Source organism: Arachis hypogaea, chromosome 12, assembly GCF_003086295.3.
Source record: "Arachis hypogaea cultivar Tifrunner chromosome 12, arahy.Tifrunner.gnm2.J5K5, whole genome shotgun sequence".
Classification (NCBI taxonomy): Eukaryota; Viridiplantae; Streptophyta; class Magnoliopsida; order Fabales; family Fabaceae; genus Arachis; species Arachis hypogaea.
In genome coordinates this window covers 42,172,857-42,244,945 of record NC_092047.1, presented here as the reverse complement: position 1 = coordinate 42,244,945, position 72,089 = coordinate 42,172,857, and the positions used below count along the sequence as shown (strand labels likewise).

At 37.9% G+C, this 72,089-nt stretch overlaps 2 non-coding genes across 2 annotated transcripts; both read left to right on the top strand.

Annotated features, from left to right (window-relative positions):
* The first annotated feature begins 30,410 nt into the window (after positions 1-30,410).
* On the top strand, positions 30,411-30,518 carry LOC112731068 (small nucleolar RNA R71). Its single transcript, XR_003166863.1, has one exon. It is a non-coding gene; the product is annotated as a small nucleolar RNA R71 (small nucleolar RNA).
* A 21,855-nt stretch (positions 30,519-52,373) lies between these two features.
* Positions 52,374-52,482, top strand: LOC112731238 (small nucleolar RNA R71). Its single transcript, XR_003167026.1, has one exon. It is a non-coding gene; the product is annotated as a small nucleolar RNA R71 (small nucleolar RNA).
* The last annotated feature ends 19,607 nt before the right edge of the window (positions 52,483-72,089 follow it).

The window sequence follows — 72,089 nt, the reverse complement described above, 5'->3', positions numbered from 1 at the left end:
TACATATATACATACAGGCCAGATACAATGCTTTAAAATTACAAGGCGATAAGGTTCATTCCCAAAGAATACAATAGACAACAAGCTCGAAAACTCATCCACGATGCTAAGTACTACTTGTGGGACGAACCATATCTTTTCAAAAGGTGCTCGAACGGTATAATCTGCCGTTGTGTATCTGAGGAAGAAACGCAGCAAATCCTATGGCATTGCCATGGCTCAGATTATGGAGGTCATTTTGAAGGTGAGCGAGCAGCCACCAAAGTCCTTCAAAGCGGCTTCTACTGGCCAACGCTTTTCAAGGACTCCCGGGAGTTTGTCCGCAACGGTGACAGTTGTCAACGGGCTGGAAATTTCCCTCACAATCACGAGATGCCTCAACAGGGGGATCTTGAAAATTGAGGTGTTTGATGTATGGGGCATAGACTTTATGGGCCCGTTTCCACCCTCATTCTCAAACACATACATCCTGATGGCAGTAAACTATGTGTCTAAATGGGTTGAAGCAATCACATCACCGACTAATAACACTCGAGTGGTGATGAAATTCCTCCAGAAATATATTTTCAGTAGATTTGGCGTCCCAAGGACACTGATTAGTGATGGAGGTAGTCATTTCTGTAATAAACAACTCGACTCCATCCTACACCATTATGGAGTTCGCCACCGAATGGCAACTCCCTACCTTCCACAGACAAACGGGCAGGCCAAAATCTCCACTAGGGAGCTCAAAAGAATTCTGGAGAGGACAGTGGGCGCCTCCAGGAAGGACTGGGCAAGAAAGCTTGACGATGCCCTTTGGGCATATAGAACAGCTTTCAAGACCCCTATTGAGATGTCGCCCTACCAGCTGGTCTATGGCAAAGCATGTCATTTACCAGTGGAATTGGAACATAGGGCCTATTGGGCAACCAGATTCCTGAACTTCGATGCCAAGGCTGCAGGAGAAAAAAGACTACTCTAGCTAAATGAGTTGGATGAATTCCAACAAGCTACATTTAACAATGCTAAAACTTACAAGGAAAGGGCCAAGAAATGGCACGATAAAAAGATCTCTTCTAGAGTTTTCGAGCCTGGCCAGAAGGCTTTACTCTTTAATTCCAAACACAAGCTCTTCCTTGGGTAGCTAAAGTCACGATAGACGGGACCTTTTGTGGTCACTAATGTATCACCTTATGGTCATATAGAGCTCCAAGATAGACACTCTGATAAAAGATTTACAATGAATGGACAGAGAGTCAAGCATTACGTAAGGGATAATCTTGAGCAAGAAAGCTCTATACTGCTGTTAGCATGACTGCAGTCAGGTCAAGCTATTGACGGTAAAGAAGCGCTTGTTGGGAGAAAACCCAACCATAAGTAGAGTATTATTGTTTTCATTCTTTTGTTTATTCTCATTTAAACTCATTCTCAGTTCATTTCCTATTAATTTTCATAGTTTTCCTTTGCTTTTTAACGTTTCTGATCATGCGCGGCACTTAGAATAGTGACAAAGATATTTAGAATTGAAAATAGAACACCCTAGGGAAAGCCCCTTGCTGGCGTTGAACGCCAGACAAGGAGGAAGTGGGGCGTTCAACGCCTAATCAAGAGAGCAATACTGGCGTTGAACGCCAGAGAAGGAGTAATATGGGCATCCAACGCCCATTGAGGGGCAATTGCTGGCATTGAATGCTAGACCTAGAGCAAGGCTGGGCGTTCAACGCCACCTAGGGAGCTGAGGAGGACCATTTTCTGATCCCCAATGGGCGTTCAACGCCCATTCCTGGCATTGAATGCCTAATTTTAATAAGAGCCCATGAATTTTATGCAAATCTATGGATGACAGATAAACAAAAGAAAGAAGGACAGGGATTCCATACATAGCACACCATGGTCCGAGGAAGGACTCTGCATTTCAATCTGGATAAGGTAAGGGAGATTTTCAAATTGCCCCCACAAAAGGATGACCCTAACTCTTTTAATAGGAGTGTACAAGCTAATCCTAGGCTAGATCAAGTCCTTAAGGACATATGTTTGCCTGGAACTCAGTGGATCAATGACAAGAAAGGTAAACTAAACCAACAGAGGAGAATAGATTTCAAGCTAGTTGCTAGAGGATGGCTAGACTTCATTGGGCGTTTCATACATCCCGCTAGCAACCATTCTAAAGTTACTGTAAGGCGAGCTATGATGATCCATTGCATCATGATGGAAAATGAGGTGGAAGTTCACCAACTAATTCCCTATGAGTTGTATAAATTCACAAACAAGACCTTAACTCAAGCCAAGCTGGCTTTCCCATACCTCATCTCTCGCTTGTGTGGTGAGGCAGGAGTCTTGATTGACAGAGACACATGCATCCCAGTAGACAACTGATAAACCCATATTTTATGATATATATTGTGCTCAATTTAAGTGATTTATTCAACCCTTCACCCACTTATTCATGTAAATTGCATGGTTTTACTTTCCCTTCCTTATTATGTGATATATGTGAAAAACATGTTTCCTATGTTTTAAAAATAATTATTTTAATTACCCTTTATTACCATTCGATGCCGTGATTTGTGTGTTGAGTAGTTTTAGATCTTCTAAGGCAGGAATGACTTAAAGGATGGAAAGAAAACATACAAAAATGGAAGGAAAGCACAAAATGGAGTTTTTGAAGAAACTGGCAGCGACGCGAACGCGCGCCATAAGCAGAACACAGATGACGCATACGCGTGACTGAATCGAACGCGTGATAAGGAAAACTCTAGATGACGCGGTCCCACGCGGACGCGTGACAGACACCACGCACCAGAAATTACAGAAAACGCTCCCAGCGATTTCTGAAACGCTTTTTGGCCCAGATCCAAGTCCAGAAGGCACAGATTAGAGGTTATAAAGTGGGGGAATGTATCCATTCAAGGGGATGTCTTCAATTATTCACTTTTCATGATTTAGATGTAGTTTTTAGAGAGAGGTTCTCTCCTCTCTCTCTTAGGACTAGAAGTTAGGATTTTTCTCGCCTTCATGATTGTCTCTTTTTATCAGGTTCAATGTTCTTTTTTAATTATTTTCTCAATTTAATTTATGAACTCTTCCATGTTACGTATGATTCTCTTAATTAATGTTATTTGAGGTATTTCAGTTTATGATTGCTTTCTTTTATTTATATTACTGTTGCTTCCAATCTGAAGACATTTTTATTCGAGTAAGTTTACTTTTCCCCTTTTGGCCGTGGTTAAGTAATTGGTAACTTATGAGTTATCAAACTCAACGTGATTGATAATTGTTGTCTTTGCTAATTGAATTGAACTTCAATAACTCCAGTCCTTTCTTAGGAATTGACTAGGACCTGAGGATCAAACTAATTGGTCCATGACCTTCCTTTGCTTTAGTAAAGGCTAACTAAGTGGGATTAAAACTCAATTCTTATCACCATTGATAAGGATAACTAGGATAGAACTTCCAAATTCTCATACCTTGCCAAGAGTTTATTTTATAGTTATTTATTTATTTTATTTGTCATTTAAACTACTTGTTCCTTACTTTCAAAACCCCCATTTTACAAAACTCATAACCAATAATAAGAATACCTCCCTGCAGTTCCTTGAGAAGACGACCCGAGGTTTAAATACTTCGGTTATCAATTTTAAAAAGGGGTTTGTTATTTGTGACAACCAAAACATTTGTACGAAAGGATTTTCTGTTGGTTTAGAAGCTATACTTACAACGCGAATACATATTTTTACATTTCTTTACCGATAGAAAAATCTGATCGTCAAAATGGCGCCGTTGCCGGGGAACTGCAAACGTGTGCCTTATTATTGGTTATTGTAAATATTTTTCTTTTACTTGTTTAATTGTTTTTGTTTTTCCCTTTTTATTTTTATTAGCTACTATGAATTCTCACCCTTCTCGCTTTGAGTTTGGTTCTAATATTGCTGAAGGGAATGAAAGTTATAGCAGGAACATGCATCAAGGTCAGAACAATCAAAGATGGATGGAGCCAAGAGGATCTGATAAACCCTTTAGGCAACAACACCCTCCAAGATATCATGGACAAGGACCACTCTACAATGCATACCAAGCTGATAGATATGGTGGACCCCCTTGTAATCACCAACAAGCCCCACCATGTGCCTATAGACCACCCTCTCAAAATAGCTTTGAACCACCACACTCACAAGTTCCTTTCACCACTCACCACCGTATGATCCTTCTTTACCCCAATTCCAATCCAATTACTCCCTAACACCACCATTTCCCTATGTACCATGTCCATATCCATCACCTCAAGAATCACAGGCTCGCCTCAAGGAAACAGTAGATCAACTTCATACAACCCTTCATCAGCTGGAGCAAGTAATACATCAATTATCTTCCAGACGTTTAGACACTCAAGGAACTCTAATAGCTTTATATGGAGAATCTAAGGACAAACGTAGCATGAAGGAGACACTAGAAACCCTAGTAGGCATTAATGAGCATAACGTTATTTTGGAACAATTGGAGGAAGCTCAATTTATCCAAGAAAAAGAAGTACTGATTGAAGATTTAGGAGATGCTGAACCTCATGGGAATCCAGAGTTGCGAAAAATTCCATCAAGGACGTTACAATTGATGCTAAGGAGGATAGTACACAACCCCCAAAGCAGGTATTTCATGAAGAACTAGACGGAATAACCCAAGATGCAAGTTTCCTTAATGATGATAGTCTCAAGTCAAGTCCTCCTAGTAATGAACTCGCATTTGCACGTGAATTCTCTGAGATTGAAGAACCGTATCCAAGTGAACACGAAGATGATGTCGAGGTAGATTTTTCTCAACCTCCAACTTATGACTTGAGTGATGTGGAAGATATCGAAGACTTTGATCAAGACGTGGTTGCATTTGAAGAAGTTTGCAAAGAAGTGGAGGAATTCGCAAAAGATTACAAGGGAGTAGAACTTACAGAACCACTGGAAACACCTATCCCAAGGCCATTACCACCTAATACAAGCTTTAAGTGGGTACAATCCTTAACCTTTATCTTTACTTTTCTACTTGAATATGGTTTGCTTGAAACAGATGGCTAGCTTAGAGATCTCTGCGGCTTTAAGAGTAAGAGGGAAATGGCTCGCACTCAGAGCTGGTGTACAAGATTCAATAAGGTTCCACACTTCAATTTGAAGTGCAAGGATTGGTATCAAGTTCAATTGAATGGGTCACGGAAGACATTTGGTCATCTTGGTGAGAATACAATTTCTAAACCGCCTAGATGGAAGCATATAGATCAAGACAAAGGCGGATTTAAAAGCAAAGTTTGAGATCCTGGAATCTATTCTGACATTCGTCACCCCGGGAATCTGAGAACCTGTCTGAAGCTGCTCAAAGGCTTCACATGCCTAGTTTGGGACCCCAGAGGCTGTTGGCATTCCAAACATTGGTGGAGATTTCTGGATGAATTTAAGCATAAGCCACCATAACAGGAAGCTCATCCAATGTCCAACTTAAGGACTTTAACGAAAAGTGCTAGGTGGGAGACAACCCACCATGGTATGGTCGTTTCTTTTTCAATTTTTATTTCGTACTGTTTGATTTTATGTTATGTTATTTTTATTGAACCTGGATGTTATTCACAGCATTTGCATTAGCATTGCATACTGCATAATTACATACCTGCATATATAAACCAAAAAAAAGGAAGGCGTGCGACGCGACCGCATTGCTAATGCGTTCGTGTTAGTTACGAAAAATATCTCCCACGCGTCCGCGTCGCTCACGCGAATGCGTGATCTGGAAATCGGCGTAAAAATCTAACGCCCAGAAATCTGGGCTGGAATCGCACGGCTGTTGTGCGTTTAGCACAAAACGGCTCACGCGTTCGCGTCCATCACGCGAACGCGTCACTTGCACAAAAACTCATCCCACGCAAAAGCGTGAGCGACGCGTTTGCGTCGCGTGGATATTATGGCACCCCAATGGAGACAGAGAGTTGCGCTGAAACGACGCTGGAATTGTGTGTTTAGCATAATTTCCAGCGACGCGGTCGCATGCCTCACGCGACCGCGTCATTCATCCTTTCACCCATTCCGTGCGATCGCGTCACTCACGCGATCGCGTCACTCACGCGATCGCGTCAACCCCATTCCACCCTAGCCATGCGACCGCGTGCCCCACGCATTCGCGTGGATTCAAATTCACTAACCCTCGGTGACGCGAAAACCCTACCCCCATCGCGCCCCATTCTTCACCCCCAAACCCCCCCACTGCTCCCTCTCTGCTCCCCGCCACCCACAACCACCACCACCACCCCAACCACCTCCAACCGCCGCACCACCCCTACCAACCCGGACCCACCGCGCCGCCCACCCCCCTCCTTCTTCCTTCTCCCCTCCTTCTTCTTCCCCCCTTCGCTCCCCTCCACCCCCGCGGCCAGCCACCGCCACCGCGCCCTCACCGCCGCGCATCCCATCACCAACGCCCACCCCCTCCCTTCCTTCCCCCTTAACCTCCTCTCCACCATTACCCCAACCCGAAACCCCCACCGCCGCTACGCCGCCCTACGCCACCGTCGCATTGCCGTCAATACCACCCCACTCCCACCATCTCTCTTAGCTCCATACATGTGCCTCTAACCACTAGGTTTCGCCGAATGCCACTTTTCTTTCATTCGTAGTTAGTTGCATATTTTTCAGTTTATGTTTCAAATTAGGATATTTAGAGATGTATGTTTGTAGTGGATTCTAGGTGGTTAGGTAGCTAGGATGTGGTTAGTGGATTTAGGCCTAAGAATTGCGCTGTTCGTGCTTCTTGTTTTATCAATTTTGCAATTCTGATGTTGCTGTGATGTTAATACTATTCATATGCTGTTCTTTACTGTTTCATGCTGCTTTTTACACTGCTATTTCATGTTCATATTCCATAAATGTAATTGCAGCTTTATTTTAATTTATATGAACTATTCTGCTTGCTGTTTCTTACCCGGGAACATCCAATTTTAGCCGGAATGCTGCCCCATTTTCTGTAAATTGTTTTGATTTTCATTCATGTTTTGGTTTTGGCAATTTGAGTTTGGTATTCCTTAGTTTTTCCCAAACCACTTCATGAATGCACGGGCCAGCATTCTTATTCCTTTCGATTTCCTGGTTAATAAATTGCACTTTTGATGATTCGATTTTAATTTTTGCTATTTTTATATCATCATCAATAACCTGATATTTTTGAATATGAGTTGACTAGTCTTTAAATTTATGAATTTCTTGTTACTTAGGAAACAATTCTCAATGCCACTTACTTTGACTCTTTCCTCCTAACTCACTGCTTTCCTCTTTTTCACTTTTTAACCACTTTTAACTTTCTACCTTCTCCCTTTGCCTTTTTACTAACTTCTTTAACTTTTTAACTCATGGCATGATTATTGTTTTTCCTAATTAACAGGTATTCTACTTATAATATATTTTGGATTGTGATTTCTCATCTCTGCTTTTTAACTCCGAAACAATCCAAAATGCACCATTATTCAACTCATTTCATCATTCTACTACTCTTTTACCACCATATGCTTCTACTATTATTATTCTAATTGTCTACTTATTTTCCTGCTTTTAATTCTTCCATTATATTCTGGATTTCTGTTTTTCAGGATGTCTGATCCTCAAAGAAAAGGAAAAGGCAAGGCTACCACAGGTAAAAGGAAAAGAGGTGAATCCTATATGTCTATCCTGGACATTATGCATGATGACTCCTGGCAAAAAAAGCACTTTACCCCGCAGGAGAAGGCTGACCAGCTCCTCCCTGCCAATGATCCCATTAAATTTGCAAACAGATACTGTGAGCTAAAGTATCCAGTGTTTGCCACCTCCAGAAACCTGTACTTGGAGCGGACTCTGAAAATTCCAGAAGAACTACAGCAGTACACTTCCGATCAGATCAAACAAAGAGGCTGGTTCTTCTTGGAGAGAAACCTGACAGAGGTAAATGCTTCCTGGGTAAGAGAGTTTTACCGCAACTATTTCAAGACTTCCCTGGATGCAGTGCACCTCTGAGGGAAACAGATACTGGTCACTGAAGAGGCCATTGAGGATATTCTGCGCCTTCAGCCTAAGTCAGATCAGCCTGACGGTTACCAAAAGGTTGAAGAGGACATGCGCTTTATGAGATTTGACTGGGATGCTGTCAAGTAGAGGATAGCCCTTGATCCGATTGTCCCATGGGTCATGGGTAAGAACACCACAATGCCTAAAGGAATCAAGCTTATGTATCTGAATGATGAGGCTCGGCTCTGGAACCAGATCCTGAGCAAATTTGTTATGCCGAGCACTCATGAGACAGAGCTGCCTGCCACTATGATCACCCTTCTCTGGTGTGTGCTGGAGGGTAAGGACCTGTATCTGCCACGATTCATCCGGCACTATATGGCCAGGGTCCATGTCAGAGGCACCCTTCCTTTTCCTTACCTGGTCACCCAGCTAGGCCGTCGAGCTGACGTGCCTTGGGAGGATGCTGATGAGAAGCCACCTGCTGCAGACTGCAAGAAGATCATTCCTTATAGCAGGAAGTTTCAGGCCTTGGGCTACAGACCTCCATTCCTTACTGCTTCTGATGAGACAGCCACACCTTCAGCTGCCCCTTCTTCTTCCACTACTGCACCAGCCCCATCCACTGCACCCCCACCTGCTCCTGAGCCTATCTACCATTTGGTGCATCGACTCTTCACCCGCTTGGATTGTATGGAGCATCGTAACAAGCGACGCTATGAGCACGTCAAGTTGATGATCCGATCTGGCGGCGACATCCCCTCCGAGCCTAACACCCCTTCTGATACATCTGAGGTGGAGGAGGACGATCACGAGGAGGAGACACCTAACCAGGCTGCACAGGCAGGCTCAGAGTAGGCTGCGCCACAGCAGGCAGAGCCACACTAGATTTAGGCCGCAGATCCAGAGATTCCTATCCAGTCAGAGCCTCCACTACAGCAGACGGTTCCTCCTACCCTCATCCAGTCCGCAGACCCTCAGGTCACCACAGAGACTCCAGCAGCCCATCTTTCCAGTGATGACACTCCTTCACACCCAGCTTGAGTGAGCATCGAGGACGATGCTTTATTTTAAGTGTAGGGAGGTCGCCATCTGATGGTCGAACTCTTAACGGTTTAGAATTTCCTCAAATGAATGAATTCTCGTTGTAAAGTATAGTTTCCAAACCAATCAATAATCCTTTCATACAAAAATTTGAGTTGTCACAATTAACAAACCCCAAATAAGAATTAACCGGAGTATTTAGACTTCGGGTCGTCTCACAAGAAATTGCAATGAAGTGTCTAATTATTGGCTATGAAGATCAAGGGGGGGTTTTTTGGTTGATGAGAGGGCAATAAAATAAATGACAAGAAAAGTAAAGAGAGCAATTAAAGAAAGCAATTAATAAAGAGAGATATTCATGGCAAGGATTGAGATCATAGGCCTTCTATCCTAGTCATGCAATGATTAATTCATCTTATTTAGTCAACTCCAACAAATAGGGAGAAAGTCAAACAAGATTAATCAATCATATCACAATAATGAACAAGAATTTATCTTATTACGTCATCTCTAATATTGGAAGAAGGTATCATATTATCTTCCATGAGAGAAAGTCTAATAAGACTAGCTAATCTCAATCCAAAAGTCCTAATCAACTCACTAATTTAATTAGCAAAAGATTAGCGTCAATGGAAACAATATTCCAAAAGTCTTAATCAACTCACTAATTAAATTAGCAAAAGATTAGCATCAATGGAAACAATATTAGCTAACAACTCTAGATCACCAACATGAGTTGGGTTTTCATGACTCAAGATTGCCTAATTACTCTTTCCAAGCCAAGAATGCTCAAAATCTACTCTAAGATCCAACCAAGCATTTTGTCAAACACTTGGTGGGTACTAAAGGAAAGCATGGTAAATGTGCAAGAATGATAAATCTACCAACTACAAATTGCAAGGAAACGAGATCAACAACTCAAATCAACAATAAAGAAATATCAAACAATAAATTGCATTAAAAGTAAATCAAATCCAACAAGAGCATCCATGAACATAAAAGAGGGCAAAAAGAAAAATTAACATTACAAATAAAGAGAATGAAAGAGTAGAAGCAAGAATTCATAAAAGAAACAAGATGAAAACATGTAATTGAACCTAAATCTAAGAGAGATTAACCTAACCTAATTCTAGAGAGAAGAAGGAGCTTCTCTCTCTAGAAACTAACCTACATAATGCTAATGGTACAAACAATTGCTCCCCCTTGACCAAGCTTGAATTCTGCATGAAATAGCATTAGAAATGAGTTGGGTTAGGCCCAAAGTACTTCAGAAATCGTTGGAGGCGATTTCACCTTAGTGGGCCACGGCAGAATCGGTGCGCACACGTACATGGCGCGTGTGCGCCCCTGAGCGCGAAGTAACATATGGCAAATTTTATATCATTTCAAAGCCCTGGATGTTAGCTTTCCAAAGCAACTGGAACCGCCTCATTTGGACCTCTGTAGCTCAAGTTATGGTCGATTGAGTGCAAAGAGGTCGGGCTTGACAGCTTTACGGTTCCTTCATTTCTTCATGAGTTCTCCCGCTTTGCATGCTTTTCTCCTCACTTCTTCCATCCAATACTTGTCTTATGAACCTAAAATCACTCAACAAACACATCAAGGCATCGAATGGAATTCAAGTGGATTAAAATCACCAATTTTATGGCCTAAAAAGCATGTTTTCACATTTAAGCACAAATCAAGGGAGAATTGCAAAACCATGCTATTTCATTGAATAAATGTGAGAAAAGTTGATAAAATTCCCCAAATTGAGCACAAGATAAACCACAAAATTGGGGTTTATCAAATCTCCCCACACTTAAACTAAGCATGTCCTCATGATAAAATCAATAATAAGGCAAGGGGTATCGACATTTATTCAATGCAAACTAACTATATGCAATCTATCTACATGAATGCATCCACTTGGTCAAAACAAGTTAACTTCCAAGAAAACATATTTAAGTACAAGGGCTAAAGTCATAGCAATCAAATCAAACCCACAATTGAATTGAATTATTAAAAAGATTTTCCAAACTTGCAAGAAAAGATGATTATGGGTGGAAACATGTAATTGAGCAGTCGAACCCTCACCGGATGTGTATCCGCTCTAGTCACTCAAGTGTATGGGGTTGATTCACTCAATTCTCCCCTAGTCATGCTTTCCAAGATTTGTTTTTCATCTAACAATCAACAATTATTTCATGCATGCATATAAATATCATGAGGGCTTTCCCATAGGTTGTAATGGGGATAGGGTCAAGGTAGGATGCATATGGTCAAGTGAGCTTGAAATTTGAATCTTTGATTAACTCAAACTTCCCACCTAACCTATGACAACCTATAAAATTCTAAACAAACCTAACTACCCATTCTTCACTTTTTCACACACTCATGCATTCTCTTTTTTTATCACCACCTATATGCATTGACTTTTATTGAACCTTGTTTTGGGGCATTTTGTCCCCTTTTTATTGTAATTCTTTTTCTTTCTTTTCTATATATTTTCTTTTTTTTTCTTCTTATATATATATATATTTTTTTTTTCAAAATAAAATATATACAAGAGCATCAATGCATATGGTTTACACATGATTAATACATGAGTATGTACCCAATTCCTAAGATTCTCAACACAATTACAAAAACATACTTTTATCTCTACCCAATGTTCCCAACTCTTCCAAAATCAAATGATAAACACTCTCACTAGCCTAAGTTAATCAAAGATCCAAACAAGGGGCATTTATTGTTTTTCACTTAGGCTTGTAATGTGCTGTAATTAAGAACAAGTGGGTTAAGCATAGGCTCAAATTGGTTATCAATGGAAGATAAAAGGTAGGCTTATTTGGATAAGTGAGCTATTTGAACAATGGCCTCAATCATATAAATTCATGTATATACAAAATAATGGACATATAGAATTAAACAAATCAAAGATTACAATCATAGGAAGAGAATAATGCACACAAGAATGAAAATAAGTATATAATTCAAGCAAGTTCTAAAAATTTTTTTTTCAATCAATAGGGGTGCCCTATAGATAAATCCTTGGAAAATATCATGATTTTGACTAAGCTTAATATATACATATGCAAAATAAGAAAGTGCAACTAAGGATCCTAAAATGAAATGCAAAAGTGTTGGGATTAGAAATTTGTCACCTAAAGACGCCGAATGGTCGGACGACCTCCCTACACTTAAAAGTTTGCACCGTCCTCGGTGCATTAAAAATGAGTAAGGGAGTACGGCGACTTTCTAAGTTGCCACCTTCAGCTGGTAGGTCAACCGGTTGCTGCGTGTTCTTCCTTCCGCTTCCTTTTTGGCTTATGGTGCATTGATCATGAAAAATAGAATAAACACCGTAAGATGAAAATATACAAAAGCTAGGAAGCGTAAATTGTTAGAATGAGGTGGATCACTAGAATTGAGTGAGTGAATTGGTGTGACATTGATGAAAAATAGTTGTATGTGTTCTAACTTGCGTACGGGTTAGAACTCACACTCTAGTATTTAAAAATCATGTCACAATTATACAAAATAAAATATGCACTTCACTCATTCTAGTATGCTTGAGATACTTTAAAAGACTCATAGGTTAAAACAACCCAACAAGTAGTGAAGAAGCATAAAAGCATTCAAGCAAAAATCAAGCAATTGTGAAATTGGATAATGCATGGACATTGATTGATGTGTAAGTAAATTTAGTGAACAAAATGGTATATGAAACTCACACACCAAACAATGACACTTATTGAAGTTGTTGCAACACCTAAGTGACATAGAGGTGGAACACATAGATGCTATGGAACTTAGGAAAAAGGATATAGAAGTCAAAAATCAATCACATAGCAAGCATGGTCCACAAAGCTTGAAAAGCTCAAAAATACGTCACTAGGTAAGCTTCCGATCCAATTTCATAATTTCAAAAATCTCAATGCATGAAATAGGTGATGATCAATTAGAACAAGCATCCTAAAAAAATGCATTGATAATGTACAATTGCCTAACAATAGATGATGAATGCATGGTGGCCAAAATATACAATTCAAAAGAGTTAAGAAGCTTAAAGGCAATGTAACATTTACTTGGTATTAAAAAATATTAAGCATGAAAAGTTCCGAGCCAAGTAACCAGATATAACCTCAATAAAGAATCCAACAATGACAATAACAACAATGATGTTAAACTAACATCCCATTAATAAGCAGCAGCAGTAAACATTAAACAAGATTAGTAGTCCAACACTTATAATGGAAAACAAAAATTAAACAAACTAACTAACTAAAAGAAATGGTGTTATATGATGTTTGGTGGTGTTGGATGATGTTTTAAGAGTGGAAAAGAAAAGAGAAGAAGGAAAGAAATGGAAAGAGGAGAAGAAAAGAAGGTGAGTGAAACAGGACAATCCACGCGTGCGCGTCATGTGCGCGTAAGCGTGGATTGATGAAAATGGAAGCGACGCGTACGCGTACAACGCACGTACGCGTGCATGGCAAAGCAGAGAGTCGACGCGGACGCGCAAGGTACGCATGCGCGTGCCTTTGGGCACAAAGTTGGCACACTTCAGGCACAACTCTCGGGTGAATGTATGAAAGGGTGGAAAAACTCAATCTACGCGTACGCGTACATGGCGCGTCCGCATGGATGGTCGAAAATGCTTGAGGCACGCGTACGCGTGGAGTGCGCGTGTGCGTGGGTGGTGCCCTGTTTTTCAAAATTTTTCTATGTTTTTGCACCAAACCAAGCATTCCAAACCTCCAAACAACTACCAAAACATCATAAAATCTTATTTAACCTACTAGACTCCCAATTAAACTCAACTAATCAAACAAAACATGAAATTAAACTTATTTTACCAATATGTACAAAAGAGAAAGATGAAAAGATGTTACCATGGTGGGGTGTCTCCCACCTAGCACTTTTGTTTATTGTCCTTATGTTGGACTTATGGGGAGCTCTTCATCAAGGTGGCTTGTGCTTGAATCCATCCTTGAACATCCACCAATGCTTGGACTTCCATTGTGCTTCATCATTCAAAGTTAGTAACCCCAAGCTTTGATAGAGTTCTTCACAACCCACGGGCTCCCAAAGTTGATCCTCGTCTTGTGATCCGGGATCCCACACTTTATTTCCACACCCGTCCTTGAGTTGATCATGGTGATTTCCTCCGGGTGGCAAGAGAGATGAATTCTCATGGGAGCACCAATCTATTCTCCTAGACCCATCCAATTGAGCACTAGTCCAACCCTTGCTCTTTGAAGCTTCAACCATAATGAGCCTTGATTTGCAACGCCAACCACAAAACATCTTTCTTTTACACTTCATCCCACAAAGCATCCTAAGTTGACCATCCGTTTCAAGCAAGCCATATTCGAGTGGGATAATAAAGATAATAGAAATGAGTTTCATCCACTCAAATGAAGGTGTAGATGGCAACCTAGGTAAAGGTGATTCCAAGGGTCTTGACAAAACGTATTCAATTCCCATCCTCCTTTTTCTAAGGACTTCCACCTCTTCACAAGATCTCTTAATTTCAATCCTTTGTTCAACAATTTTATCTAAACTTTTTCCCTTACTCAAATCATAAATGGGAGGACGAAAGAGATTTACCTCCACATTGCTTTCAAATCCAATGGGGGAAGGTTCTTCATGTTCAAAGGATTCTTCACCACTAAGACTTGATGCTTGATCTTCATCACCAAGGAGACTCAATTCTTGCTCTATCACATCTAATTCTTCATAAGAGATATGCCTTGGAGGTTGTGCACATTCCTCCTTAGCATTAATTTCAATTATTTTGGAGTGGTTTTCTTCAATCTCAGACTCCCAAGGTGGTTTCGCATCTCCTAAGTCTTCAACCACTTCTTCCTCTTCTTTAATAATCTCTACTTCCTCCTCTTGTTGCGTTTCTTGCTTTAACTCCTCTTCTTCACCTTGGAGCTTCAAGTTCACTCCCTTACTAAGCTTCTTCGTTGCTTCTCCACATTCCACAATGGAAGTGCCTTGATCGTATAGGCTTAGGCGGGATGAGACTATGTTGCCAATGGCTTCTGCCATGATGGCCATTTTTGCTCTTAACTCCTCAAAATTCTTTTCATCCTCCTCGTGTTGCCTTAAGATATGAGATTCTAGATCCTTTAATTCTAGCATAAAGGCTTCATCGGGAGGTGATGGTGGAAGAGAGGGTTCATTGTTTGAGGGGAAGGTATTATAGTCGGAAGGTGGTTGTGGCGAAAAGTAGAATTCATCTTGTGGTTGAAAATTTGCATGCGTTGGAGGTGGTTCTACTTGGTAATAATATGGAGGGGGTGGTTCTTGAAAATGTTGATGTTGGAGTAGTGGTGGCTCTATGTGTGGTTCATATGGCTCATATGATTGTTGGTAGGATGGATATGGATTAGGGTCATATGAAAATGGTTGGTAAGAAGGGGCTTGTGAGTATGGTTGAGGGTTATGTTGGGGATATGGCTCATAGGCGTATGGTGGTGGTTCTTGAAAGTCACAAGGGGATTCACCATAGCCATTGGATTGATATGCATCATAGAATGGCTCTTCTTCATAGTGCATTGGTGGAGGTTGTTGCCATGAGGATTGATCATATGCATATGGCTCCTCCCACCTTTGATTGTCCCATCCTTGATATACATCCTCATTGAAGTTCCCATTTCCTACAACATAGTTGCAATCACACTCATAGCCAAAGTGAGAATTCATAGTGAAAAGTGAAAATAAGAAATAAAAGCTAACAAGAAATAATGAAACAAAGTCCTAAAACTAGCAAAAGTTAACAAGCAATCCAAAAATCAAGCCATTCACAATATTTACATATATACAATAACCAATAACATAACACCATTGCAACTCCCCGGCAACAGCGCCATTTTGATGGTCGAACTCTTGATGGTTTAGAATTTCCTCAAATGAATGAATTCTCATTGTAAAGTATAGTTTCCAAACCAATCAATAATCCTTTCATACAAAAATTTGAGTTGTCACAATTAACAAACCCCAAATAAGAATTAACCGGAGTATTTAGACTCCGGGTCGTCTCACAAGGAATTGCAATGAAGTGTCTAATTATTGGCTATGAAGATCAAGGGGGGTTTTTTTGGTTGATGAGAGGGCAATAAAATAAATGACAAGAAAAGTAAGGAGAGCAATTAAAGAAAGCAATTAATAAAGAGAGACATGATAAACCCCGATTTTGTGGTTTATCTTGTGCTTATTTTGGGGGATTTATCCACCTTTTCCCACATTTATTCAATGAATTAGCATGTTTTTGTAATTCTCCCTTAAATTGTGCTTAAATGTAAAAACATACTTTTTAGGCCTTAAATTGGTGATTTTAATCCACCTTAATTCTATTCGATGCCTTGATGTGATTGTTAAGTAATTTCAGGTTCATTAGGCAATTATTGGATGGAAGAAATGAGGGGAAAAGCATGCAAGGAGGAGAATGCATGAAGAAACAAAGATTTGGAAGGAACCAATGGACGCGCACGCGTACAAGGTGCGCACGCGCAAAAGTGGTCTCTCACAAGGACGCGCACGCGTACATGCCGCTTCCGCGCGGTTGAGGATTTGCCAATCGACGCGCACGCGCACGTGGCGCGCACGCGCCGATATTCTTACTTGGCCCACTTAATAGCAAAACGCTGGGGGCAATTTCTGAGCTGCCCAAGCCCAAATCCAACTTGTTTCTGAGTGTATTTCATGCAGAATTGAAGTCCAAGCAAAGGGGGAGCAATTGTTTGGTAGTATAGCATCATGTAGGGTAGTTTCTAGAGAGAGAAGCTCCCTCTTCTCTCTAGAATTAGGTTAGGTTAATTTTCATCTTAGAATTAGGTTTAATTCATGCTTTGATTTACTTTTCCTTTACAATTTATTGTTCCTCTACTCTTTCTCTTTTTAATTTTGTATCTCATTCTTGCAATTGCTTACTTTGTTGTTGATGCACTTTTTGGTTCTTTTATTTTCAATTCAATGCAATTTATGATTCATGTTCCTTTATTGTTGATTTAGATTTGTTGTTGTTTAATTCCTTGCAATTGAGTAGTGTAGATTTACATTCTTTGCAAATTTACCATGCTTTCCTTTTATGCCTACCAAGTGTTTGACAAAATGCTTGGTAGGATGTTAGAGTAGATTTTGAGCATTCTTGGATTGGAAAGAGTAATTGGGCAATCTTGAGTCATGAAAACCCAACTTATGTTGGCGATCTAGAGTTGTTAGCTAGTATTGTTTCCATTGACGCTAACCTTTTGCTAATTTAATTAGTGAGTTGATTAGGACTTATGGAATATTATTTCCATTGACGCTAATCTTTTGCTAATCTAATTAGTAAGTTGGTTAGGACTTTTGGATTGAGATTAGCTAGTCTCATTAGACTTTCTCCCTATTTGTTGGAGTTGACGTAATGAGATAAATTCTTGTTTATAATTGTGACATGATTAATTAGTCTTGTTTGACATTCTCCTGGTGTGTGAGTTAACTAAATAAGGTAAATTAATCATGCATGACTAGGATAGAAAGCCTATGACCTCAATCCAATGCCATGAATGTCTCTCTTCTTTAATTGCTTTCTTTAATTAATTGCTCTCTTTACTTTTCTTGCCATTTATTTTCTTGTCCTCTTATCAACAAAACCCCTTGATCCCCGTAGCCAATAATTAAACACTTCATTGCAACTCTTTGTGAGACGATCCGGAGTCTAAATACTCCGGTTAATTCTTAATTGGGGATTGTACATGTGACAAAACCAAAATTTTTGATTGGGAGGATTGTTTGTTGGTGTAGAACTATACTTGCAACGAAGTTATTCCTTTTATAAGAAGAAATTCTAGACCATCAAGCAAAACTCTTCTATCAAAATGGCGCCGTTGCCGGGAAGTTGCAATGGTATTGTGTTATTGGTTATTGTATATATGTGAATATTGTAAATAGGTTTACCTTTGCTTCCTTGTTAGTTTTTGCTAGTTTTAGGATTTAATTTTCTTGCTTCTTATTTGATTTTGTTTTCATTTTCTTTGCTATCATGAATTCTCACTTTGGCTATAAGTTTGGTTCTAACTATGTTGTAGGAAATGAGAACCTCAATGAAGATGTGCATCAAAGATGGGACAACCAAAGGTGGGAGGAGCCATATGCATATGATCAATCCTCATGGCAACAACCTCCACCAATGCACTATGAAGAAGAGCCATTCTATGATGCATGCCAATCCAATGGCTATGGTGAATCCCCTTGTGACTTTCAAGAACCACCACCATATGCCTATGAGCCATATCCTCAACATAGCCCTCAACCATACTCACAAGCCCCTTCTTACCAACCATTTCCATATGACCCTAATCCATATCCATCCTACCAACAATCATATGAGCCATATGAACCATGCATAGAGCCACCACCATTCCAACATCAACATTTTCAAGATGAACCACCTCCAATGTATGAAAATTTCCAACCACAAGATGAATACCACTTTCCACCACAACCTCCCATGGAAGAATACTCATGTCCTTCAATCCAAGAGTCATATGATCCTACTCATGATATCCAAGAAGAACAAGAGTCAAGAGATCGTTTCAAGGAGACATTGGATCAATTTCAAGCAACCATGGAGTGTTTTGTGCAACAAATGGAAAGAATGGGAAATATTGAACCACCACAACCCTACCAAGAAGAACCACCTTCCAACTACAATACCCTTCCCTCAAACAATGAACCCTCTCTTCCACCATCACCTCCCGATGAAGCCTCTATGCTAGAATTGAGAGATCTTGAATCTCATCTCTTAAGGCGACAAGAGGAGGATGAAAAGAGATTTGAGGAGTTAAGAGCAAAAACGGCTATTATGGTAAAAGCCATTAGCAACATTGTCTCATCCCGCCTAAGCCTATGTGATCAAGGCACTTCCATTGTGGAATGTGGAGAAGCAACCAAGAAGCTTAGCGAGGGAGTGAACTTAAAGCTCCAAGGTGAAGAAGAGGAGTTAAAGCAAGAAATGCAACAAGAGGAGGAGGTAGGGATTATTGAACAAGGGGAAAAAGTGGTTGAAGACTTAGGAGATACGGAACCTCCTTGGGAACATAGAGTTGAAGAAAACCCCTCCAAGATGATTGAAATTGATGCTAGGGAGGAATGTGCACAACCTCCAAGGAATATCTCTTGTGAAGAATTGGATGGGATAGAGCAAGAGTTGAGTTCCCTTGATGATGAAGATCAAGCATCAAGTCTTAGTGGTGAAGAATCCTTTGAGCATGAAGAGCTTTCTCCCAAAGAGATGGAAAGCAATGTGGAGGTAAATCTCTCTTGTCCTCCCATTTATAATTTGAGTAAGGAAAAAGGTTTAGATAAAATTGTTGAACAAAGGATTGAAATTAAGAGATCTTGTGGAGAGGTGGAAGTCCTTAGAAAAAGGAGGATGGGAATTGAATACGCTTTGTCAAGACCCTTGGAATCACCTTTGCCTAGGTTGCCATCTACACCTTCATTTGAGTGGGTGAAACTCATTTCTATTATCTTTATTATCCCACTCGAATATGGCTTGCTTGAAACGGATGGTCAACTTAGGATGCTTTGTGGGATGAAGCGTAAAAGAAAGATGTTTCGTGGTTGGCGTTGCAAATCAAGGCTCATTATGGTTGAAGCTTCAAAGAGCAAGGGTTGGACTAGTGCTCAATTGGATGGGTCTAGGAGAATAGATTGGTGCTCCTATGAGAATTCATCTCTCTTGCCACCCGGAGAAAATCACCATGATCAACTCAAGGACGGGTGTGAAAACAAAGTGTGGGATCCCGGATCACACAAGGAAGATCAACTTTGGGAGCCTATGGTTTGTGAAGAACTCCATCAAAGCTTGGAGTTATTAACTTTGAATGATGAAGCACAATGGAAGTCCAAGCATTGGTGGATGTTCAAGGATGGATTCAAACACAAGCCACCTTGATAGAAGCTCCCCATAAGTCCAACTTAAGGACAATAAACAAAAGTGCTAGGTGGGAGACAACCCACCATGGTAACATCTTTCCCTTTTCCTCCTTGTAAATATTGGTAATTTAGATTTAATTTCATGTTTTGAATTGATTTGTTAAGTTTGTTTGGGAGTCTAGTAGGTTAAATAAGGTTTATTGATGTTTTGGTAGTCGTTTGGAGGTTTGGAATGCTTGGTTTGGTGCAAAAACATAGAAAACAATTTTTGAAAAACAGAGCACCAACCCGCGCGTGCGCGCCCCTGGCGCGTACGTGCGCCTCAAGCATTTTCGACCATCCACGCGGATGTGCCATGTACGTGTACGCGTGGATTGAGTTTTCCCACCCCTCCATACATTTTCCCGAGAGTTGTGCCTGGAGTGTGCCAACTTTGTGCCCAAAGGTACGCGCACGCGCAGCTTGCGCGGACGCGCCACTCTCGAAATAACCCACCGACGCGTAGACGTGCCGTACGCGTCCGCGTCGCTTCCATTTCATCCATCCACGCTTACGCGCACATGACGTGCACGCGTGGATTACCCTGTTTCAACCATCTTCTTTTCTTCTCCTCTTTCCATTTCTTTCCTTCTTCTCTCTTCTCCTCTTTTCTTTCCACCCTTCAAACATCATCCAACACTACCAACCATCATGTAGCACCATTTATTTTAGTTAATTAGTTAGTTTAATTTTTGTTTTCCATTATAAGTGTTGGATTACTAATCTTGTTTACTGTTTACTGCTGCTTATTACTGATAGGATGTTAGTTTAACATCATTGTTGTTATTGTCATTGTTGGATTCCTTTGTTGAGGTTGCAATTTATTACTTGGTCTTAAATTTTCATGTTTAATACTTTTGAATACCAAGTACTTGTTACATTGTCTTCATGCATCTTATCTCTTTGAATTGCATGTTTTGGCCACCATGCATTCATCATCTATTGTTAGGCAATTGCATATTATCAATGCATTTTTTTAGGATGCTTGTTCTAATTGATCATCACCTATTTCATGCATTGAGATTGTGGAATTGTGAAATTGGATCGAAAGCTTACCTAGTGACATATTTTTGAGCTTTTCAAGCTTTGTGGACCATGCTTGCTATATGATTGATTTTATTTTACTTCTACATCCTTTTCCTAAGTTCCATAGCATCCATGTGTTTCACCTCTATGTCACTTAGGTGTTGCAACAACCTTAATATGTGTCATTGATTGTTGTGTGAGTTTTATATACCATTTTGTTCACTAAATTTACTTACACATCAATCAATGTCCATGCATTATCCAATTTCACAATTACTTGATTTTTGCTTGAATGCTTTTATGCTTCTTCACTACTTGTTGGATTGTTTTAGCCTACAAGTCTTTTAAAGTATCTCAAGCACACTAGAATGAGTGAAGTGCATGTTTTCCTTTGTATAATTGTGACATGATTTTTAAATACTAGGGTGTGAGTTCCAAACCGCATGCAAGTTAGGACCCACACACTTATTTTTCATTAATGTCACACTAATTCACTCGCTCAATTCTAGTGATTCACCTCATTCCAACAATCCATGCTTCCTTGCTTGTGCATTTACTTGTCTTATTATCTCCTGTTTTCTATGTTCAGGATGAATCATCATAAGCAAAAACAGAAGCAGGAGAAGAACACGCAGCACCGGTTGACCTACCAGCTGAAGGTAGCAACTTGGAAAGTCGCCGTACCCCCTTGCTCATCTTTGAGTGCACCGAGGACGGTGCAAACTTTTAAGTGTGGGGAGGTCGTCCGACCGTTCGGCATTTTTGGGTGACAAGTTTCTAATCCCAACACTTTTGCATATGTATATATTAAGCTTAGTCAAAATCATGGTATTTTCCAAGGATTTTATCTATAGGGCACCCAATTGATTGAAAAAAATTTTTTTTAGAACTTGCTTGAATTATATACATTGTGGATCATGTTTTTGAGCTAAGAACACAAGCATGTAAGTTTTGAGCCTTAACTGTGTGGTTACATCATATAAGACCACTTATTTTCATTCTTGTGTGCATTATTCTCTTCTTATGATTGTAATCTTTGATTTGTTTAATTCTATATGTCCATTATTTTGTGTATACATGCATTTATATGATTGAGGCCATTGTTCAAATAGCTCACTTACCCAAATAAGCCTACCTTTTATCTTCCATTGATAACCAATTTGAGCCTATGCTTAACCCATTTGTTCTTAATTGTAGCATATTACAAGCCTAAGTAAAAAACAATAAATATCCCTTAATTTGGATCTTTAATTAGCTTACGCTAGTGAAAGTGTTTATCATTTGATTTTGGGAGAGTTGGGAACATTGGGTAGAGATAAAAGTGTGTTTTTATATTTGTGTTGAGAATCTTGGGAATTGGGAACATACTCATGTATTAATCATGTGTAAACCATATGCATTGATGTTCTTGTATACATTTTAGTTTGAAAAGAGAAAAAAAATAAAAAAAAACAAAAAGAAAAAAAAAAGAAATTATATAGAAAAGAAAGAAAAAAAGAATTGCAATAAAAAAAGGGGACAAAATGCCCCAAGGCAAGGTTCAATAAAAGTCAATGCATATGGGTGGTGATAAAAAAAAAAAAAAAGAGAATGCATGAGTGTGTGAAAAAGTGAAGAATGGGTAGTTAGGTTTGTTTAGAATTGTATAGGTTGTCATAGGTTAGGTGGGAAGTTTAAGTTAATCAAAGATTCAAATTTCAAGCTCACTTGACCATATGCATCCTACCTTGACCCTAGCCCCATTACAACCCGTGGGAAAGCCCTCATGATATTTGTATGCATGCATAAAGTAATTGTTGATTGTTAGATGAAAAACAAACCTTGGAAAACATGATTAGGGGAGAATTGAGTGAATCAACCCCATACACTTGAGCGATTAGAGCGGATACACATCCGGTGAGGGTTTGATCGCTCAATTACATGTTTCCACCCATGATCATCTTTTCTTGCAAGTTTGTAAAATCTTTTTTAATAATTCAATTCAATTGTGGGTTTGGTTTGATTGCTATGGTTTTAGCCCTTGTACTTAAATATGTTTTCTTGGAAATTAATTTATTTTGACTAAGTGGATGCATTCATGTAGATAGATTGCATATAGATAGGTTGCATGTAGTTAGTTTGCATTGAATAAATGTTGATGTCCCTTTGCTTCTTTCTTGATTTTAGCATGAGGACATGCTTAGCTTAAGTGTGGGGAGATTTGATAAACCCCGATTTTGTGGTTTATCTTGTGCTTATTTTGGGAGATTTATCCACCTTTTCCCACATTTATTCAATGAATTAGCATGTTTTTGTAATTCTCCCTTAAATTGTGCTTAAATGTAAAAACATGCTTTTTAGGCCTTAAATTGGTGATTTTAATCCACCTTAATTCCATTCGATGCCTTGATGTGTTTGTTAAGTAATTTCAAGTTCATTAGGCAATTATCGGATGGAAGAAATGAGGCGAAAAGCATGCAAGGAGGAGAATGCATGAAGAAACAAAGATTTGGAAGGAACCAATGGACGCGCACGCGTACAAGGTGCGCACGCGCAAAAGTGGTCTCTCACAAGGACGCGCACGCGTACATGCCGCTTCCGCGCGGTTGAGGATTTGCCAATCGACGCGCACGCGCACGTGGCGCGCACGCGCCGATATTCTTACTTGGCCCACTTAATGGCAAAACGCTGGGGGCGATTTCTGAGCTGCCCAAACCCAAATCCAACTTGTTTCTGAGTGTATTTCATGCAGAATTGAAGTCCAAGCAAAGGGGGAGCAATTGTTTGGTAGTTGGTGCACGAAATTGTGATGTCCAGGCTCAAACAATCCCTGGCAACGTGAGCAACTTGGTACGCGTAATCGTGATTACACTTTAATTATGTAAAATTCATGGCTCTTTCTTCCCCTGGCAATGGCGCCAAGAACATGGTGCCAATACCATGGTTCACAACTTCGATACAACTAACCAGCAAGTGCACTGGGTCGTCCAAGTAATACCTTACGTGAGTAAGGGTCGAATCCCACGGAGATTGTCGGTATGAAGCAAGCTATGGTCACCTTGCAAATCTCAGTTAGGCAGATATAATTTGATAATGATGTTTTCGAATAATAACTAATAGAATAGGGATAGAGGTACTTGTGTAAATCATTGGTAGGAATTTCAGATAAGTGAATGGAGATGCTTTTCATTCCTCTGAACCTCTGCTTTCCTGCTGTCTTCATCCAATCAGTCTTACTCCTTTCCATGGCTGGCTTTATGTGATACATCACCACTGTCAATGGCTACTTTCGGTCATCTCTCGGGAATATGATCCAATGCCCTGTCACGGCACGGCTAATCGTCTCGAGGCATCACCCTTGTCAATGGCTTCATCTTATCCTCTCAGTGAATAATATGCTCACGCACCCTGTCACGGCACGGCTATTCATCTGTTGGTTCTCGATCATGCTGGAATAGGATTTACTATCCTTTTGCGTCTGTCACTAACGCCCTGCAATCGCGAGTTTGGAGCTCGTCACAGTCATTCATTCATTGAATCCTACTCGGAATACCACAGACAAGGTTTAGACCTTCCGGATTCTCTTGAATGCCGCCATCATTCTAGCTTACGCCACGAAGATTCTGGTTAGGAGATCTAAGAGATATTCATTCTAGCTTATTTCATGTAGAACGGGAGTGTTTGTCAGGCACGTGTTCATAGGGGAGAATGGTGATGAGCGTCACACATAATCATCACCTTCATGTGCGAATGAATATCTTAGAAGCGAAACAAGATGAATTGAATAGAAAATAGTAGTACTTTGCATTAATCTTTGAGGAACAGCAGAGCTCCACACCTTAATCTATGGAGTGTAGAAACTCTACCGTTGAAAATACATAAGTGAAAGGTCCAGGCATGGCCGAGATGGCCAGTCCCCAAAACGTGATCACAGGATCAAAAATACAATCTGGGATCCAAAGATGATCAAAAGATGCCTAATACAATAGTAAAAGGTCCTATTTATAATAAACTAGCTACTAGGGTTCACATGAGTAAGTAATTGATGCATAAATCCACTTCCGGGGCCCACTTGGTGTGTGCTTGGGCTGGGCTTGAGTGTTGCACGTTTAGAGGCCATTTGTGGAGTTGAACGCCAGGTTTTGATCCATTTCTGGCGTTCAACTCTGGTTTTGGATCCTTTTCTTGCGCTGGACGCCAGATTTGGGTAGAAAGCTGGCGTTGAACGCCAGTTTACATCATCTATTCTTGGCCAAAGTATGGACTATTATATATTTCTGGAAAGCCCTGAATGTCTACTTTCCAACGCAATTGAAAGCGCGCCATTTCAAGTTTCGTAGCTCTAGAAAATCCATTTTGAGTGCAGGGAGGTCAGAATCCAACAGCATCAGCAGTCCTTCTTCAACCTCTGAATCTGATTTCTGCTCAAGTCCCTCAATTTCAGCCAGAAAATACCTGAAATCATAGAAAAACACACAAACTCATAGTAAAGTCCAGAAATGTGAATTTAACATAAAAAGTAATGAAAACATCCCTAAAAGTAACTAGATCCTACTAAAAACATACTAAAAATAATGTCAAAAAGTGTATAAATTATCCGCTCATCACAACGCCAAACTTAAATTGTTGCTTGTCCCCAAGCAACTGAAAATCAAATAGGATAAAAAGAAGAGAATATACTATAAATTCCAAACTATCAATGAAACAGAGCTTCAATCATATGAGCGGGACTTATAGCTTTTTGCCTCTTGAATAGTTTTGGCATCTCACTTTATCCATTGAGGTTCAGAATGATTGGCATCTATAGGAACTTCAGATTTCGAATAGTGTTATTGATTCTCCTAGTTCAGTATGATGATTCTTGAACACAGCTTCTTTATGAGTCTTGGCCGTGGCCCTAAGCACTTTGTTTTCCAGTATTACCACCGGATACATAAATGCCACAGACACATAATTGGGTGAACCTTTTCAGATTGTGACTCAGCTTTGCTAAAGTCCCCAATTAGAGGTGTCTAGGGTTCTTAAGCACACTCTTTTTTTGCTTTGGACCTTGACTTTAACCGCTCAGTCTCAAGTTTTCACTTGACACCTACACGCCACAAGCACATGGTTAGGGACAGCTTGGTTTAGCCGCTTAGACCAGGATTTTATTCCTTTAGGCCCTCCTATCCACTGATGCTCAAAGCCTTGGGATCCTTTTTATTTGCCCTTGCCTTTTGGTTTTAAGGGTTATTGGCTTTTTGCTCTTGCCTCTTGATTTTAAGAGCTTTTGGGCTTTTTCTGCTTGCTTTTCTTTCTATTATTTTTTTTCGCCTATTTTTTTTTTCTGCAAGCTTTGTTCTTTGCTGCTTTTTCTTGCTTCAAGAATCATTTTTATGATTTTTCAGATTATCAAATAACATGTCTCCTAGTTATCATTCTTTCAAGAGCCAACATATTTAACATTCTTAAACAACAACTTCAAAAGACATATGCACTGTTCAAGCATACATTCAGAAAACAAGAAGCATTGTCACCACATCAATATAATTAAACTAAGTTCAGGGATAAATTCGAAACTCATGTACTTCTTGTTCTTTTGAATTAAAACATTTTTCATTTAAGAGAGGTGATGGATTCATAGGACATTTATAACTTTAAGACATAGTTACTAACTACTAATGATCATGTAATGAAGACACAAACATAGATAGGCACATAACATAGAAAACGAAAAACAGAAGAAAGAAGAACAAGGAATGAATCCACCTTAGTGATGGTGGCGTTTCCTTCTTGAGGAACCAATGATGTCCTTGAGCTCTTCTATGTCTCTTCCTTGTCTTTGTTGCTCCTCCCTCATTGCTTTTTGATCTTCTCTTATTTCATGAAGCATGATGGAGTGCTCTTGATGTTCCACCCTTAGTTGTCCCATGTTGGAACTTAATTATTCTAGGGAGGTGTTGATGTGCTCCCAATAGTTTTGTGGAGGAAAGTGCATTTGAGGCATCTCCGGGATCTCATGGTGATGAGCTTCATACGCCTCTTGAGCTCCATGAATGGGCTCTCTTGCTTGCTCCATCTTTTTCTTAGTGATGGGCTTGTCCTCTTTAATGAGGATATCTCCCTCTATGTCAATCCCAGCTGAATTGCATAGGTGGCAAATGAGGTGAGGAAAGGCTAACCTTGCCATAGTGGAAGACTTGTCAGCCACCTTGTAGAGTTCTTGAGGTATAATCTCATGAACTTCCACCTCTTCTCCAATCATGATGCTATGGATCATGATGGCCCGGTCTATAGTAACTTCAGACCGGTTGCTAGTGGGAATGATTGAGCATTGAATGAACTCCAACCATCCTCTAGCTACAGGCTTGAGGTCCAATCTTCTTAGTTGAACCGGCTTGCCTTTGGAGTCAATCTTCCATTGAGCTCCTTCTACATATATGTCCATAAGGACTTGGTCCAACCTTTGATCAAAGTTGACTCTCCTTGTGTAGGGGCGTGCGTTCTCTTCCATGTTTGGCAAGTTTGAACGCCAGCCTCACATTTTCCGGGCTAAAATCTAAGTATTTCCCCCGAACCATTGTAACATAGTTCTTTGGATCCGGGTTCTTACTTTGATCATGGTTCTTGGTGATCCATGCATTGGCATAGAACTCTTGAACCATTAGGATGCCGACTTGTTGGATGGGATTTGTTAGAACTTCCCAACCTCTTCTTTGAATTTCATGTCGGATCTCCGGATACTCATTTCTTTTGAGTTTGAAAGGGACCTCGGGGATCACCTTCTTCTTGGCCACAACATCATAGAAGTGGTCTTGATGGGCTTTGGAGATGAACCTTTCCATCTCCCATGACTCGGAGGTAGAAGCTTTTATTTTCCCCTTCCCCTTTCTAGAGGATTCTCCGGTCTTAGGTGCCATCAATGGTAATGGAAAAACAAAAAGCTTGCTTTTACCACACCAAACTTAGAATATTGCTCGTCCTCGAGCAATAAACAAAAGAATAGAAGAAGAAGATGAAGAAATGGAGGAGAGGGAGAGTGGGAAGTGTTTCAGCTAAAAGGGGTGTGTTGTGTGAATTTGATGAAGACTGGAGGGCTTTATATAGGGAAAGGAGGGGGGGTTAAGGTTCGGCCATATGGGTGGGTTTGGGTGGGAAATTGGTTTTGAATTTTGAAGGTAGGTGGAGTTTATGAGGTAGGTTTATTGGGAAGAGTGGATGGATGTGAGTGGTGAAGAGGTGATGGGGAAGAGAGTTTGAGGTGATTGGTGAAGGGTTTTTGGGGAAGAGTGTTTATGGGGTTATGTGAAAGAAAGTGGTGAGAAGAAGTAAGTGGAGGTAGGTGGGGATCCTGTGGGGTCCACAGATCCTGAGGTGTTCAAGGATTTACATCCCTGCACCCATTAGGCATGTAAAAATGCCTTTGTACCCAACTCTGGGCGTTCAGCGCCAGGTTGGTGGCCATTTTGGGCGTTCAATGCCCATTTGTGTGCCATTTCTGGCGTTGAACGCCAGAACCATGCCTGTTCTGGCGTTCAGCGCCCAGAAGCTGCCCATTTTGGGCGTTCAGCGCCAGCACCATGCTCTGTTCTGGCGCTGAACGCCAGACAGATGCTCCTCCAGGGTGTGATTTTTCTTCTGCTATTTTTGATTCCGTTTTCAATTTTTATATTTATTTTGTGACTCCACATGATCATGAACCTACAAAGACATATAACTAAGAAAAATATAGTTAGATAAATAAAAATTGGGTTGCCTCCCAACAAGCGCTTCTTTAATGTCAATAGCTTGACAGTGGGCTCTCATGGAGCCTCACAGATGTGCAGAGCTTTGTTGAGACTCTCCAACACCAAACTTAGAGTTTGGTTGTGGCCTCCCAACACCAAACTTAGAGTTTGACTGTGGGGGCTCTGGTTGACTCTGCTTTGAGAGAAGCTTTTTCTGCTTCCTCTCCATGGTTGCAGAGGGAGATCCTTGAGTTTTGAACATAAGGGAGTTCTCATTCCATTGAAGGACTATTTCACCTCTGTCAACATCAATCACAGCTCTTGCTGTGGCCAGGAAAGGTCTTCCTAGGATGATGGATTCATCCTCTTCCTTTCCCGTATCCAGGACTATGAAATCAGCAGGGATGTAAAGGCCTTCAACCTTTACTAACACGTCCTCTACTTGTCCATAAGCCTGTTTTCTTGAACTGTCTGCCATCTCTAATGAGATTTTAGCAGCTTGCACCCCATAGATTCCCAGTTTCTCTATTACAGAGAGGGGCATGAGGTTTATTCCTGAACCAAGGTCACATAGAGCCTTAAAGATCATGGTGCCTATGGTACAGGGTATTATGAACTTTCCAGGATCCTGTCTCTTCTGAGGCAATGTCAGTTGATCCAGATCACTTAGTTCATTGATGAACAAGGGAGGTTCGACTTCCCAAGTATCAATGCCAAATAATTTGGCATTCAGCTTCATGATTGCACCAAGAAACTCGGCAGTTTGCTCTTCAGTAACATCCTCATTCTCTTCAGAAGAGGAATACTCATCAGAGCTCATGAAGGGCATAAGGAGGTTCAATGGAATCTCTATGGTCTCTAGATGAGCCTCAGAATCCTTTGGTTCCTCAGAGGGAAGCTCCTTATTGATCACTGGACGTCCCAGGAGGTCTTCCTCCTTGGGATTCACGTCCTCCACTCCCCTTGTAGGTTCGGCCATGGTGCTTATGTCAATGGCCTTGCACTCTCCTTTTGGGTTTTCTTCTGTATTGCTTGGGAAAGTACTAGGAGGGATTTCAGTGATCCTTTTACTCAGCTGGCCCACTTGTGCTTCCAGATTTCTAATGGAAGACCTTGTTTCATTCATGAAACTCACAGTGGCCTTGGACAGATCAGAGACTAAGTTTGCTAAATTAGAAGCATTTTGTTCAGAGTTCTCTGTCTATTGCTGAGTGGATGATGGAAAAGGTTTATTATTAAAGCCTTGTTGAGGCTTTTGATCCTTCCATGAGAAATTTGGATGATTTCTCCATGATGATTTATAGGTGTTTCCATAAGGTTCACCTAAGTAATTCACCTCTGCTATTGCAGGGTTCTCAGGATCATAAGCTTCTTCTTCATAAGAAGCCTCTTGAGTACTGTTGGATGCAGCTTGCATTCCTTGTAGACTCTGAGAGATCATATTGACTTGCTGAGTCAATATTTTATTCTGAGCCAATATAGCATTCAGAGTATCAATTTCAAGAACTCCCTTCTTCATAGGCATCCCATTACTCACAGGATTCCTTTCAGATGTGTACATGAACTAGTTATTAGCAACCATGTCAATGAGTTCTTGAGCTTCTGCAGGCGTTTTCTTTAGGTGAATGGATCCACCTGCAGAAGTGTCCAATGACATTTTTGATAGCTCAGACAAACCATCATAGAATATATCCAGGATGGTCCATTCTGAAAGCATGTCAGAAGGACACTTTTTGGTCAACTGTTTGTATCTTTCCCAAGCTTCATAGACGGATTCACCTTCTTTCTGTCTGAAGGTTTGAACATCAGCTCTAAGCTTGCTCAGCTTTTGAGGAGGAAAGTACTTGGCTAAGAAAGCCGTGACCAGCTTATCCCAAGAGTTCAGGCTGTCTTTGGGTTGAGAATCCAACCATAGTCTAGCTCTGTCTCTTACAGCAAAAGGGAAAAGCATGAGCCTGTAGACTTCAGGATCTACTCCATTAGTCTTAACAGTATCAAATATCTGCAAGAATTCAGTTAAGAACTGAAAAGGATCTTCAGATGGAAGTCCATGAAACTTGCAGTTCTGCTGCATCAGAGAAACTAATTGAGGTTTCAGCTCAAAGTTGTTTGCTCCAATGGCAGGAATGGAGATGCTTCTTCCATGTAAATTGGAATTAGGTGCAGTAAAGTCACCAAGCATCTTCCTTACATTATTATTATTTTCGGCTGCCATCTCCTCTTCCTATTCGAAAATTTCTGAAAGGTTATTTCTGGATTGTTGTAATTTAGCTTCTCTTAATTTTCTCTTCAGAGTCCTTTCAGGTTCTGGATCTGCTTCCACAAGAATGTTCTTATCCTTGCTCCTGCTCATATGACAAAGAAGAAGGCACAGAAAAATAATAATAATAATAGAGATCCTTTATACCACAGTATAGGGATCCCTGTGTGAGTAGAAGAAGAGGGGGAGACAAAGAATGTAATATAATGGAAGAAACACAACTGTGAGGATGGCAGAGATGTGAGATGAGATGTTAGGATATGAATGAATAAATAGAATAAGATGGGGGAGGGATAATTTTCGAAAATTATTTTGAAAAAGAGTTAGTGATTTTCGAAAATAGTTTTTGAAAATTGTTAGTATTTTTTCGAAAATTTTTTTTTTAAATTAAAAATAAAAATAAGAATAATCAGTTAATTAAAAAGAAATTTTTGAAAAAGAGGGAAGATATTTTCGAAAATTAGAGAGAGAGAGTTAGTTAGGTAGTTTTGAAAAAGTTAAGAAACAAACAAAAAGTTAGTTAGTTAGTTGAAACAAATTTTGAAAAGATAAGAAGTTAGGAGGTTAGAAAAGATATTTTGAAATTAGATTTTTGAAAAAGATAAGATGAGAAGATATTTTTGAAAAGATATGATAGAAATTAGTTTTTGAAAAAGATTTGATTTTTAAAATCACAATTAATGACTTGATTCACACGAAATCACAAGATATGATTCTAGAACTCAAAGTTTGAATCTTTCTTAACAAGCAAGTAACAAACTTGAAATTTTTGAATCAAAACATTAATTGTTATTGTTATTTTCGAAAATTTGGTATAAAAATAAGAAAAAGATTTTTGAAAAATATTTTTGGAATTTTCGAAAATAACTAAGAATTTTGAAAAAGATTTTATTTTTGAAAAAGATTTTGAGAAAGATAAGATTTTCAAATTGAAAATTTGATTTGACTCATAAGAAATAACTTGATTTTAAAATTTTTTGAAAAAGTCAATCCAAATTTTCGAATTTGATGAGAGAAAATGGGAAAGATATTTTTTTTTTGATTTTTTGAAATTTTTATGATGAGAGAGAAAAACACTAAAGAGATGCAATGCATGAAATTTTTAGATCACAACAATGAATGCATGCAAGAATGCTATGAATGTCAAGATGAACACCAAGAACACTATGAAGATCATGATGAACATCAAGAACACAATTTTGAAAAATTTTTAATGCAAAGAAAACATGCAAGACACCAAACTTAGAATTCTTTAATGCTTAGACACTAAGAATTCAAGAATGCATATGAAAAACAAGAAAAGACAAGAAACAAAAAATCATCAAGATCAAACAAGAAGACTTACCAAGAACAACTTGAAGATCATGAAGAACACTATGAATGCATGGAAATTTTCGAAAAATGCAAAATGCATATGCAAGTGACACCAAACTTATGATATGACTCAAGACTCAAACAAGAAACACAAAATATTTTTGATTTTTATGATTTTCTAATTTTTTTGTATTTTTTTTTTTTTTGAAAATTAAGGTGAAAAAGAAAAATAAGGATTCCAAAATTTTTAATATGAATTCCAGGACTCTTGCATTCTTAGTCTAAAGCTTCAGTCCAGGAATTAGACATGGCTCACTAGCCAGCCAAGCTTTCAATGAAAGCTCCAGTCCAAAACACTAGACATGGCCAATGGCTAGCCAAGCTTCAGCATTTAACACCAGAGTATATTGCTCTTGATAACAAATTGCAAGCCTCAATCCAAATAAATTTAGACATGGCTTTACAGCTAGCCAGGCTTTACATGCTTCATGAAACACTAGAATTCATTCTTAAAAATTTTGAATCTAAAATTTTTTCGAAAATAGGTGAGAAAATTTGAAATATTTTTGAAAAATTTTTGAAAATAAAATAAAAAGGAAATTACCTAATCTGAGCAACAAGATGAACCGTCAGTTGTCCAAACTCAAACAATCCCCGGCAATGGCGCCAAAAACTTGGTGCACGAAATTGTGATGTCCAAGCTCGAACAATCCCTGGCAACGTGAGCAACTTGGTACGCGTAATCGTGATTACACTTTAATTATGTAAAATTCATGGCTCTTTCTTTCCCCGGCAACGGCGCCAAAAACTTGGTGCACGAAATTGTGATGTCCAGGCTCGAACAATCCCTGGCAACGTGAGCAACTTGGTACGCGTAATCGTGATTACACTTTAATTATGTAAAATTCATGGCTCTTTCTTCCCCTGGCAATGGCGCCAAGAACATGGTGCCAATACCATGGTTCACAACTTCGATACAACTAACCAGCAAGTGCACTGGGTCGTCCAAGTAATACCTTACGTGAGTAAGGGTCGAATCCCACGGAGATTGTCGGTATGAAGCAAGCTATGGTCACCTTGCAAATCTCAGTTAGGCAGATATAATTTGATAATGATGTTTTCGAATAATAACTAATAGAATAGGGATAGAGGTACTTATGTAAATCATTGGTAGGAATTTCAGATAAGCGAATGGAGATGCTTTTCGTTCCTCTGAACCTCTGCTTTCCTGCTGTCTTCATCCAATCAGTCTTACTCCTTTCCATGGCTGGCTTTATGTGATACATCACCACTGTCAATGGCTACTTTCGGTCATCTCTCGGGAAAATGATCCAATGCCCTGTCACGGCACGGCTAATCGTCTGGAGGCATCACCCTTGTCAATGGCTTCATCTTATCCTCTCAGTGAATAATATGCTCACTCACCCTGTCACGGCATGGCTATTCATCTGTCGGTTCTCGATCATGCTGGAATAGGATTTACTATCCTTTTGCGTCTGTCACTAACGCCCTGCAATCGCGAGTTTGGAGCTCGTCACAGTCATTCATTCATTGAATCCTACTCGGAATACCACAGACAAGGTTTAGACCTTCTGGATTCTCTTGAATGCCACCATCATTCTAGCTTACGCCACGAAGATTCTGGTTAGGAGATCTAAGAGATATTCATTCTAGCTTATTTCATGTAGAACGGAAGTGTTTGTCAGGCATGTGTTCATAGGGGAGAATGGTGATGAGCGTCACACATAATCATCACCTTCATGTGCGAATGAATATCTTAGAAGCGAAACAAGATGAATTGAATAGAAAACAGTAGTACTTTGCATTAATCTTTGAGGAACAGCAGAGCTCCATACCTTAATCTATGGAGTGTAGAAACTCTACCGTTGAAAATACATAAGTGAAAGGTCCAGGCATGGCCGAGATGACCAGCCCCCAAAACGTGATCACAGGATCAAAAATACAATCCGGGATCCAAAGATGATCAAAAGATGCCTAATACAATAGTAAAAGGTCCTATTTATAATAAACTAGCTACTAGGGTTTACATGAGTAAGTAATTGATGCATAAATCTACTTCCGGGGCCCACTTGGTGTGTGCTTGGGCTGGGCTTGAGTGTTGCACGTGTAGAGGCCATTTGTGGAGTTGAACGCCAGGTTTTGATCCATTTCTGGCGTTCAACTCTGGTTTTGGATCCTTTTCTGGCGCTGGACGCCAGATTTGGGTAGAAAGCTGGCGTTGAACGCCAGTTTACGTCGTCTATTCTTGACCAAAGTATGAAATATTATATATTGTTGGAAAGCCCTGGATGTCTACCTTCCAACGCAATTGGAAGCGCGCATTTTCAAGTTCTGTAGCTCCAGATAATCCATTTTGAGTGCAGGGAGGTCAGAATCCAACAGCATCAGCAGTCCTTCTTCAACCTCTGAATCTGATTTCTGTTCAAGTCCCTCAATTTCAGCCAGAAAATACCTGAAATCACAGAAAAACACACAAACTTATATTAAAGTCTAGAAATGTGAATTTAACATAAAAAATAATGAAAACATCCCTAAAAGTAACTAGATCCTACTAAAAACATACTAAAAACAATGTCAAAAAGCATATAAATTATCCGCTCATCAGTAGTATAGCATCATGTAGGGTAGTTTCTAGAGAGAGAAGCTCCCTCTTCTCTCTAGAATTAGGTTAGGTTAATTTTCATCTTAGATTTAGGTTTAATTCATGCTTTGATTTACTTTTCCTTTACAATTTCTTGTTCCTCTACTCTTTCTCTTTTTAATTTTATATCTCATTCTTGCAATTGCTTACTTTATTGTTGATGCACTTTTTGGTTCTTTTATTTTCAATTCAATGCAATTTATGATTCATGTTCCTTTATTGTTGATTTAGATTTGTTGTTGTTTAATTCCTTGCAATTGAGTAGTGTAGATTTACATTCTTTGCAAATTTACCATGCTTTCCTTTTATGCCTACCAAGTGTTTGACAAAATGCTTGGTAGGATGTTAGAGTAGATTTTGAGCATTCTTGGCTTGGAAAGAGTAATTGGGCAATCTTGAGTCATGAAAACCCAACTTATGTTGGCGATCTAGAGTTGTTAGCTAGTATTGTTTCCATTGACGCTAACCTTTTGCTAATTTAATTAGTAAGTTGGTTAGGACTTTTGGAATGAGATTAGCTAGTCTCGTTAGACTTTCTCCCTATTTGTTGGAGTTGACGTAATGAGATAAATTCTTGTTTATAATTGTGACATGATTAATTAGTCTTGTTTGACATTCTCCCGGTGTGTGAGTTAACTAAATAAGGTAAATTAATCATGCATGACTAGGATAGAAAGCCTATGACCTCAATCCAATGCCATGAATGTCTCTCTTCTTTAATTGCTTTCTTTAATTAATTGCTCTCTTTACTTTTCTTGCCATTTATTTTCTTGTCCTCTTATCAACAAAACCCCTTGATCCCCGTAGCCAATAATTAAACAATTCATTGCAACTCTTTGTGAGACGACCCGGAGTCTAAATACTCCAGTTAATTCTTAATTGGGGATTGTACATGTGACAAAACCAAAATATTTGATTGGGAGGATTGTTTGTTGGTGTAGAACTATACTTGCAATGAAGTTATTCCTTCTATAAGAAGAAATTCTAGACCATCAAGCAAAACTCTTCTATCAAGACATTCATGGCAAGGATTGAGATCATAGGCCTTCTATCCTAGTCATGCAATGATTAATTCATCTTATTTAGTCAACTCCAACAAATAGGGAGAAAGTCAAACAAGATTAATCAATCATATCACAATAATGAACAAGAATTTATCTTATTACGTCATCTCCAACATTGGAAGAAGGTATCATATTATCTTCCATGAGAGAAAGTCTAATAAGACTAGCTAATCTCAATCCAAAAGTCCTAATCAACTCACTAATTTAATTAGCAAAAGATTAGCGTCAATGGAAACAATATTCCAAAAGTCCTAATCAACTCATTAATTTAATTAGCAAAAGATTAGCGTCAATGGAAACAATATTCCAAAAGTCCTAATCAACTCACTATTTAAATTAGCAAAAGATTAGCATCAATGGAAACAATATTAGCTAACAACTCTAGATCACCAACATGAGTTGGGTTTTCATGACTCAAGATTGCCTAATTACTCTTTCCAAGCCAAGAATGCTCAAAATCTACTCTAAGATCCAACCAAGCATTTTGTCAAACACATGGTGGGTACTAAAGGAAAGCATGGTAAATGTGCAAGAATGATAAATCTACCAACTACAAATTGCAAGGAAACGAGATCAACAACTCAAATCAACAATAAAGAAATATCAAACATTAAATTGCATTAAAAGTAAATCAAATCCAACAAGAGCATCCATGAACATAAAAGAGGGCAAAAAGGAAAAATTAACATTACAAATCAAGAGAATGAAAGAGAAGAAGCAAGAATTCATAAAAGAAACAAGATGAAAACATGTAATTGAATCTAAATCTAAGAGAGATTAACCTAACCTAATTCTAGAGAGAAGAAGGAGCTTCTCTCTCTAGAAACTAACCTACATGATGCTAATGGTACAAACAATTGCTCCCCCTTGCCCAAACTTGAATTCTACATGAAATAGCATTAGAAATGAGTTGGGTTGGGCCCAAAGTGCTTCAAAAATCGCTGGGGGCAATTTCACCTTAGTGGGCCACGGCAGAATCGGCGCGCACGCGTACATGGAGCGTGCGCGCCCCTGAGAGCGAAGTAACATATGGAAAATTTTGTCATTTTGAAAACCTGGATGTTAGCTTTCCAACGCAACTGGAACCGCCTCATTTGGACCTCTGTAGCTCAAGTTATGGTCGATTGAGTGCGAAGAGGTCGGGCTTGACAGCTTTAAGGTTCCTTCATTTCTTCATGAGTTCTCCCGCTTTGCATGCTTTTCTCCTCACTTCTTCCATCCAATACTTGCCTTATGAACCTAAAATCACTCAACAAACACATCAAGGCATCGAATGGAATTAAAGTGGATTAAAATCACCAATTTTATGGCCTAAAAAGCATGTTTTCACATTTAAGTACAAATCAAGGGAGAATTGCAAAACGATGCTATTTCATTGAATAAATGTGATAAAAGTTGATAAAATCCCCCAAATTGAGCACAAGATAAACCACAAAATTGGGGTTTATCACCATCTCTGGCATATCTTTTTGGTGAACCACTACAGGCTCTTTTATCTTATTTTGGTTATTTTCCTGTATTTTTATCTTCATTTTTATCTTTCAGTACTTATACATTGTTCTTTTCATGTATTTTTACTCTATTTCTGCATTTTGCACTTTAGTTCATATTTTAACCAGTTAGTTTAGTTGCAATTCTAACTTATTAGTTATAGAATATGTGGATTAATTAGTATAGTTTACCCTTTTAGCATATGATAATTTAGTTTAATTGAAAATAAAAGGAGTAAACTAGAGACTTTAGTAATTTAAAACAATCCACACACCTTGTATATATAGTATAACATGTTAGTTAGTTAACAACATTTCATCAAGGAGGAACACTAAAATTTTAAAAGCCACCCTAAGGTTTACATTGAGAATAATGAGAACTCTTAATTTTTACTTGCATGACATGTATAACTGATATATATGATTTTTGAGCTAGAGAACACACAGCCTGTGAGTTTTGAGCTTAATTGTATGGTTACATTCAAACCATAATTTTTATTCCTGTGTGTTTTGTCCTTCTTTTTCATTCTGGTGTTCTTTACTTTGTTTTAATCTATATGTCCAATTATAGAGTATAGATACATACTAAGAGATGATTGAGGCCATCATTTGAATTTTTTCTTACTTATCCCAAACTAGCCTACCTTTTACATCACCCTTGTTAGTCCCCTTGAGCTTTTTAATCCCCTCTTGTTCTATAAACCACATTACTAGCCTTAAGCAGAAAAACAAAATAAAAATCCCAAGTTGAATCCTTGGTTAGCTTAAGATAGAAATTGTGTATTGTTTAAGTGTGGTGAACTTTATGGGAACATGGATGATAGAATCAAAGGTAGAAAGTTAAAAAGAATAAAGATGTTTCAAAATAAAAATTTGGGAAGCATGCTCATGTGAAATCAAAACAATTGAATTACCATGTGCATTAAAAAAAAATTTCGGTATTTAATTAAGGGGATACAAAAATTCCCCAATTGCAAAATAAAAAGAATCAATGCACATGGGATAAAATTAAAGTTAATGCACGAGCTTACAATACAAAGTGAGAAAAGTTGGGCAAATAGGTTAAGAAACTTTGAATTGCAAAATATGTATGTTAGGTGAGATCTTAGACTAATCAAGGATTCACTTATTAGCTCACTTAGCCTTATACATATACCCTTACCTTTACCTTGGCCCCATTACAACCTTGAAAAAGACCTCATGATTTTTGTATGTCTGTATTCTATAATTGTTGATTGGTTAGATGAAGAACAAAGTTATAGAAAGTAAGGATAAAAAGAAGAATAGAGTGATTAACCCAATAAACACTGAGTGACTAGAGAGTAAACACAAAATCTAGTGAGGGTTCAATAGCTCATCACCATATATCTCTGCTTAAATTGTTAATTGTCTTGCAAGTCTGAAAAATATTTTTTACCCATCTCAATTGTAAAAGTGCCTTGACATTATCTAAGGTTGGCTATGCATATATGATTCCTTGAGAATGTGAATTAATTTAACTACATGTAAGTTTTATATACAAGTGAATAAAAATTAGAATTGCATGATTCATTTAGGTAGTTGCATTTAGATAGATTGCATTGCATGAGATTCCACCACTTTAACCTTACCTTACTCTTTATCTTGGACTTAGCATGAGGACATGCTACTGTTTAAGTGTGGGGAGGTTGATAAACCCATATTTTATAATATATATTATGCTCAATTCAAGAGATTTATTCAATCCTTCACCCACTTATTCATGTAAATTGCATGGTTTTACTTTCCCTTCCTTATTATGTGATATATGTGAAATACATGTTTCCTATGCTTTAAAATTAATTATTTTAAGCACCCTTTATTATCATTCGATGCCGTGATTTGTGTGTTGAGTAGTTTCAGATCTCCTAAGGCAGGAATGACTTAAAGGATGGAAAAGAAACATACAAAAATGGAAGGAAAGCACAAAATGGAGTTTTTGAAGAAACTGGCAGCGACGCGAACGCATGAATGACGCGGCCGCATGCCTAGCGCGAAAAGATAGCGACGCGAATGCGTGACTGACGTAGACGCGCGCCTTAAGCAAAACATAGATGACACGGACGCATGACCGAGGCGAACGCGTGACAAGGAAAACTCCAGATGACGCGACTGCATGACCCACGCGGACGCGTGACAGACGCCACGCACCAGAAATACAAAAAACGCCCCCAGCAATTTTTGAAGCCCTTTTTGGCCCAGATCCAAGTCCAGAAGGCACAGATTGGAGGTTATGAAGTGGGGGAATGCATTCATTCGAAGAAGGAGCGCCAATTATTCACTTTTCATAATTTAGATGTAGTTTTTAGAGGGAGAGGTTCTCTCATCTCTCTTAGGTTTTAGGATTAGGATTTCTTATTATTTCAATTTAGTATTCCAACTCCTTATCAGGTTCAATATTACTTTACTTTATATTTCCCTTTTGCTTTCAGATATTTTAATGCTTTCCTTTAATTACTTTTGTTGCCCAATTGGCTTATGAACCACCCATGTTTAGATTTGATTTTCTATTTAATATGATTTGAGGTATTTCAGAATTATGATTGCTTTCTGTTCCGAGGGTTACCTGAAACTAGAGGTCGATCTTCTAACGAGATCTTCTGTACTGGTCAGAGATGATGTGTCTGGCTGGCTGGTGGCGGCCAGAACTGTTGTGTCCGACTTGTTGGCTGGCTGCACACCTGATCCTTGGTCACCGGAGGGTGGGGGGTACCTGCAAGAGACTCCGATGCTTAAGTTAGCACGGGTATTAAGCAGGTTTATTGTAGAATCAGAGTATGAGTTATACCTGGGTGCTCCAGTATATTTATAGTAGTTTGGGCTGACCTCATGATTTTTTGTATGACTGTATTCTATAATTGTTGATTGGTTAGATGAAGAACAAAGTTATAGAAAGTAAGGATAAAAAGAAGAATAGAGTGATTAACCCAATAAACACTGAGTGACTAGAGAGTAAACACAAAATCCAGTGAGGGTTCAATAGCTCATCAACATATATCTCTGCTTAAATTGTTAATTGTCTTGCAAATTTGTAAAATATTTTTGCCCATCTCAATTGTAAAAGTGCTTTAACATTATCTAGGGTTTGGCTATGTATATATGATTCCTTGAAGATGTGAATTAATTTAACTACATGTAAGTTTTATATACATGTGAATAACAATTGGAATTGCATGATTCATTTAGGTAATTGCATTTAGGATAGATTGCATTGCATGAGATTCCACCACTTTAACCTTACCTTACTCTTTATCTTGGACTTAGCATGAGGACATGCTATTGCTTAAGTGTGGGGAAGTTGATAAACCCATATTTTATGATATATATTGTGCTCAATTTAAGTGATTTATTCAACCCTTCACCCACTTATTCATGTAAATTGCATGGTTTTACTTTCCCTTCCTTATTATGTGATATATGTGAAAAACATGTTTCCTATGTTTTAAAAATAATTATTTTAATTACCCTTTATTACCATTCGATGTCGTGATTTGTGTGTTGAGTAGTTTCAGATCTTCTAAGGCAGGAATGACTTAAAGGATGGAAAGGAAACATACAAAAATGGAAGGAAAGCACAAAATAGAGTTTTTGAAGAAACTGGCAGCGACGCGAACGCATGGACGACGCGATCGCATGCCCAGTGCGAAAAGGCAGCGATGCGAACGCGTGACTGACGCGAACGTGCGCCATAAGCAGAACACAGATGATGCGTACGCGTGACCGAAGCGAACGCGTGATAAGGAAAACTCCAGATGACGCGACCGCGTGACCCACGCGGACGCGTGACAGACGCCACGCACCAGAAATTACAGAAAATGCTCCCAGCGATTTCTGAAACCCTTTTTCTCCCAGATCCAAGTCCAGAAGGCACAGATTAGAGGTTATAAAGTGGAAGAATGTATCCATTCAAGGGGATGTCTTCAATTATTCACTTTTCATGATTTAGATGTAGTTTTTAGAGAGAGGTTCTCTCCTCTCTCTCTTAGGACTAGAAGTTAGGATTTTTCTCGCCTTCATGATTTTCTCTTTTTATCAAGTTCAATGTTCCTTTTTAATTATTTTCTCAATTTAATTTATGAACTCTTCCATGTTACGTATGATTCTCTTAATTAATGTTATTTGAGGTATTTCAGTTTATGATTGCTTTCTTTTATTTATGTTACTGTTGCTTCCAATCTAAAGACATTTTTATTCGAGTAAGTTTACTTTTCCCCTTTTGGCCTTGGTTAAGTAATTGGTAACTCATGAGTTATCAAACTTAACGTGATTGATAATTGTTGTCTTTGCTAATTGAATTGAACTTCAATAACTCCAGTCCTTTCTTAGGAATTGACTAGGACCTGAGGATCAAACTAATTGGTCCACTTAACCTTTCTTTGCTTTAGTAAAGGCTAACTAAGTGGGATTAAAACTCAATTCTCATCACCATTGATAAGGATAACTAGGATAGGACTTTCAAATTCTCATACCTTGCCAAGAGTTTATTTTATAGTTATTTATTTATTTTATTTGTCATTTAAACTACTTGTTCCTTACTTTCAAAATCTCCAATTTACAAAACTCATAACCAATAATAAGAATACCTCCCTGCAGTTCCTTGAGAAGACGACCCGAGGTTTAAATACATCGGTTATCAATTTTAAAAAGGGGTTTGTTATTTGTGACAACCAAAACGTTTGTACGAAAGGATTTTCTATTGGTTTAGAAGCTATACTTACAACGCGAATACATATTTTTACATTTCTTTACTGATAGAAAAAATCCGATCGTCAACAATCCAGATAAAATTTAGCATCAGTTGACCCTCCCAAGAGGAAGACACCTGAGCCGCCTCAAGAACAAAGTATCCCTCTAATTGAATATTGGACTCAACTGGCAACATCCGTTGAACAGTTGCAATCCACTATAGATCAATTGAGAGAGGAGCAAAAGAACCAGTCTTGCATACTTCACAAGTTGGCTGAAGAACAAGAGAAGCAAGGGCGAGAATTGGAAGAATTAAAGTGTCAGAAAGTATCTGCTGGAGACAGTAGTGACCCCCATGACTAAGGTGGTTGAGTTTTCACCCCTGTTCAGTTCCTATTTCAGTATTTTATTTCCTGTCTTTCAATTCTAATATTGCATGATCGCTAGTAAAATTTCCTATTTTTTTAGTTAATTTCTAATTCTGTCATTTAAGTTTAAGATGTTCCACTTAGCATTCTATTAAACTTGAATAAAATTTCGTTTTTTTAAGAAGCAGTAAAATACAAAAATTCTTGAGTTGATTATAATTCGTTCCTTCTAATTCACAAAGTGGTGGCTTTGCATCTACCTTCTAGATGTGTGAATTAACTGTGAAGTTGAGGGTCTTAACTCTTGAAAGAATAGTGAATATAGAGAAGTATTATTGATTCTCAGAAAAATCTAAATTATATATATTCTTGAAGCAAAAGAAACAGCATTCCAAAATATATATATATATATATATATATATATATATATATATATATATTTCCAAGAAGAAAACCAATAAAAGGATCCAAGGCTTTGAGCATCAATGGTTAGGAGGGTTAGAAATTGGCCAAAAAAGCTCAAACTGAGTTGCTATCCCTGACTATGTGCTTGTGGTGTGAAGGTGTGATAAACTACTATTTTATGGTTTATCTTATGATAATTTGAGTGGTTTTTATCAACTCTCTGCTCACTTATTCATACTAATTGCATGGTTTTACATTTTCCTTCCTAATTCTGTGCTATGATTGAAAACATGCTTCTTTGGTCTTAAATTTGCTAACTTTAACCTTTTCATATTACCATTCGATGCCTTGATATGTGTGTTAAATTATTTCAGGGTTTATAGGGCAGGAATGGGTTAGAGCATGGAAAGGAAGCATGCAAAAGTAGAAGGAATACAAGAAACTGAAGGAATTGCTAAGCTGTCCAGCCTGACCTCTTCGTACTAATTCGACCATAACTTGAGCTAAAAAGGTCCAAATGAGGTACTTCTAGTTGCGTTGGAAAGCTAACATCCGGGGCTTCACAACGATATATAATTTTTTATAGTTTCCATGCTTTTAAATGATGCACACGCGTGGATCATGTGTACGCGTGACAGAGCCACGTGCTGGACGTATCAGAAATCGCTGGAGGCGATTTCTGGGCTATTTTTGACCCAATTTTTGGCCCAGAAAACACAGATTAGATGCTAAAAAGTGGGAGAATCAATCAATTCATGGATACAACATTCATTATTCATAATTTTAGGTTTTAGATGTAGTTTTTAGAGAGAGAGAGAGGCTTTCTCCTCTCTCTTAGGTTTTAGGATTAGGATTTCTTCGTCTTCTCAATTCCAGGTTCAATGTTCTTTTAATTTAACTTCTCTTCTACTTTTAATTGTTCTAGCTTTCTAGTTTATTTATTCCCTTTATTGATTACTTTATGTTACTATTTGGTTTATGAACTCTTCATGTTAGATTTGAATTTCTATTTAATGCAATTTGAGGTATTTCAGATTTATGATTGTTTCTTCTATTTATGTTATTGATGCTTTTAATTTAATTTAGATTTCTCTCCTTTGGCTTTGGTTGAGTAATTGGTGACACTTGAGTTATCAAACTCCTTGTTGATTGAAAATTGGAATTTGCTGATTGATTTGGATCCCTCTAAAGCTAGTCTTTCCTCAGGAGTTGACTAGGACTTGAGGAATCCCATTTATTGGTCCACTTGAATTTCCTTTATTTAGTAAGGGTTAACTAAGTGGGAGCAATAAATAATTCTCATCACAATTGATAAGGATAACTAGGATGGGATTTTCAGTTCTTATACCTTGCAAGGGTTTTCATAATTATTAATTTACTTTCTTGTCAATTTATGTCCTTGTTCCCTATTTCAAAAACCCAAAAAGATAATTTTCTATAACCAATAATAAATCACACTTTCCTACAATTCCTTGAGAGACGACCCGAGGTTTAAATACTTTGGTTATCAATTTTATTGGGTTTGCTTTAGTGACAACCGAAACTTTTATATGAAAGGATTCTCTGTTGGTTTAGAAACTATACTTACAACGAGAATTCATTTGTGAATTTCTTTACCGATAGAAAATCCGTTCGTCAAAATGGCGCCGTTGCGGGGGAATTGCAAACGTGTGCCTTATTATTGGTTATTGTAAATATTTGCTTTTTCGTTTCTTTGTTAGTGTTTCTAGTTTTAGGAGTTTATTTTCTTTAATTTTTATTAATTTTTATTTCCCTGACTACTATGAATTCTCACCCCTCTGGCTTTAAGTTTAGTTCCAATGTTGTTATAAGGAATGGAAGCTATAATGAGAACATGCATCAAGGTTGGAAGAATCAAAGATGGGAGGAGCCACAAGGATTTGATCAACCCTCTTGGCAACAACCCCCTCTAAAGCGTTATAACCAACAACCATTCTGTGATGCATACCAAGACAATAGTTATGGTGGACCCTTTTGTGACAAACCACCTCCACCAAATTACTATGGTCAAGAGCCATTCTAGGGAGCGTACCAAGATGATGAATATGGTGGACCCCCTTGTAGTTACCAACAAGCCCCACCATATGCTTATGAACCACCTCCCCAATACACCTTTGAACCACCATACTCACAAGTCCCTTTATACCATTCACCTCCATATGACCCTAACCTATATCCGCCATACCAACCACCCTATGAGCCGTATGAACCATACATAGAGCCACCCCAATTCCAACCCAATTACTCCCAAGAACCACCACCTCCATATACACCATGTCCACATCCATCAATTCAAGAGCACTATGATCCTACTTATGATAGCCGAGCGCAACAAGAATCAAAGGATCGTCTCGAGGAAACAGTGGATCGATTTCATGCAACCCTTCATCAATTGGAGCAAGCGATAAACTGATTAGCTTCCCAACATTCAGACACTCAAGGAACTCCCATGGCTTCATGTGGAGAATCTAATGAAGAACGTATCATGAAGGAGACACTAGAAACTCCGGTGGACAGTGAGCAGCATAACTTTGTATTGGAACAAGTGGAGGAAGCCGTAATCGTTGAAGAGGAAGAAGTGGTCGAAGACTTAGGAGATGCGGAACGTCTATGGAAAGCCCGGTCATAGAGACCCTTTCTAAGGAGTTTGAATTTGATGTTGAGGAGGGTGTACAACCTCCAAGGCATATCATGGTTGAAGACTTTGAAGGGGATGATCAAGAGATAGATTCAATCATTGATGAATTCTTATCTATATTTGAATCCTCTTTTATTGGACTTGACATGGATATTAAAGAAGAAGAAGCACAACCTCCCATGCCTTTAGTGAACAATGAAGAAGAGATCGAATTGGAAGAAAGCTACCAAGAGGAAGAGGTTGATATTGAAGAAGCTTGCAAAGACGTGGAAGTTGTCAAAGAAGAGCCCAAGGGAATGGAACTGGAGATCACCTTGCCAAGTGGGTAAATCTCTCATCTCTAAGCTTAATTAGCCCACTTGAATATGCTTTGCTTGAGACGGATGGGCAACTTAGAGCTCTTTGTGGCTATAAGAGTAAGAGGGAGATGGTTAGTGGTTGGCAACACAATCCTAGGTTCATTGTGGTAGGGAGCTCACGGCTGAATTATCATGGTTGGAAGAATACTAAATTGTCTGGGTCTAGGAAGCTGTTTGGATGCCTCAGTGAGAATTCAGATTGCTTACCACTCGGTTGGAACAAAGATGGTCAACAAGAAGACGGGTGCAAAAGCAAGGTTTGGGACCCCGGAATTTAGTCTAGTAGTCAACACTCTTGGGGCCTTGTCACTTGCTTTAACTTGCTTGATGGCTTTATGCAACTAGTGTGGGATCCCGGAGGCTATTGGAATTACAAACACTGGTGGGGATTCCTGGATGAGTTCAAGCACAAGCCACCATGACAAGGAGCTCACCAAATGTCCAACTTAAGGATAATAACTAACACTTTGTTTGGTATAATGGAACTTGTGAGGAAAGAAAAGGGGAAAGATGAAAATGAGTGGAAAACTTGTTTTTCCTCTGTTTGGATTAGCAGGGAACTTGAATGGAAAATAAAAAAGCCTACATAGGGCCCACTTAAAAATTTTCTGCCCAAACTTGCGAAGAAAACTGGAATGGAAGTATAAAAAAGTGTAAAATTACATATATACCCTTTCATTAAAAACAAATCAAAATCCCTAATCTGAAAAGGAAAGCACGTATCTCTATTTCCATCTTTCCTGTTACTGCATCATCTTCAAAAGAATAATATATTTTTAAAAAGAATAATATATATTTTTATTTATGATATTAAAAGATAATAAAAAAGAATAAATTCATAAAAATAAATTCAAAAAAATAAATTTTTTTAATGAAGAAAACACGTTACAATTTTGAAATATAATTTGGATAATTTTTTTATTAAAAAATAATTTAAATACATTGGTATATTATAATTTACATATAATATAAAGAAGGGTATTAATGTAATTTCACTTGGTTATGATTTTCTCTCTTCTTACTTTTCCTTTCATCCAAACACAAGAAAAATTTCTTTCTATTTTCTTTCCATTCATTTTCTCTTTATCCAAACAACATAAAAGAAAATCAATTTTTCCTTTCATTTTCTTTCCTTCCATTTTCTTTTCTTTCATTTTCTTTCCTCTCATTTTCCATCTTCCATCCAAACAAAGTGTAAAAGTGCTAGGTGGGAGACAACCCACCATGGTACGGTCTTTTATTTTATTATTAGTCTTATTTTATTTTATTAGTGTTTATTCAAAATTTGTGCATATTCATCTGCATTCTGCATTCTGCATTAAAAAAAAGGAGATCGACGCGCATGCGTCGTTTGTGTATGCGCAATTAAACAGAGAGTTGCGCAAGAGACGCGCGGGAGGGGTGTGTGGCGCACAAGCCACCGCATGCGTACGCGTCCCCTGCAAAAAGTTCATCCCACGCGTAAGCATGATGAGCGGATATTTTATATGCTTTTTGGGGTCAATTTCATGTAGTTTTTAGTATGTTTTAGTTAGTTTTTAGTATATTTTTATTAGTTTCTAGGAAAAATTCATATTTCTGGACTTTACTATGAGCTTGTGTGTTTTTTTGTCATTTTAGGTATTTTCTGGCTGAAATTGAGGGAGCTGAGCAAAAATCTGATTCAGGCTGAAAAAGGACTGCAGATGTTGTTGGATTCTGACCTCCCTACACTCGAAATAGATTTTCTGGAGCTACAGAAGTCCAAATGGCGTGCTCTCAATTGTGTTGGAAAGTAGACATCCAGGGCTTTCCAGCAATATATAATAGTACATACTTTGCTCAAGGATAAACGACGTAAACTGGCGTTCAATGCCAGTTCCATGTTGCATTCTGGCGTTAAACACCAGAAACCGGTTACAAGTTGGAGTTAAACGCCAGAAACAGGTTACAACCTAGCATTTAACTCTGGAAACAGCCTAGGCATGTATAAAGCTCAAGTCTCAGCCCCAGCACACACCAAGTGGTCCCCAGAAGTGGATTTCTGCACTATCTATCTTAGTTTACTCATTTTCTGTAAACCTAGGTTACTAGTTTAGTATTTAAACAACTTTTAGAGATTCATTTTGTACCTCATGACATTTTTAGATCTGAACTTTGTACTCTTTGATGGCATGAGTCTCTAAACTCCATTGTTGGGGGTGAGGAGCTCTGTTGTGTCTCGATGAATTAATTCAATTATTTCTGTTTTCTATTCAAACACGCTTGTTTCTATCTAAGATGTTCATTCGCACTTCAATATGATGGATGTGATGATCCATGACACTCATCACCATTCTTAACCTATGAATGTGTGCCTGACAACCACCTCCGTTCTACCTTCAATTGAATGAGTATCTCTTGGATTCCTTAATCAGAATCTTCGTGGTATAAGCTAGAATCCATTGGCAGCATTCTTGAGAATCCGAAAAGTCTAAACCTTGTCTGTGGTATTCCGAGTTGGGTTCAAGGATTGAATGACTGTGACAAGCTTCTAACTCACAAGGGTTGGGCGTAGTGACAGACGCAAAAGGATCAATGGATCCTATTCCAGCATGAGTGAGAACCGACAGATGATTAGCCGTGCGGTGACAGCGCACCTGGACCATTTTCACTGAGAGGACGGATGGTAGCCATTGCAACGGTGATCCACCAACACACAGCTTGCCATAGGAGGAACCTTGCGTGCGTGAAGAAGAAGACAGGGGAAAAGCAGAGATTCAGAAGACAAAGCATCTCCAAAACTCCAACATATTCTCCATTACTGCATAACAAGTATTTAATTCATGCTCTTTTATTTTTCGCAATCCAAACTGATAATTATAATTGATATCCTAACTAAGAATTACAAGACAATCATAGATTGCTTCAAGCCAACAATCTCCGTGGGATTCAACCCTTACTCACGTAAGGTATTACTTGGACGACCAAGTGCACTTGCTGGTTAGGGACAGCCTGGTTTAGCCGCTTAGACCAGGATTTTATTCCTTTAGGCCCTCCTATCCACTGATGCTCAAAGCCTTGGGATCCTTTTTATTTGCCCTTGCCTTTTGGTTTTAAGGGTTATTGGCTTTTTGCTCTTGCCTCTTGGTTTTAAGAGCTTTTGGCTTTTTCTGCTTGCTTTTTTCTTTTTCTTTCTATTTTTTTTCGCCTATTTTTTTTTCTGCAAGCTTTGTTCTTTGCTGCTTTTTCTTGCTTCAAGAATCATTTTTATGATTTTTCAGATTATCAAATAACATGTCTCCTAGTCTTCATTCTTTCAAGAGCCAACATATTTAACATTCTTAAACAACAACTTCAAAAGACATATGCACTGTTCAAGCATACATTCAGAAAACAAGAAGCATTGTTACCACATCAATATAATTAAGCTAAGTTCAAGGATAAATTCGAAACTCATGTACTTCTTGTTCTTTTGAATTAAAACATTTTTCATTTAAGAGAGGTGATGGATTCATAGGACATTTATAACTTTAAGACAAAGTTACTAACTACTAATGATCATGTAATGAAGACACAAACATAGATAAGCACATAACATAGAAAACGAAAAACAGAAGAAATAAGAACAAGGAATGAATCCACCTTAGTGATGGTGGCGTTTCCTTCTTGAGGAATCAATGATGTCCTTGAGCTCTTCTATGTCTCTTCCTTGCCTTTGTTGCTCCTCCTTCATTGCTTTTAGATTTTCTCTGATTTCATGAAGGATGATGGAGTGTTCTTGATGTTCCACCCTTAGTTGCTTCCAATAATTGTGTGGAAGAAAATGTATCCCCTGAGGTATCTCAGGGATCTCTTGATTTGCAGTCAAATGTTCTACCACTGAGCTATAGACCCTTGATGGAAGCTTTTGTCTTCCCTTTCCTCTTTCTAGAGGTTTCTCTGGCCTTAGGTTCCATCAATGGTTATGGAAAAAACAAAAAAAAAAGCTATGCTTTTACCACACCAAACTTAGAATGTTTCTCGCCCTCGAGCAAAAGAAGAAAGAATAGAAGAATAAGAAGAAGATATGGAGGAGATGGATGGGAGTGTGTATTCGGCCATATGGGTGGGATTGGGTGGGAAAGAGATGTTGAATTTTGAAGGTAAGTGGGTGTATGGATGTGAGTGATAAAGGGTTGATAGGGAATAGTGTTTATTGGGAATAGAGGATGATTGAGAAGAGAGAAGAGAGTGAGTGGAGGTATGTGGGGATCCTGTGGGGTCCACAGATCCTGAGATGATCCTGTAGGGTCCACAGATCCTGAGGTGTCAAGGCATTTACATCCCTGCACCAATTTAGGCATGCAAAATGCCCTTGCACACAACTCTGGGCATTCAGCGCCAGGTTGGTGCCCATTTTGGGCGTTCAACGCCCATTTGTGTGCCATTTCTGGCGTTGAACGCCAGAACCATGCCTGTTCTGGCATTCAGCGCCCAGAAGCTACCCATTTTGGGCGTTCAGCGCCAGAACCATGCTCTGTTCTGGCGCTGAACGCCAGACAGATGCTCCTCCAGGGTGTGATTTTTGTTCTGCTGTTTTTGATTCCGTTTTCAATTTTTATATTTATTTTGTGACTCCACATGATCATGAACCTACAAAGACATATAACTAAGAAAAATATAGTTAGATAAGTAAAAATTGGGTTGCCTCCCAACAAGCGCTTCTTTAATGTCAATAGCTTGACAGTGGGCTCTCATGGAGCCTTACAGATGTTCAGAGCATTGTTGAAACTCTCCAACACCAAACTTAGAGTTTGGATATGGAAGTTCAACACCAAACTTAGAGTTTGGTTGTGGCCTCCCAACACCAAACTTAGAGTTTGACTGTGGGGGCTTGGGTTGTCTCTGCTTTGGGAGAAGCTTTTCATGCTTCCTCTCCATGGTTGCAGAGGGAGATCCTTGAGTTTTAAACACAAGGGAGTCCTCATTCCATTGAAGGACTAGTTCACCTCTGTCAACATCAATCACAGCTCTTGCTGTGGCCAGGAAAGGTCTTCCTAGGATGATGGATTCATCCTCTTCCTTTCCAGTATCCAGGACTATGAAATCAGCAGGGATGTAAAGGCCTTCATCCTTTACTAATACGTCCTCTACTTGTCCATATGCCTGTTTTCTTGAATTATCTGCCATCTCTAATGAGATTCTAGCAGCTTGCACCCCATAGATTCCCAGTTTCTCTATTACAGAGAGGGGCATGAGGTTTATTCCTGAACCAAGGTCACACAGAGCTTTAAAGATCATGGTGCCTATGGTACAAGGTATTATGAACTTTCCAGGATCCTGTCTCTTCTGAGGTAATGTCAGTTGATCCAGATCACTTAGTTCATTGATGAACAAGGGAGGTTCAACTTCCCAAGTATCAATGCCAAATAATTTGGCATTCAGCTTCATGATTGCACCAAGAAACTTGGCAGTTTGCTTTTCAGTAACATCCTCATTCTCTTCAGAAGAGGAATACTCATCAGAGCTCATGAAGGGCATAAGGAGGTTCAATGGAATCTCTATGGTCTCTAGATGAGTCTCAGATTCCTTTGGTTCCTCAGAGGGAAGCTCCTTATTGGTCACTGGACGTCCCAGGAGGTCTTCCTCCTTGGGATTCACATCCTCTCCTTCCCTTACAGGTTCGGCCATGGCACTTATGTCAATGGCCTTGCACTCTCCTTTTGGATTCTCTTCTGTATTGCTTGGGAGAGTACTAGGAGGGATTTCAGTGATCCTTTTACTCAGCTGGCCCACTTGTGCTTCCAGATTTCTATTGGAAGATCTTATTTCATTCATGAAACTTACAGTGGCCTTAGACAGATCAGAGACTAAGTTTGCCAAATTAGAAGTGTTTTGTTCAGAGTTCTCTGTCTGTTGCTGAGTGGATGATGGAAAAGGTTTATTATTGTTAAACCTGTTTCTTCCACCATTATTAAAGCCTTGTTGAGGCTTTTGATCCTTCCATGAGAAATTTGGATGATTTCTCCATGATGAGTTATAGGTGTTTCCATAAGGTTCACCTAAGTAATTCACCTCTGCTATTGCAGGGTTCTCAGGATCATAAGCTTCTTCTTCATAAGAAGCCTCTTGAGTACTGTTGGATGCAGCTTGCATTCCATGCAGACTCTGAGAGATCATATTGACTTGCTGAGTCAATATTTTGTTCTGAGTCAATATGGCATTCAGAGTATCAACTTCAAGAACTCCCTTCTTCATAGGCGTCCCATTGTTCACAGGATTCCTTTCAGAAGTGTACATGAGCTGGTTATTAGCAACCATGTCAATGCGTTCTTGAGCTTCTGCAGGCGTTTTCTTTAGGTGAATGGATCCACCTGAAGAAGTGTCCAGTGACATCTTTGATAGCTCAGATAAACCATCATAGAATATATCCAGGATGGTCCATTCTGAAGGCATGTCAGAAGGACACTTTTTGGTCAACTGTTTGTATCTTTCCCAAGCTTCATAGAGGGATTCACCTTCTTTCTGTCTGAAGGTTTGAACATCAGCTCTAAGCTTGCTCAGCTTTTGAGGAGGAAAGTACTTGGCTAAGAAAACCGTGACCAGCTTATCCCAAGAGTTCAGGCTGTCCTTGGGTTGAGAATCCAACCATAATCTAGCTCTGTCTCTTACAGCAAAAGGGAAAAGCATGAGCCTGTAGACTTCAGGATCTACTCCATTAGTCTTAACAGTATCACATATCTGCAAGAATTCAGTTAAGAACTGAAAAGGATCTTCATATGGAAGTCCATGAAACTTGCAGTTCTGCTGCATCAGAGAAACTAATTGAGGTTTCAGCTCAAAGTTGTTTGCTCCAATGGCAGGAATGGAGATGCTTCTTCCATGTAAATTGGAATTAGGTGTAGTAAAGTCACCAAGCATCTTCCTTGCATTATTATTATTTTCAGCTGCCATATCCTTTTCCTGTTCGAAAATTTCTGAAAGGTTATCTCTGGATTGTTGTATTTTAGCTTCTCTTAATTTTCTCTTCAGAGTCCTTTCAGGTTCTGGATCTTCTTCCACAAGAATGTTCTTATCCTTGCTCCTGCTCATATGACAAAGAAGAGGGCACAGAAAAATAATAATAATAATAGAGATCCTTTATACCACAGTATAGGGATCCCTGTGTGAGTAGAAGAAGAGGGGGAGACAAAGAATGTACTATAATGGAAGAAACACAACTGTGAGGATGGCAGAGATGTGAGATGAGATGTTAGTAGATGAATAAATAAATAGAATAAGGTGAGAGAGAAGGAATTTTCGAAAATGATTTTTTTGAAAAAGAGTTAGTGATTTTTTTTTTTTGAAAATAGTTTTTGAAAAAAATGTTAGTAATTTTCGAAAATTAAGATTTAAAAATTAAAATTAAAATAATTAATAAATTAAAAAGAAATTTTGAAAAAGGGGGAAGATATTTTCGAAAATGAGAGAGAGAGAGAGTTAGTTAGGTAGTTTTGAAAAAGTTAAGAAACAAACAAAAAGTTAGTTAGTTAGTTGAAACAAATTTTGAAAACCAATTTTGAAAAGATAAGAAGTTAGGAAGTTAGAGAAGATATTTTGAAATCAAATTTTTGAAAAAGATAAGAAGATATTTTTGAAAAGATATGATAGAAATTAGTTTTTGAAAAAGATTTGATTTTTAAAATCTCAATTAATGACTTGATTCACAAGAAATCACAAGATATGATTCTAGAACTTAAAGTTTGAATCTTTCTTAACAAGCAAGTAACAAACTTCAAATTTTTGAATCAAAACATTAATTGATTATGTTATTTTCGAAAATTTTCTATAAAAATAAGAAAAAGATTTTTGCAAAATATTTTTGGAATTTTCGAAAATAACTAAGAATTTTGAAAAAGATTTGATTTTTGAAAAGGATTTTGAAAAAGATAAGATTTTCAAATTGAAAATTTGATTTGACTCATGAGAAACAATTTGATTTTAAAAATTTTTGAAAAAGTCAATCCAAATTTTCGAATTTGATGAGAGAAAATGGGAAAGATATTTTTTTGATTTTTTTTTGAAATTTTTATGATGCAAGAGAAAAACAAGAAAAATGATGCAATGCATGAAATTTTTAGATCAAAACAATGAATGCATGCAAGAATGCTATGAATGTCAAGATGAACACCAAGAACACTTTGAATGCCAAGATGAACATCATAGACACAATTTTGAAAAACTTTTAATGCAAAGAAAACATGTAAGACACCAAACTTAGAAATCTTTCATGTTTAGACTCTAACAAACAAAAAATGCACATGAAAAACAACTAAAGATGCAAAACAAGAAAACATCAAGATCAAACAAGAAGACTTACCAAGAACAACTTGAAGATCATGAAGAATACTATGAATGCATGAATTTTCGAAAAATGCAAGATGCACATGCAATTGACACCAAACTTATGACATGACTCAAGACTCAAACAAGAAACAGAAAAATATTTTTGATTTTTATGATTTTCTAATTTTTTTGGATTTTTTTTTCGAAAATTAATTGAAAAAGGAAAATAAGGATTCCAAAATTTTTAATATGAATTCCAGGAATCTTGCATTCTTAGTCTAAAGCTTCAGTCCAGGAATTAGACATGGCTCACTAGCCAGCCAAGCTTTCAACGAAAGCTCCGGTCCAAAACACTAGACATGGCCAATGGCCAGCCAAGCTTCAGCATGCAACATAAGAGAATATACTGCTCATTACTTATCGAAGTAACTTACCTCTATGTTGATGGTTTGGAAGCCTCAGTCCAAAAGAATTAGACATGGCTTTACAGCCAGCAAGGCTTCACATGCTTCATGAAACACTAGAATTCATTCTTAAAAATTTTGAATAAAATTATATTTTTGAAAACATTTTTTTTTTCAAAAACAGATGAGAAAATTTTTGAAATATTTTTTGAAAAACTTTTGAAAATAAAATAAAAAGAAAATTACCTAATCTGAGCAACAGGATGAACCGTCAGTTGTCCAAACTCAAACAATCCCCGGCAACGGCGCCAAAAACTTGGTGCACGAAATTGTGATGTCCAGGCTTCAACAATCCCTGGCAACGTGAGCAACTTGGTATGCGCAATCGTGATTACGCTTTAATTATGTAAAATTCATGGCACTTTCTTGTCTCTGGCAATGGCGCCAAGAACATGGTGTCAATACCATGGTTCACAACTTCGATACAACTAACCAGCAAGTGCACTGGGTCGTCCAAGTAATACCTTACGTGAGTAAGGGTCGAATCCCACGGAGATTGTTGGTATGAAGCAAGCTATGGTCACCTTGTAAATCTCAGTCAGGCAGATATAAAGTGATAATGGTGTTTTCGAATATGATATAATAAAATAGGGATAGAGATACTTATGTAATTCATTGGTAGGAATTTCAGATAAGCGAATGGGGGTGCTTTCGTTCCTCTGAACCTCTGCTTTCCTGCTATCTTCATCCAGTCAGTCTTACTCCTTTCCATGGCTGGCTTTATGCAAGGGCATCACCGTTGTCAGTGGCTACATCCCCTCCTCTCAGTGAAAGATATGCTCACATGCTCTGTCACAGCACGGCCATTCATCTGTCGGTTCTCGATCATGCTGGAATAGGATTCACCCCTCCTTTTGCGTCTGTCACTAACGCCCAGCACTCGCGAGTTTGAAGCTCGTCACAGTCATTCAATCATTGAATCCTACTCGGAATACCACAGACAAGGTTTAGACTTTCCGGATTCTCTTGAATTCCGCCATCATTCTAGCTTATGCCACGAAGATTCTGATTAAGAGATCTAAGAGATATTCATTCTAGCTTATTTCATGTAGAACGGAAGTGTTTGTCAGGCACGTGTTCATAGGGGAGAATGGTGATGAGCGTCACACATAATCATCACCTTCATCACGTTCTTGGATGCGAATGGATATCTTAGAAGCAAAATAAGAAGAATTGAATAGAAAACAGTAGTACTTTGCATTAATCTTTGAGGAACAGCAGAGCTCCACACCTTAATCTATGGAGTGTAGAAACTTTACCGTTGAAAATACATAAGTGAAGGTCCAGGCATGGCTGAGATGGCCAGCCCCCAAAGTCTAAGAACAATGCGTTCAAAGGTGATCCTAAGATCCTAAGATGATCAAAAGATACCTAATACAATAGTAAAAGGTCCTATTTATAATAAACTAGCTACTAGGGTTTACAGAAGTAAGTAATTGATGCATAAATCCACTTCCGGGGCCCACTTGGTGTGTGCTTGGGCTGGGCTTGAGTGTTGTACGTGTAGAGGTCCTTCTTGGAGTTGAACGCCAGCTTTTGTGCCAGTTTGGGTGTTCAACTCTGGTTTTGGCTCCTTTTCTGGCGCTGGACGCCAGATTTGGGCAGAAAGCTGGAGTTTAATGCCAGTTTATGTCCTCTATTCTTGACCAAAGTATGGACTATTATATATTGCTGGAAAGCCCTGGATGTCTACTTTCCAACGCAATTGGAAGCGCGCCATTTCGAGTTCTGTAGCTCCAGAAAATTCACTTTGAGTGCAGAGAGGTCAGAATCCAACAGCATCAGCAGTCCTTCTTCAACCTCTGAATCTGATTTCTACTCAAGTCCCTCAATTTCAGCCAGAAAATACCTGAAATCATAGAAAAACACACAAACTCATAGTAAAGTCCAGAAATGTGAATTTAGCATAAAAACTAATGAAAACATCCCTAAAAGTAACTAGATCCTACTAAAAACATACTAAAAATAATGCCAAAAAGCGTATAAATTATCCGCTCATCAGAACCTTGGACACCTCTAATTGGGGACTTTAGCAAAGCTGAGTCACAATCTGAAAAGGTTCACCCAGTTATGTGTCTGTGGCATGTATGTATCCGGTGGTAATACTGGAAAACAGAGTGCTTAGGGCCATGGCCAAGACTCATAAAGTAGCTGTGTTCAAGAATCAACATACTGAACTAAAAGAATCAATAACACTATCTGAATTCTGAGTTCCTATAGATGCCAATCATTCTGAACTTCAAAGGATAAAGTAAGATACCAAAACTGTTCAGAAGCAAAAATCTAATAGCCCCGCTCATCTAATTAAGACTGATCTTCATAGATGTTTTTGGAATTCATTGTATATTCTCTTCTTTTTATCCTACTTTATTTTTAGTTGCTTGGGGACAAGCAACAGTTTAAGTTTGGTGTTGTGATGAGCGGATATTTTATACGCTTTTTGGGGTCAATTTCATGTAGTTTTTAGTATGTTTTAGTTAGTTTTTAGTATATTTTTATTAGTTTCCAGGAAAAATTCATATTTCTGGACTTTACTATGAGCTTTTGTGTTTTTCTATGATTTCAGGTATTTTCTGGCTGAAATTGAGGGAGCTGAGCAAAAATCTGATTCAGGCTGAAAAAGGACTGCAGATGCTGTTGGATTCTGACCTCCCTGTACTCGAAATGGATTTTCTGGAGCTACAAGAGTCCAAATGGCGCGTTCTTAATTGTGTTGGAAAGTAGACATCCAGGGCTTTCCAGCAATATATAATAGTCCAAACTTTGCTCAAAGATAAACGACGTAAACTGGCGTTCAACGTCAGTTCCATGTTGCATTCTGGCGTTAAACGCCAGAAACAGGTTACAAGTTGGAGTTAAACGCCAGAAATAGGTTACAACCTGGCGTTTAACTCTGGAAATAGCCTAGGCACGTATAAAGCTCAAGTCTCAGCCCCAGGACACACCAAGTGGGCCCCAGAAGTGGATTTCTGCACTATCTATCTTAGTTTACTCATTTTCTGTAAACCTAGGTTACTAGTTTAGTATTTAAACAACTTTTAGAGATTCATTTTGTACCTCATGACATTTTTAGATCTGAACTTTGTACTCTTTGATGGCATGAGTCTCTAAACTCCATTGTTGGGGGTGAGGAGCTCTGCTGTGTCCCGATGAATTAATGCAATTATTTCTATTTTCTATTCAAACACGCTTGTTTCTATCTAAGATGTTCATTCACACTTCAATATGATGGATGTGATGATCCGTGACACTCATCACCATTCTTAACCTATGAACGTGTGCCTGACAACCACCTCCATTCTACCTTCGATTGAATGAGTATCTCTTAGATTCCTTAATCAGAATGTTCGTGGTATAAGCTAGAATCCATTGGCAGCATTCTTGAGAATCCGGAAAGTCTAAACCTTGTCTGTGGTATTCCGAGTAGGATTCAGGGATTGAATGACTGTGACGAGCTTCAAACTCACAAGGGTTGGGCATAGTGACAGACACAAAAGGATCAATAGATCCTATTCCAGCATGAGTGAGAACCGACAGATGATTAGCCGTGCGGTGACAGCACACCTGGACCATTTTCACTGAGAGGACGGATGGTAGCCATTGACAACGTGATCCACCAACACATAGTTTGCCATAGGAGGAACCTTGCGTGCGTGAAGAAGAAGACAGGGGGAAAGCAGAGATTCAGAAGACAAAGCATCTCCAAAACTCCAACATATTCTCCATTACTGCATAACAAGTATTTAATTCATGCTCTTTTATTTTTCGCAATCCAAACTGATAATTATAATTGATATCCTGGCTAAGAATTACAAGACAACCATAAATTGCTTCAAGCCAACAATCTCCGTGGGATTCGACCCTTACTCACGTAAGGTATTACTTGGACGACCCAGTGCACTTGCTGGTTAGTGGTACGAGTTGTGAAAAGTGTGATTTACAATTCGTGCACCAAAGCGTCAGCGACGCGTATGCGTGGGTATGAAAATCAGCGTCAATGGCGTGCTGAACAGAGAGTTGTGATGGTCTGGGGCTGGCACTGTGCTAGAGGCACAAAATCACCCACGCGTACGCGTCCTTGACGCGTGCGCGTCCTTTTGCTTTTAGACCACCCACGCGTACGCGTGGGCGACGCTTACGCGTCGAATGGCTGTTTCCGTTTTCACGCTCATGCGTGACCGGTGTGCGTGCGTCGTGTCCCATTTTTCATTCTCTTCTTCTTTCTTCTATCCTTTCTACTTCTTTCTTCCCTCTTTTCTTACTTTCTTCTTCTTCATTTCCTTACCTTATCATCCTTATTCTCCTTTCTTTTTATTTTCTTTATTGCATTTACATATTTTAATTCATTGCATTTTAACTTCGTGCATGTTTATATTTTCTTTTCTAAATTCATTATTTTTTCATTGGTGTTAACTGTTCTTATTCAACTGCTGTATCTTTTCTGGTATTATCTTGGTGCTTAGTGGCTTGTTCTATACTGTTGGGTAATATTACTTAAATCAATGCCAATCTTTTATGATACTTGTATTCCTTTTGCATTGACATGAACTTGCACTGTCTTTCATTACCCATACTCTTCCCCATTGTTGCAATTTTTGCACTATTGATATGCCATGTACTTTTACTGTTTTCTCACTTGCATGTTGTATCTACCATGTAGTTGAGACCCTCATTATTTGGCATTAACCGACCCATACTTTATTTGTTTTCTTATCTTTATTTTTGGGTTACTTTTCTTCCTTTTCGTCTTCTTTCAGGTTGGCCACCAAAGAAGGGAAAGGGAAAACTTCTCAATTGGGCAACCGACAAGTCCATCTGCACAATCTTTGGAGAAAAGCATCAGTTGGAGCCACCCATCCACTTGCACATCTTAGCATGCACCGAGGACGGTGTAATCTTTAAGTGTGGGGAGGTCGATACCGATCTCCATGGGTTAGTTATTTTCTTCCCAACACCAATGTCTTATTTTCTTTATTAGTTCATTGTTGCATTTACATGTTTGATTACATATTTTCTTGATTTTGTGCATATATTTACCACTGCTTGGTTGAAGTAATGAGTTTCTTTTCAAGACCCTATTTTATAATATTTCACTAATTTAAATTAAAAATTTTGTGTTAAATTTGTTTGAAGACTGTAAATTGGAACATGAATTATAGCAAAGAACACACAACCTGTGAGACTTGAGCTTAATTGCATGGTTACACTATTTAACCATAATATTTTTCCTTGTGTGTTTTCTTCTCTATGATTGCAATTTTTGCTCTGTTCCACTCTATATGTCCATTGTTTAGTGTATTTACATGCTTGCATATGATTGAGGCCATCATTTGTTATTAGCTCACTTATCCCAAATAGCCTACCCTTTCAATCACCTTTGTTAGCCACCTTGAGCCTTTTTAATCCCCATTTGTTCTATATTTTATCACATCACTAGCCTTAAGTGGAAAAATAATTAAACACCCCAATTGAATCTTTGGTTAGCTTAAGATAGAGATTTTGTGTTAACCAAGTGTGGGGAACTGTGGGAACTTAGGTTAATGGGAATGTATTGTGTTTGTACTTTATTTGAATATTGGGAATTTGGGTGCATACTCATGTGAGACCAAAAAAATTAAAAATCCATGTGCGTTGATATATTATGTTTGCTTTTATCATTTAAAAAAACATAAAAATAAAAATAAAAAAATGAAAAAAATAAAATAAAAATAAAAATAAAAGAAAAAAAAAGAAAAGAAAAGAAAAGAATATATATATATATATATATATATATATATATATTATTACAATATAAAATAAATAAATAAATAAGGGGACAAAATTACCCCAATGTCAAGTTTAATAAAAGATCAATGCATATGGGATGAAATTAAGGAAAACTCGGTATATGAGTATGTGAAATATACAAAAGTGGAAATTTTGGGTAGCCAGGCATGATTTTAGAGTTATATAGAGTATGTGTGTATGTTAGGTGAAAGCTTAGGTTAATTAAAGATTCATATTTCAGCTCACTTGGCCATATATATATCCTCACCCTTACCTTAGCCCCATTACAATCTTGAAAAGACCTCATAATGTTTGCATTGGTACATTAAATATTTGTTGATTGGTTAGATGAAGAACAAAGTTTTAGAAAGCATGACTAGAGAAGAGGAGAGTGAATTAACCTCAGACACTTGAGAGATTTGAGTGCATATACACTACCAGTGAGGATTTAATGCTTGATTCTATGTTCCCTGCTTTCATGAGCTGTCTTCTTACAAGTCTACTTGTCTTTACTATATGATTTGAATTAGTGGAATCTGATTTATGTTTGTCTTAGAAAATTTGTTTACTTTTAACCAAGTAGGAAAAAGCATTCTGCAATTAGTTGCATTCATATAGATAGGTTGCATTTCATAAGTTTTACCATTCCTCTTCACTCTCTTATAGCTTCTCTTGAGCTTAGCATGAGGACATGCTAATGTTTAAGTGTGGGGAGATTGATAAACCACTATTTTATGGTTTATCTTGTGCTAATTTGAGTGGTTTTTATCAACTCTCTGCTCACTTATTCATACTAATTGCATGGTTTTACATTTTCCTTCCTAATTCTGTGCTATGATTGAAAACATGCTTCTTTGGTCTTAAATTTGCTAACTTTAACCTTCTCATATTACCATTCGATGTTTTGATATATGTGTTAGGTGATTTTAGGGTTTATAGGGCAGGAATGGGTTAGAGGATGGAAAGGAAGCATGCAAAAGTGGAAGAAATACAAGAAACTGAAGGAATTGCTAAGCTGTCCAGCCTGACCTCTTCGTACTAATTCGACCATAACTTGAGCTACACAAGCTCAAATGAGGCAGTTCTAGTTGCATTGGAAAGCTAACATCCGGAGCTTTGCAACGATATATAATTTGTCATAGTTGCCATGCTGTTAGATGATGCGCACGCGTGGATCACGCGTACATGTGACCTGGCGAAAATTCAATCCACGCGTACGCGTAGACGATACGTACGCGTGATAGAGCCGCGTGCTGAACGTATCAAAAATCTCTGGGGGTGATTTCTGGGCTATTTTTAACCCAGTTTTTGGCCCAGAAAACATAGATTAGAGGCTACAAAGTGGGGGAATCAATCAATTCATGGGTACAACATTCATTATTCACAATTTTAGGTTTTAGATGTAGTTTTTAGAGAGAGAGGCTCTCTCCTCTCTCTTAGGTTTTAGGATTAGGATTTCTTCATCTTTTCAATTCCAAGTTCAATGTTCCTTTAATTTAACTTCTCTTCTACTTTTAATTGTTCTAGCTTTCTAGTTTATTTATTCCCTTTATTGATTAGTTTATGTTACTATTTGGTTTATGAACTCTTCATGTTAGATTTGAATTTCTATTTAATGCAATTTGAGGTATTTCAGATTTATGATTATTTCTTCTATTTATGTTATTGATGTTTTTAATTTAATTTAGATTTCTCTTCTTTGGCTTTGGTTGAGTAATTGGTGACACTTGAGTTATCAAACTCCTTGTTGATTGAAAATTGGAATTTGCTAATTGATTTGGATCCCTCTAAAGCTAGTCTTTCCTCAGAAGTTGACTAGGACTTGAGGAATCCCATTGATTGGTCCACTTGACTTTCCTTTATTTAGTAAGGGTTAACTAAGTGGGAGCAATAAACAATTCTCATCACAATTGATAAGGATAACTAGGATGGAATTTCTAGTTCTTATACCTTGCAAGGGTTTTCATAATTATTAATTTACTTTCTTGCCAATTTATTTTCTTGTTTCCTATTTCAAAAACCCAAAAAGACACTTTTCTATAACCAATAATAAATCACACTTCCCTGCAATTTCTTGAGAGACGACCCGAGGTTTAAATACTTCGGTTATCAATTTTATTGGGTTTGCTTTAGTGACAACCAAAACTTTTTTACGAAAGGATTCTCTGTTGGTTTAGAAACTATACTTACAACGAGAATTCATTTGTGAATTTCTTTACCAACAGAAAATCCGTTCGTCAAGGTGTCAAGAACTAAGGATAGAACTGATGTTGATCTTCCAGTGAAAGTCTATGGAATTTGCAATTCCGTTGGATTAGATTGACTAACTTAGACTTTAGCTCAAAGTTATTTGCTCTAATGGTAGGTATGGAGATACTTCTTCCATAGAAGTCAGAAGTGGTTGCAGTGAAGTCACCAAGAACCTTCCTTGCATCTCCTCCATTATTCTGTTCGGCTGCCATGCTTGTATTTCCTGTTTCTTGTTCAAAAAGTTCAGTGAGATCTCTTCCGGAGTGTTGTGCTTTAACTTGTTGTAAACGCCTCTTTAGGATCTTCTCAGGTTCAGGATCAGGATCAAAGAGAGGTTCTTTATCTCTATTCCTGCTCATAAACAAGAAAAAGAAAACAAGGAAAGGAGAAGGAATGGGATCTTCTATGTCTAAGTATAGAGAACTCCCTGTGAGATATTTGAAGAAGAGAAGAAGAATGAAGGTAGAGGGAGATGAGATAGAATTCGAAAATAGAGAGGGGGAGAGAAGTAGCACTAATTCAAAATAAAGAAGAATGAGATTTTAAAATTAAAATATTTTTGTTTTGTTTTTATTTTATTCATGTAATTCGAAAAAGAAAAGGAAATAAAGAAGAAATAAAGACAATTAAAAACTAAGACAACTAATTAACTAAAAAGATTTGAAAATTAAATGATAATTTTCGAAAAAGAAGGGAGATAAGGAGACAAAAAGTTTTTGAAAATAGAAGAGAGAGAAATTAGCTAGGAAATTTTGAAAAAGAAGAAGGAGAAAACAAGTAACTAATTAAGAAAGATTTGAAAGTAAGATAAGATAGAAGATTAGAAAAAGATTTGAATTTAAAATTTAAAATTAGAAAAGATAAGATAAGAATTTGAAAAGATTTGAAAAAGATTTGATTTTGAATTTTGAAATTGAAACAAGATAAGATAAAGATTTGAAAATAAGTTTGAGAAGATAAGATATGGTGAAGATTTGAAAAAGATAAGATTTTGGATTTGATTTTTGAAAACGATTTAATTTTGAAATTTGAAATTTAAAATTTTAAATTTTGAAATTAAGTTTTAAAAACTTGAATTTGAAATAAGATAAGATACGATTTTTGAAATTTAAAGAAAGATAAAAAGATAAGATAAAAATTTGAAAAAGTTTTGAATTTTAAAATTCAAAAGAAAGATAAGATTTGAAATTTGAAAATTGAAACTAAGATAAGATAAGATAATGATTTGAAATTAAAATTGAAGTTTCTAGAATTTTCGAAAATTTAATTAAAGATAAAAAGATATATTTTTTTTTTATTTTTTGAATTAATGGAGAATGAGAAAAACAACCAAAAGACACCAAACTTAAAATTTTTAGATCAAAAGACACTAATCTTTTCGAAAATTAAAAGAAAAATACCAAAAGACACCAAACTTAAAATTTTAAGATCAAAAATGAAAAGAAACAAGAACAACTTGAATACCAAGAAGAACACTAAAGATAGTTTTTGAAAATTTGAAGAAAATAAAGAACACACAAAGGACACCAAACTTAAGAACTGACACTAGACTCAAACAAAAGACAAAAATTTAATAAAGATCAAGAACAAAAGACTCAAACAAAAGACAGATTAATAAAGAAAAGAAAAGGTTTTGAAAAATTTTTGAAAATAAAACAAAGACTCAAACAAAAACAAAAGGTACCTAATCTAAGCAACAAGATAATCTGGTAGTTTGTCAAATCTGAACAATCCCCGGCAATGGCGTAAAAAACTTGGTGCACGAAACTGACTCCGCACGTTTCGCATAGATAGACCGGCAAGTATACTGGGTCATCCAAATAATACCTCAGGTGAGTGAGGGTCGATCCACGGAGATTGTAGGTTTGAGCAAGCAGTGGTTACCTTGTAGATCTTAGTTAGGCGGATAGAAATTATAGTTTGTCACAGAAAACACATAAAACAGAATAAATAAATAAAACGTTACTAGATAGGTGGGAAATCAATGGTATGAGAACAGTTGAGGCTTCGAAGATGCTTTGTCTTTCCGGATTAACTTTTCTTACTGTCTACTTCAATAACCTTCTGATTCCTTCAATGGCAGCCGTAAGTGATTAACTCGTGATGTCCTTTCATCAAGTTAACCTCCTCCACTGCAGTAATCCACCATGTTGCAAGTGACTCATGTCCTCTCATCAAGCCACCGCTAGGTTTCTCACTGTAGCAGAAGATAAAGCTCTAAGCAATCCACTCCCCTTCATGATCCTACTCAAGGTGCCACAAACAAGGCAGATCTTCCGGATCAGGGAACGCTGCTTCTCAGACTCTAGCCTTAGCGCCACAAAGACCTCACTTACCCACGGTCAATGGGATTTCATGTCACGTATCCAAAGTTGCCCAGGTACTCTATTGGAATCCGCAATGCAATCTCTAGATTTGGTTCAACGCTATCTGGGTAAGGACTCACACGAAACCCATGTAGAACAAGGATGATTGTCACAGGTCACCCTTAATTCATAAGATGAAGAATGTGAATGCATAAGAAAATAGAATCAAACATATTGAACTAGAATAGTAATATTATTGATCCATGAAACTCAGCAGAGCTCCTAACCTTAACCTTAGGAGGTTAGAGACTCATAATATTCGAAAATACAAAATGTGGGCAAGAAGATTAATGGCGGAACCCCTAAACAAGGGTGATCTTCTCCTATAAATACTAATATGCTAACTAAGAATTACGAAAATAAGCTAAACTAAGTTGATAGTGCGAAAATCCACTTTTGAGGCCCACTTGGTGAGTGTTTAGGTTGAACTTGAGTGAAATCCACGAGCTAGTACCCCTTATGGGCATTGAATGCTGGCATGGGACTCCCTTTTGGACGTTGAATGCCAGCTGCTCTCCTGTGGGTGCTGGACACTAGGAATGGGGTTGGTGGCTGGCGTTGAACGCTAGTTTTGGGCCTTCATTTCCAAAGCAAAGTATGGACTATTATATATTTCTGGAAAGCCCTGATGTTAGCTTTCCATAGCCGTTGAGAGCGCACCATTTGGACTTTTGTAGCTCCAGAAAAGCTCCTTCGAGTGTACGGAGGTCAGATCATGACAGCATCTGCATTCCTTTCTCTATCTCTGAATCAGACTTTTGCTCAAGCTCCTCAATTTTAGCCAGAAAATACTTGAAATCATCATAAAACACACGAACTCAAAGTAGAATCCAAAAATGTGAATTTTGCACTAAAACCTATGAAAACATAATAAAACTTAAACAAGACATAATAAAAACTATATGAAAATGATGCCAAAAAGTGTGTAAAATACCCGCTCATCATGCCGTTTATGTATCTGGTGGTAATACGGAAAAACAAAATGCTTAGAGTCACGGCTAGGCTCAAAGGTGCAAAGTACCAAAAGAAGCTGTGTTCAAGAATCAAGAAGAGATAAAAGAAGAGAATCAATAATATCATCTGGATTCTAGCTCCAAGGGATGCCAATACTTCTGAGCTTCAAAGGAAAGAGAGATGCCAAAACTGTTCAGAAGTAAAGAGCTAATAGCCTCATTCAATATTTGGAACTGAGCTTCATGGAAAACTCTAAGACTTATTGTATCTTTCTCTTTTTTTTTGGTCTTACTTGTTTTTGGTTGCTTGAGAACAAGCAACAGTTTAAGTTTGGTGTTATGATGAGCAGATATTTTATACCCTTTTTAGGCTCATTTTCTTAGTGTTTTTAGTACTTTTTATCAATTTTTCTTATGTTTTAGTAAGTTTTAGTGAAAAATTCATATTTTTTATACTATTTTAAGTTTTTGTGTTTGTCCTATGATTTTAGGTGATTTTTTTGTGAAAATGGCAAGTTTTGGCAAAGTCTAATTCAGAGGCAAAGAAAGAATAGCAGATGCTATCAGATCCTGACCTCCGTGCATTCCAACGAGCATTTCTGGAGCTACAGAGGTCCAATTGATACATTCTTAATGGCGTTGTAAAGCTGACTTTTAGGGCTTTCCAGCAATATATAATGATCTATACTTTTCTTTGGAATGAACTGCCCAAAACGGTCATTCAACGCCCAACCTACCCCATTTCTGGCATTCAACGACCCAAAAGGACCAAGGCCAGCGTTGAACACCCAAAACTGGCATTCAACACTGCCAAGGGAGACTCAAGGTAGCATATACACCCCCTAGTGGGCGTTCAACACTCACTCAGCCAAGTTGGATGCCAGCTCAACCCAAGCACTCACCAAGTGGGCCCAGAAGTGGATTTTTGCACCTTTCTACTTAGTTTATTTCATTTTTGTAATTTTTAATTATTAGATTAGTATATATAGGTGAAGATCACCCATGTTTAGGATCTTCAGCCTCTCAGAACTTATTACACTTTATTTTCTGTAAATCATGAGCGGCTTAACCTCCTAGGTTAAGGATAGGAGTTCTGCTCATTCCTATGGATTAATATTATTACTTTTATACTCTAATATATGTTTGATTCCATTCTATGATGTGTTGTCATTCTTCATCTTTATGAATATGGGGTGGAACGAGAGTATGACCCCTTATTCTACATGAGTTCTTTACGAGTCCTAACCCGGATAGTATTGAGCTACAACTTGAGAGTATATCACAGGTTCCAACAAGTTATTTGGGCTAATTGGTCTACATAACATGAAATCTCGTTAGTCATGGGTAATTGAGGTCCCTGTAGCGCTAAGGCTAGAATTATAGAGCTTCATTCTCCAATATGGAAGATCCGACTTTGTCTGTGGCGTTTTGAGTACGATCATCAGAGATTGAATTGTGTGAGCTTCACCCTCGTCCAAATTGACTGACCTGTTTGGGCGTTTGGTTTGGATCAGAGGAGATTAATGACCACTACCCTTGGCTTAATCACTTACAGCCTTGCCATTGAATGAATCACTCATTGTTAAAATATTCAGTAAGAAGTATTAATCCAGAAGAACAAGCATCTCCGAGGCCTTAACCGATTTCTCAGTATTGTTTTTACATCAATTCCTTGTTACTTTCGTTATTGTTTTGTTTATGTGCCTACAACAACAACAATCAACTTTCTATTTGCCTGACTAAGATGTACAGGATAACCACAGCTTGCTCAATCTGACAATCCTCGTGGGATCGACCCTCACTCACCTGAGGTATTACTTTGACGATCCGGTGCACTTGCCAGTTCAGTTGTGCGAGTTTCATTTTCGCGCACCAATAGTGCCGAGCACACTCTTGTGATCCAAAAGGATGTGAGCGAGATATAGTGCCGGGCACACTGTTGCAGCAGAAGATCTGTCACACCAGGAATATAGTGCCCTGCACACTCTTGCAACAGAAGATCTGCCACGCTAGGGATATAGTGCCCTGCACACCTTTAATCAATCAGGCACAAAATCTTATTTCAAAAATCATTCTTGGTCCATTTACTTTCAAATAAGAAATGTATTCAGTTCACATCTTACCAAGAACCACTTTTCTCAAATCAATTTTATTTTCAAAACAGAGCCATTTTCCGCAATACCTTTCCAAGACTTCCAAACAACTTTAAAACCATGCCAAATTCAAAATCTCTTCTGAAAGACTCAAAATCATTAAAATAGAATAGAATTTAAACCTAACTCATTTCCTTAAATTCATTGAAAACCTCTAAAACCTTAGCTTCTTGATTTGAATAAATAAAATAGAATTTAAACGAAAACCAAGTCATGTATCCAAATATTCCGAACCAATTTCAAAACCAACTTACTTAAACCAAAACCAAATCATTTAAACCGAAAATTATTTTCAATTTCATTCTTAAATCTATTTCCAAAGGCTTGGAAATTGTTTCAGTTTTGCTAAATCAAAGTTTTAGAGAATATTTCAAACTTTTCCTAAAATGTCGTCAAGTGAAAATAGTTAATCAAAATTTAAGTTTCTTTTAAATCCATTAAAACTCCTCCAAATCTATTTTCTTAAATCAAATTCCAAAACATAATTCTTTTCTTAAATAAATTACATTCAAAATATAATAATTTTCTTAATAAAATAAGTTCAAACATAATTCATTTATCAATAATTCAATTCAAAGCATAATTCATTATTTTTAAAATAACATTTCAAACATAGTCTCGGATTTTATAGAAATTTTGCCAGCATCTCCCCTAAAACTTGGACTTTGCCACCCTTTTTGAGTCCCAACCAAACCATTCCTCAACCCTTCCAACGGGTTCAAGACTAAATCAGTTTCCAATAAAACAAAATTCAGACTTTTAAATATCTAAATCATTTCAAATCAAACCAATCAAAAATCTCCAATTTAACAAAATCAAATAATATTCCAATCAAACAGACAACTATATTCATCCAAAACAAATCAGACAATTCATAAGACTTACATAAACACTAGAAAAGCATTCCGCACATCATATCTATTTATAACAATTCAAATTTTAAATAAATTAGTGTTTAGAAAAGTCCTTACCTCGACAAGTCGAAATCATAAATCAAACACGTCAACGAAACTCTTTTCTCTCAGCCCGAAACTAACGGCAACCGAAACCTTAGCCCTTGACCACTTTCGCAGTAATCACATCAACTTAAAAGCGACATGCAACACTTAGAACATGACCCTACGTTACCAGAACTTCAGAGTTTATAACCAAACACAACAAAATAATAACGTAGGGGATTTCGAAACATAAACACTTACTGTAATAAGAAAACGAAACACCAGTGGTCGCTGAACCGGTTTGGCGGCAACCAGCCCAAGCGACAGCGGCGACCAGAACTCTGGTGATGGCGACTGTAGTAAACATGCAGCGTCAAAAATATTCCCGGAACCAGAAACCAACTTAGAACCCTTACCAGCAGTGAATCTTAGTGGCGGCAGTGGCATTCTCCGGCGGTAGAGGCTCGGCAGCATGGTTGGTTCCTCCTCCGGCAGCGGCTTCCCTTCCAGGTTCTCTCTCTCACTCGCATTTTCCTCTTCTCCTCTTGCTAGATTTGCATCGACGGTGGCTCCGCAGTGGCGAAAAGCAGCGATGGTGAAGACCTTGACGGCGACGACGCAGGCTCCACGGGATGGCGACGCCCCCTTCGCGGCTCTCTCCCTCGGTTCTGACCTTCTTTATGATGGTGACGAGTGGCACAGCTGCAGCGGCGGTCTCCCTCCTTCTTCCTCTTTGGATCGCAGCTCCCTCTCTTCTCTCCTTCCCCTACTTTCGTTTCCCCTTTCTTTCTTCTTTCTCTTCTTTTTTTGAAGTTTCTACTATATTGTGCTTGCTGAAGGGAAAAAGAAAGGTAGCGGCTAGGGTTTCATTTGGGGTAAAGGGAAAATTGTGTGTTAATTAGGGTTAGGATTTGTGTAGGGAATTAAGAATTTTGGGGTTTAGTTTGAAAACTAATTGAATCCTTAAAATTACTTTAAAATATTATTTTTTTTATAAAATTGCTATTTAATTTTCACTCAAATACTCTAATTGAAAATATAATACAATAGAATTAATTTTCTTTATTAACAAAACTTAAAGCAATTAATTATAAAAAATATGATCATAAAAATCTTATTATTCTATAACTACTAATTTTATAATTTAAATATAGAAAATAATTCAATAATTATAAAATTAGATAAAATTATAATTTAAATATCCAAACATCATTATTTCTGAATTTCTGAGACTTTAAATAGTAAATAGGAAAATAATTCATAATTATAGAGTTTGGATAAAAACCTTAATTTATTTCAAATCGAAATAATCAAAACTACCTTTAATTATCTTCAATAAAATAATTTCTGAAATTAAAAGTGTAGACAAATATATGATTCAAAATTAGTTCAAAATAAGACTTTTCAAAAGTTCTGGATCTTACATTCCACCGACCTTATAAAAATTTTCATCCTCGAAAATTAAAATAGTACATAAGGTAATACATAGTGTTAGCACTCTATTTTTTTAAAATACTTTTTAGAAAAGTAAGAAATCTTGGCATATATATATGTGTGTATGTGTGTGTGTGTGTGTGTGTGTGTGTGTGTGTTCAAATACTGAATATCTATAAGATTTAAATATAAGGGTAAAATGTGGTGTAAGGCAGAAGATACAAGATAGGCTCGATGCAAAAATTTTATATGGTTTCAAGACTTTACAAAAACTTGAAGGAACAAAATAAGGTGCAAGTCAAGATAGGCATTCACAAAGCAAAGCTATAGTTAATGTGGCAAAAGGCTACAAAGCAGGCTGGTATTAAAACAACGGATATAACGTTCGCTCGCAGATCTCGTACCCACTTTAGAAATTTAACTTTCTAATTCCATCAATCACTTCACAACCCCATAACCGGTCACAAGCCTAACATCCGCAAATCCTTTCATGAGAATTGAAACTCCCACAACTTCTCATAACGTTGGACACTTACCACTTCACCTTCCATATCCATAGAACATGTCTTAAAGAACTAACGCATCGCATTACTATACCTAAAGATCGTACGTGACATTAAAACGATTCTCGAGTTTACTCAGAAGGGTAATAAACCTTGAAAAAGGACAAGTGACAAGGATAATATCTACAAGAACTTGAAAGGATTGTTGGGATCACAAGCAATCAAAGATGTACCAGAAATAAAGAGTGTCGGAAAGAAAATCACTTTGGCAAGATCAAAAATGACCCCCCGAAACAAAGAAGTCCATTAGGAACGATAAAATGAAAAGCAATGCACTAGTTTGAACAAAAATAAGTTGAGTCAAAGAAATTTGAGGTTTACAAAAGAAGAATGTCTAAAACCGAAGACGAGGCTTACAAGAGTAAAGAGTAGGATTAAGAATACTTTCAGATGCATTGCTCATGAAGAATGAAAAACTTTTCAAAAACTATTTTACGTTCTCAAAGAAAAGGTCCACAACACACATTTTGTAAAATGAACACAAGTTTGGCTAAAAGCAAAATAGTTCCTCAAATGTTTAGAAAAATAGTTAGGTGCACAACTTAACCTAAAGCAGGCATAAAACTCGGAAGGAAATCAAGTGTTTGTTCAAAAATTCTCAAAGTTCATATTCAAACAAACGTGTATAAAAGTTATAGCAAGGATAGAAGAAGTCAAACTCTATTTAGAAAAGAAATTCTAAAGTAAAAAAATTTTTTTAGAAATACACTTTCAAAAAAAATAGGGTTTCACGTACGCAAACACCCTTCCGCATATGCATGGGTGTTAAAATGCCCATCTCGCATACACATGCCACCTCCACGTACGCGAGTGCGCAAAACAGAAAGGCTAGTCCGCGTCGCGTGCCAACTGCAGCGTACGTGAGTGTCTGAAAAAGTTCATCTTTGCATATGCATGCCAGTGCCGCGTACGCAGGATAAGTGCATGCTAAATTTAAAATAACTTTATCAAAA